At 41.9% G+C, this 64,883-nt stretch overlaps 1 protein-coding gene, 2 non-coding genes and 1 pseudogene across 3 annotated transcripts; 2 read left to right on the top strand and 2 right to left on the bottom strand.

Moving 5' to 3' along the window:
- Nucleotides 1-8,752: 8,752 nt before the first annotated feature.
- LOC101969926 (coiled-coil-helix-coiled-coil-helix domain-containing protein 2 pseudogene) lies at nt 8,753-9,185 on the bottom strand (annotated as a pseudogene).
- Nucleotides 9,186-17,498: 8,313 nt separating this feature from the next.
- LOC120892128 (small nucleolar RNA SNORD93) lies at nt 17,499-17,572 on the top strand. Its single transcript, XR_005736785.1, has one exon. It is a non-coding gene; the product is annotated as a small nucleolar RNA SNORD93 (small nucleolar RNA).
- A 12,676-nt stretch (nt 17,573-30,248) lies between these two features.
- On the top strand, nt 30,249-30,322 carry LOC120892129 (small nucleolar RNA SNORD93). The gene has a single exon (XR_005736786.1). It is a non-coding gene; the product is annotated as a small nucleolar RNA SNORD93 (small nucleolar RNA).
- A 6,320-nt stretch (nt 30,323-36,642) lies between these two features.
- On the bottom strand, nt 36,643-63,847 carry LOC106144675 (ferroportin). The gene is made up of 10 exons (XM_078039977.1): nt 57,184-63,847; nt 56,474-56,585; nt 52,744-52,903; nt 51,441-51,508; nt 48,081-48,240; nt 46,735-46,850; nt 46,188-46,314; nt 44,283-44,537; nt 41,724-42,434; nt 36,643-37,720 (listed from the first exon to the last, which is right to left on the bottom strand). Exons 4-10 carry the CDS (start codon nt 51,486-51,488, stop codon nt 37,425-37,427), a joined length of 1,713 nt encoding a protein of 570 aa, XP_077896103.1. The 5' UTR covers nt 51,489-51,508; nt 52,744-52,903; nt 56,474-56,585; nt 57,184-63,847; the 3' UTR covers nt 36,643-37,424.
- Nucleotides 63,848-64,883: the final 1,036 nt, after the last annotated feature.

The following is a 64,883-nucleotide window of genomic DNA, read 5'->3' as shown; positions in this document are numbered from 1 at the left end:
CCACGGCAGTAAGCGGGAGGAAATCAGGTGGGAAAAATGGCTGCCTCCGGGCAGGGAGAGCCACTCTGAGTCACACACCCACAGGAGCTGAACTTGACTGCTCCCTCCCTCCCCACTGGAGTTGTCCCCACTGTTTTAGTCAGCTTTTTCACTGCTGTGACTAAAAGGACCCAACCAGAACAACTGTAGGGGAGGAAAAGTTTATTTGAGGGCTCACAGTTTCAGAGGTCTTAGTCCATAGAAGGCTGGCTCCATTCCCCCGGGCTGGAGGTGAGGCGGAACATCATGGCAGAATAGTATGGTGGAGGGAAGCAGCTCACATCTAGGGGATCAGAAAGCAGAGAGAGACTCCCCACTCCAGTTACAGATTTATACCCCAAAGCCACGCCCCAATTCCCACCTCCTTCGGCCACACCCCACCACTTCAGTTACCACTCAGTTGATCCCTATCAGGGCATTAAATCACTGATTGTAGTAAAAGTCTCACAACCCAATCATTTCTCCTCGTAACCTTCTTGTGTTGTCTCACACGTGAGCTTTTGGGGGACACCTTACAACCAAACAATAACACTCATCCACTGCCCACATACTAGGTTCTCAGAGTTGGGAACTTTAGTGTTCTCCTCAATGTTGGGAAGTATCCAAGATTCTGTGAGGAAAGAGCAGAAACTCCTTAGAGGTGAAAGCTGAGACTTTCCCAGAACCAGGTCACCCAACAGGCTTGGGGACCCGGAGGTAGGGTAAATTGGGTTAGAAAAAGCCACTGAAGTAAGACCTGGTTCTCACCTCCCTAGATGATACGAAAGCCCCAAACAGGTGTAAGTTACCTTGAGAAGGACCTAGACCTTTACCAGAGGCAGTGTGAAAGGTGAGAATCTTTTTTAAAAATAGATCAGATTCTTCCCTCTTTTTTTTCCTCAATAGATTCATTTATTCAATCATACAACATACATTTAAGGACGGCTATGTGTCAGGCATTGTTTAAGCACCAGGAGATGCAGCATAATATGGATTTTATCTTCCAGTAGGGAAAACATCCAATAATAATAATAACAGCAAATATTTACATGGTGTTTTCCATGTGCCAGTTCCTCTTCTCAATGCTTTCTCTGTATGACTTCACTTTATCCTAATTTATCCAGTAGGTACTATTATTATCCCAATTTTACAAACAAGGAAACAGAGGCACAGGCAGGCTAATTAACTTGCTCAAGTATGCACAGCTAATAGAGAAGAGCAGAGATTTGAAGGAAGGAAATTGAATTTGGGAATCTGTGCATTTAATTGATGTAGGTAAGGGTAGGTGCAGGTATGGTCATGGTTATGGATGGGTGTGGGTGTGGGTGTGGGTGCTGAGATGAAGATGGAAATTAGATAGAGGGAGACAAGAGACACCTAACGATACAACCACGTACCTCCCTAGAGGATAGAGACTGAAGTGAATTATGGCACAATGGACTTGAACTTCCTTTTTTATTTGTTCTAATTAGTTATACATGACAATAGAATGCATTTTGACACATTGTACCCATATGGAGCATAACTTCTCATTCCTCTAGTTGTACATGATGCTGAGTCACACGAATAGTTTAATCATGAGTGTACATAGGGTAATAATGTCTGTCTCATCCCTTATCCTTCCCATCCCCATCCCCATCACCCCACCCCTCTCCTCACTTCCCTCTGCACAATCCAAAGTTCCTTTATCCTTCCCCCCAAACTATGGATCAGCATCCACTTACAAGAGAAAACATTCAGTCTTTGATTTGGGGGAATTGGCATATTTCGCTTTGTGTGATATTCTCTAGTTCCATCCATTTACCCACAAATGCTATAATTTCATTCTTCTTAAGGCTGAGTAATATTCCATTGTGTATATGTACCACATTCTCTTTATCCGTTCATCTGTTTAGGTTTTTTGGAGGAATTTGAGGGGGGAGATGAATAGATAGTTGTGCAATAAAGAAGTGGGGTAATAAATAGAAAGCAGTGGAGGAAAGGAGATTTTAAGATAGAGTGGCCACTGTAGGTCACCCTGGAGTCATCCAGGGCAGATATGCAAAATCTGCTCAAACCAAGAGCACGTGTGTGACCATGTGTGAGCAGGCCCCAGGACTCATCAGCCAACTCCAGAAAAGACCTAGGGCTGGGAACAGTGGCTTCTCAGTGGTCCTTGTCCTAAGGGCAGCTCATACCACAGCAGAGACCACTGTGCATGCAGAGAATGTATCGACCACTGCCCCTCCTCAGCTGTGAGTCCCTTCCTCCCACACACGCAGCCGATGCCTCTGTAGAGGACAAGAGAAGGACAAACAGAAACCCAAAGGACTGAGCCTTTGACAAAAATAGACTCCACATTTACCTCAAAATCCTGTTTAAACATTGACTCTGAAGAAATTTACTCAACTGGACTGAAATACAAGGCCTCCCAGGCATCCAGTGACCTTCTCTGACAGCATGCTGCCCCGTAAAGGGGGACAAGTGGACAACAGGAAAATGCAGAGTGACCGTGTTCTCCACACCTACGTTCACGATCTGCTGCTCCAACTTTCAAACTGCATGTGGCCAGGAAAGGACACAGCATGTAGCAAACGGGAACCAGGTAGGCCTTGTGCCTTTCTCTAAGACAGAGAGTCACGCTGGCCCAGGGGCTTAAGCACGGCAGGGGTAGAAACTAAATATACTTTATGTGCTTCTCAGGGAGGAACAAAAGCATTATTCATTTTTTTCATTATAATTTTTTTAAAGCTAAAAGCATGATTTAGGAGAAGCCATTTGTGACATTGCTGCATTCAATTACCCAGCACAAATTTGGATAGGCCTGGCAGCTATTTCCAGGCTTCCAAATGTGGGTCATAAATATGCATTAATCAGAAAGGACAATGCAATCAAGTGGTTTCACATCATCTGTCATTTCTGTGAAGGGCACTTATTAGCAACTGCCTGTTCTGGCAGATTGGGTTTTTATATACAGAAATTAAGCAGCCACAATCCCTACCCTCTTGAAATGTAAACCTGACAATGTTGAGTTGAACAATCACACACTGATATGACAATTAGTCTCCATCCCCCCCCATCCCCCCGCCGGGATCCAGCCCTAGGAAGCTCTTTCTCAGGGGCACTGAACATGGAATTCTGTACGTGCTATGCTCCCTACCTGGACCTTTTTCTAGATTAAAGTACAAACATGGAACATGGTGTTGGGTTACCTTCTTTCAGGAACTGAGAAGTGGAAGTTGCTTTTCTTGTACATCAGGGAGGGGGCCACATGGTTGGACACTTGGCCAATTCTCATTATTCCATCACTTCTTTTCTACCAAACACCTCTGTATTCGTCAGGGGCTTTCACTGCTGTGACCCAAATACTTGACACAAACAATTTGGAAGAGCCGGGTGCAGTGGTGCACGCCTGTAATCCCAGTGGGCTGAAGCAGGAGGATCACAGTTCAAAGCCAGCCTCAGCAACTTAGCTAGACCCTGTCTCTAAAATATAAAAAGGGCTGGGGATGTGGTTCAGTCGTTAAGCACCCCTGTATTCAATTCCTGAAAGAGGAAATGCTTATTTTGATTTTAGAGGTTTCAGTCCATGGTCAGCTGGCTTTATTGCTTTGGGTCTGAGGTGAGGCAGAAAATTACAGAAGGACATAATGCAGGGAAGCTGCTCAGTTTACAGCAATCAGAAAGCACAGGGAGACAGACAGCAAGGAAGGAGCCAGGGACAATATATAGCCCCTGAGGCACACCCCCAGGAACCTACTTCCTGCAACCATGCCCCACTACCTATCATTTCTACCACCTCCCAGTAGTCCATTGAGATCATTAAATGGATTAATCCACTGGTGAAGTTAGTCTTTGTAATTCAATCGTTATAAAAGCCTTACTTTTGAACATTGTTGTGCTGAGGACCAAGCCTTCAATGCACGAGACTTTGGAGGACTTTCCAGATTCAAAACATAAATAAAAATCCCCATTTTAATTCAGCATAGTAGTGTACCCAGCATTTTTTTAATTTACATAATACAGTGGAAAGCATTACAATTCTTACTACACATATAGAGCACAATTGTCCATATCTCTGGTTGTATACAAAGTACATTCACACCAATTCATGTCTTCATACATGTACTTTGGATAATGATGTCCATCTCATTCCACCATCATTTCTAACTCCCTGCTCCCTCCCCTCCCTGCCCACCCCTCTGCCCTATCTAGAGTTCATCTATTCCTCCAGTGCTTCCCCTCCCTACCCCAGTATGAATTAGCCTCCTTATATCAGAGAGAACATTCAGCATTTGTTTTGGGGAGGATTGGCTAACTTCACTTATCATTATCTTCTCCATCTCCATCCATTTACTTGCAAATGCCATGATTTTATTCTCTCTCTCTCTCTCTCTCTCTCTTTTTTGCTGAGTAATATTCCATTGTGTCTTTATGCACATTTCTTAAATCCATTCATCTACTGAAGAGCATCTAGGTTGGTTCCACAGTTTAGCTATTGTGAATTGTGCTGCTATAAACATTGGTGTGGCTGGGTCTCTGTAATATGCTGTTTTTAAGTCCTTTGGGTATAGCCTCAGGAGAGGGATAGTTGTGTACCTAGCATTTATAAAAAGGCATTTCTCGGAATTACCTGAAAGTAGAGGTGGAATATGACATAGTTCTGACCAATGAGATGTAAGTGAAATCACCAGACAAAGCTTCTGAGAAAGCAATTTTTAAAAGGGCTAACTCGGTTGTCATTTAATTTTGCCATTTCAACCTATTGGCTTGGAATGCAGATGAGATGCTGGATGTGCAGCAGCCATGAGCTGCTGGATGTGCGGCAGCCATCTTGTGACTATGAGGAGTCAATTAGAAAAAACAGAAGCTATATTTTAGGGATGGCTGATCAGAACGAGAGAAAGACACTAGGTTCCTTTGAAATATTAAGAGAGGAAAATAAAATTGCTATTTGGTTAAGCCCCTGTCATTAGATTTCTATTACCTAATTCTATTTCAAATGAAATCCCTAATTGATTCTAAGAATAATATAGATGAGACTACATAAATTAGGGGACCACTGTGATTACAGCTCATTTTTGACAGTGTTTTCTTCCTTTTGAGCACCAGTAGTTTGCAGAGTTTGAAGCAATGTTAGCACAGTGGAGTTTTTGCCCCAATTCAATTATAAGCACTTAACAATCATGAAGTGAGGGCGTCAAATACAGTCTGGTTGCTGTGGGTTCAAGTTTCTGCCTCGTGGTGCTGATGTTCTTCAGGTTAGAGGAAGAAAAGGTGGTTAAAGTGATGATTCAAAGCAAGAAACAGATTAAGGGGGCTAAGCATGCAGGAGAGATGAGAGGCGCTGGCAGATGACACTAAACCTTCACATAAGACCTCCCTTCTGCTGTGCATCAGTCTGCTTGGACTACTACAATACAACGCCACAGATTAGGTGTCTTAAAAAATAGAAATTTATTTTCCATGGTTCTGGAGGCTCAAAGACCAAGATCGAGGCACCAGTTAGTTTCTGGTGAGGCCTGTTTTCCTAACTTGTAGCTGCCTCCTTCTTGCTGGGCCTCACCTGAACTTCCCTCTGCACAATGTGTGGGGAGAGAGAAAGGTCTTTGGAGTCTCTCATTATTATAAAGACATTGGTGCTAAGGGCCCCATTATCATAGCCTTAACCCACCTCCAAAAGGGCCTATCTCCAAATATGATTACACTGAGGGTTAGGACTTCAACATATGAATTTGAGGAAACACAATTCAGCCATAATAGGTGACTTATGAATGGAGATCTGAAGGAAGAGGCAGTGTGAGTCAAAATGAAGCTTGAGGGAAAAAGCATTGAAGGCACAGGAACAGCAAGTGTTAAGGCCCAATGTTTGCGGGATAGGAAAGAGGCCAGTGTAGTGGAAATAAATGAGCAAGGAAGAGAATGTCAGTAGGCAGGACAGAGAGGAAAAGAAGGACAAACCACATATAGCCATATAAACCACAGAAAGGACTGTGTTTTTTTTTGTTTGTTTTTCAATGCTGGACTTGAACCCAAGACCTAGGCAGATGCTTCACCACTGAGCTATATCCCCTCCCAGGGCTTTAGCTTTACATTGAAAAAAAAATGAGAGGTTACTCAGGAACTGAGCAGAGAAGATGATATTATTCATGTTCTAAATAGCTTACTCTGGCACTGGGGGTATAGCTCAGCTCATGCATGAGGCACTTTTTTAGCATGCCCAAGGTCCTGGGTTTGATTCCTGACATCGAAAGAATAGATGATAGATGAAGGAAAGAAAGAAAGAAAGAAAGAAAGAAAGAAAGAAAGAAAGAAAGCAAGCTGTAGTTTAGGTGCAAATAAGGAAGCAAAGTTAAAATTGTCAGGACAGAGACTAGAGCCTTGCCAAAGTTAGGAAGTGGTCAGATGTGGAATTTAGAGGCAGAACTGATAGGATCTGCTGTTGATGCAAGAGAAGGAGGAGAGTCTGGGATGCCTTCTAGGTCCTGCCGTGAGATGACAGAAGAATGAAACTGCATTGGTGGAAAGATCAATTTTTAAGGGGGGGAGGAATCAAGAGTTTCCTTTTACCTAAGCTAAATATGAGATGCCTCTCAGAAACAAATCTAAGTGCAAAAGCTGAGTGAACTGTTGGGTATATGAGTCTGCAAGTCACGTAATAGTCATATAACAGTCTAGACTTAGAAAAACATGTAAAAGTCATCAGGTCAAAATGGCATTTGAAATTGGATGACTGGGTGCAGTCGTTACCTAGATTAGAGTTGCTCAAGAAGACTTGAGATGCGAGGGCTGAGCCCTGGAGAACACAACTTGGTAAAGTTAGGCTCCAGATACAAGGAGTACGAATTTAAGCAGACAAGATTGGAGAAAAACTGAGAAAGTGGGAATGAAGCAAGAGCCCTCAAAGAGAAGTATTTCAAGGAGAAGATGATCACAGGGCTGAGAGGGCCAACAAAGGCAAAGACTGGAATCCCTGCTGACCTTGAACTCTCTCCAGGAGGACAACCGGGTGCACTGTTATCTATTGCTGCATGACAACTTACCCCATATTTAGCAGCTTAAAGCAATGAACACTTATTTCCTCACAGCTCTCGTGGGCCTGGAATCTGGCTGCAGCTCAGCTCAGTGTCACTGGCTCTGGGTGTCACTGGTAGCCCCAGTCAAGGTGCCCTCGAGGGCTGGAGTCACCTCAGGGCTTGATGGAGGAGGATCCCCTTCCAAGTCGCTCACATGGCTCCCAGTGGGGGCTCAGATGGCTGTTGGCCGTTGGCCTGAGACTTCTATTTCTTACCAAGTGGGCCTGTCCCTGGTCAGCTTACAGCATAGCCGCTTGCTTCCTACAGAACATGGAACAGGACAGAACGCGCGCTGGATGGAAGGTGGCCAAAACGGAAGCTGAGTTCTTTAACTTATTCCAGGGAGTGACATCACATCACTCTTTCTTAAGACTTTTTTTTTTTTTAAGAGCTTTTTTAGATTCACAGCAAAATTGAGCAGAAAATAGGGGAGTTCTCACCACCTCCTCTCCCTCCACACACCAGCAATATCCCGCACTAGAGCAGTGCATTCGTTATAGTTGGTGAGAAACAGAAACTCCAGTGGTCCATTTTCAAAATATAGTATTTAGCCTTAAATGTGAAATTGGGATGTAAAATACAATCGTGGCCATTTTAACTATAGCTCTTTCTTTTGTCTGCCTCAGTTTTTTGTTTGTTTGTTTGTTTGTTTTTGGTACCGAGAATTGAACCCAGAGACACTTAATAGTTGAGTCCCACCTCCAGCCCTGTATTTTATTTAGAGACAGGGTCTTGCTGAGTTGCTTAGGGCCTTAATAAGTTGCTGAGGCTGGTTTTGAACACGTGATCTTCCTGCCTCAGCCTCCTGAGCCACCATGCCCAGCTGCCCGCCCTAATTTTAAAATTAGCCCATCATGTAAATTGTAATCCCAAACTTCTCCTATCAGAGCAAGGGGCAGCGCTGCATTAGGGGTAAGAACAGGCATACTGCTCGCCCAAGCGTGCTTGCTTGCAGACTTTGTTCAGTAGCATTCCCTACTGCAGAAGTACAGTTTGCCTTAAGGAGTAACTTTAGATCACGTGCCTGATTTCTTGTGGTACCTCAATATTTCTAACACAACACTGACACATCATTACAAACCAGAGCCACAGCTTATATTAGGGTTCACTCTGTGTTCTATGTTCTATGGGTTTTGACATGTATAATGATATGTATCCACACTTACAATGCAAAATTTGTTTTTGTTTTTGGGAGAAAATCACTTTATTCTAATTAACTCAAAAGAATAACATCAAAACAGATGGTTTAAGGAGACTGCACAAACATTGATCCAGCCCCAGATCCTGCATCAACTTGGTGAACTTCAATACAGTTAGAGAACTCTTGCATTGCCATTCAGAAACAATGAAGCTATTAAGAGAGGTCTAACTTTTTTTTTTCCGAGAGAGAGAGAGAGAGAGAGAGAGAGAGAGAGAGAGAGAGAGAGAGAGATTTTTTTTAATATTTATTTTTTAGTTATCGGCGGACACAACATCTTTGTTGATATGTGGTGCTGAGGATCGAACCCAGGCCGCACGCATGCCAGACAACCGCACTACCACTTGAGCCACATCCCCAGCCCCAAGAGAGGTCTAACTTATGGTTTTACTTTTCCTACTTTCACTATCAATTACATTTTTATGCTGATGAAACTTGGTCATCAGAGCTGATTTTCTACTTCTTCAATTGAACTTCTAGATTAGACTAATCCATTTGCATTTCTGCGCTGTGCGGGCTCCTCATTGAAACCCTCACAGAGCTTAACCTCACCCTGGTTCTGGGTACACTCCAAAAATTGTTTTCTCTCCTAAAAGAGAGCCCCACCAGGTTGCTGCTGCTGTTCTGGCTGGGTTTCCTGAGGCTCCCAGTAAGTGATATCAGCATTATTTCATCCACTGAAGCCCCAGTGATGTCATGGCCCAGTGTGTACCCCATTGCAGAGCCCACAGCCACACCAGCTGCAGGGGTTGCCATCTGAGCCATCAGACCCAGCTGCCAGGGTGCAGCAGCAGGTGAACCAACTGCAGGTGGTGGGATGAGCCACTGGTGCTGGCTTGGGTACAGCTGTCATTTGAGGGACCTGCTAGCCAGGGGACCATGTGGGAAGTGTGGCTCTGGCTTCCATATGGCATTCTAAGTATGTGGTGGCTCAGCATCTAGAAATGCCTATCATGCATTATTTCTAGTCTCACTATTCTAAAAAGTCCCCTGTCCCATCTATTCATTCCTCTCCACCATCCCCAACCCCCGGCAACCACCGATCTTCTCACTGTCTCCAGTATTACCTTTTCTAAATGTCATATAGTTGGAATCATACAGTATATAACCTTTATATATTGAGTTCCTCCACTTAGTAATATGCCTTTAAGGTTCCTGCATGTCCTTGTGTGACCTGATAGCTCATTTCTATTTGGTTCTGAATAACATCCCATGGTCCAAATGTGCCATAGTTTATCCATTTACCTACTAAAGAAAAACTTGGTTGTTCCTCAGTTTGGCAATTATGAATTAAGGTTTTCATGTGAATATAAGTTTTCAACTCCCTTGGATAAATACCAAGGAGCATTACTGCTAGATTTTATGGTAAAATAAATTAGTTTTGTAAAAAACTACCAAGCTGTCTTCCAAATATTCCAAATTGCTTTCCCACCAGCCATGAACAAGAGTCCCATGTTACTCCATACCCTCACCAACATTTGGAGTTTTCAGTGGTTGGTAGTTGAGCCATTCCAATTAGTGCATGGTAGTATGTTATTTTAATTTGCATTTCTCTAATGATATATGATAATTAGCTTCTTTTCATAAGTCATTTCAACCCTTCTGCTGCCCAGCCCACATTTTCAAGGGTTATAGTTTGGATATAAGGTGTTCACCAAAAACCTCATGTTAAATAATGCAAGTTTTGGAGAAGAAATTATTGGGTTATAGCCTTAACCTAATTAGCGAATTAATCCCTGATGGGAATAACTGAGTAGTAACTGGAGGCAGAGGAGGTATGTGGTTGGAGGAAGTGGTTTATGGAGGTGAAATGATCATGAGAACTATGACTTCAGTAGTGGAGTGACCCATCTGATGGATTGATAATCCGATGGATTAATTCCTCCAGGTGAAGCATGGCTGGAGGAAGCAGTCACAGGGGGTGTGCCCTTGGGGAATATATATCTTGCCCCTGGCTGCTCATGCTCTCTCTATTTCCTGGTAACATGAGCTAATTGCTTTCCTCCCCATGTCCTTCCACCTTATCTCAGGCCCAGAGCTATGGAGTCAGCTGACCAGGGACTAAACCTCTGGGACCAGGAGTTAAAACAAACTTTACCTTCTCTAAGGCTCTCATCAGTTATTTTGGTCACAGAGACAAAAAGTTGACTAACACTCCAGGGGAGGAAATTATATGAGAACATAAATAGCAGGATGTGGGGACTGTTGTGAGCCATCAGAGGCTGTCCACCATTGTTGGGTTCAGAAGAGAATGGAGGAGAGGAAATGAAAACAAATATAGACAAATCTTTTGAGCAGTTTTGCTATAAAGACAAAGAAAGAAAAGAGGGATTAGTTGCTGAAGGATATAGAGTTAAATTTCTTTAAAATTTGTTTTACAAAAATGTTATGGTTTAGATGTGGTATCCCCCAAAAGCTCATCTGTGAGACAATGCAAGGTTTGAAGAAGAAATTATTGGATTATAGCCTTAACCTAATTAGCAAATTAATCCCTGATGGGATTAACTGAGTAGTAACTGGAGGCAGAGGAGGTATGTGGTTGGACGAAGTGGTTTATGGGGGGCACAGCTTGGGTTATATATTTGTATCTGGCAAGTGGAATCTCTCTCTGATCACCTTGTGAGCTGCTTCCTTCCCTCTGCCACGCTCTTTCACCAAAATGTTCAGCCGCACTTTGAGCCCCAAAGAATCGAGTCTGCTGTCTATGATTGAGACCTCCGAAACTATGTGCCCTCAAATAACTTTTCTCTTTTACAATTGTTCTGGTTGGATCTTTTAGTCACAGCAGTGAAAAAGCTGACTAAAACAACAAACCAGATCATCTTCATCAATAAAGGTATATTTGGTATATTGAATACATAACTTTGTTCTTTTTATACTTTATTCATGCATTTCCTAGGAGTATTTCGAAAATAAGTTTGTAAATAATAAACTTGAGGGGATTTAAAAAACAAAACACTATTTGGTACCCATGTGGGGATCAGAAACAAGAGTATTCATCTTCCAGAGCTTCCAGGGTGCTCACCTGTACATCCTGTAACTACTGAGATGAGCACACGGGCTTACTTAGGCAGATGAAACAGTATGCTTCAGTGAGGGCAGACATTCTTTCTTATCTTGAAAACAAGCCTACAGCTGCTTGGAACATGCAAACTGCTGGGCAGAGAGACCTGCACATGGCAACTAGCCCAGTGATTCCAATTAAAATGCTAACCTCCAACTGGAGGGACCCCTTACACCATAAATAATGTCTCCAGTTGCTTTATATTCTGACCCTACACTGCAACAACATACTAAAATATGCACTAAACATAGACACAAGAGTAGATGGCTGAGCTCACTAATTCATGAAAGCAAATTCCCTAATCTATGTTAGTCCATTGAGAATATGTAAGTCTCAGATCCTCATGGAGATAAGGGTCAAGTGACTGTAGGATTTGAGGAGAATGAGGAATAATGTTTTCCTCTCCTCCCACATTCAGTACCAACTCAGACATAAAACAGAATGGAAACTGAAGTGTCAGTTTTATTACTGTTCAGATTGTGTCTTCAGAGCTGATCTGGTCCCATCCCAGTGTGGACCCTGGATATCCCCTGCCTCACACTGGCCCTGAGAAGTGAGGGAAAAGTGGGGGGATCCTCACAGCTTACAGCTTTTGGTTAGATTTGCTCTTCTTTGAGAAAGATGAGCCAGTAGAGGTCACCTGCCATAAGATGAGCAAGGGCCAAAATTTTAAATTGACTAAAAATGCAAGATTATGTTATTGCAAAGTTAACAAGAAAACTAATTTTCATTCAGTTTGGACTATCTAAAAAGCACAAAAGTTTAAGGTGATGACATTTGTTAATGTGCCCAATTGGCTGCACACTGAAACAGGTAGCTCCTAATGGCTTCTGTTTCTCCCTAATACCTCCTGTTTCTCCCCTCCCCCATCAGAGTGTAATCTTATCCAGTTTCCATTAAGAACAGGGTGGGCAGGGGATAGAGGCCAACAGGAGTGCCTCAGTTTGCATGCTGCTGACATTCATATTAGCACAGAATTTTATTGAAATTCCTTCCTCCTCTGGAAAAGGAGGAAAGGATGTGCAAGAGGCCAGGACATTATCTGGCAGAAGTTCCTCCATAGACAAATCTAGGCTGGAGGAAAAGAGCTTTCCCTGCACTAGCAGCAAAGCTAGCCAGAGAAGTGCCAAACCCCACCCAACAGCCTGGAATGCCTACCCTCAGTAGATCATCCCATGTGTGAAAGGCAGGCCAAACCTGCACCAAGTAAAGAAATTCAAAGGTTGGAGGTAGTGGTATAGCACTTGCCTGACATGTACAAGACCCTAGGTTTGGTCCCCAGAATAAAAAAAAAAAAAAAAAAAAAGCAAGCAAGTTTTACTGACCCTTTACCATGCACCAAGATCCAGGCCAAGTTCTGGGAACATGGAGATAAATTCATACTCTAGGTTACCCAAGGAAGCTATACAGCTGGGGTAAGTCCCATTTTGAACTCTAAAGAATCTTAGGTATAAATATTTAACTAATTTGGGGTTAAATGCAATTTTTCCCCTGGAGTTATCTCCTTTATTCAAATATATTTTAGGCACTATTCTATCTTCTTGGGATTCAGTAGAGAAGGAAATAGAGTTCTCACAGAGCTCACTTTATAAATACACTCATGATAACTCTGCTTTTGGAGAACACCCTAAGATTAAGTCTACTTCATCAGAGAAAATCCTGGATAATTAAAGTCCTTTCTATTCTACTATTCTAAATTTTTTCTTTAACTTTTGGCTGCTTTGATTCTTTGTTCTCCTAAGTGTGATATACTCCTAGCTTTCTTCATGAAATGCTAGACTCAGCTTAGGAACCCTCTCTTTCAGGAAGCCTCCCTCCATCCTTTGCAGGCTGGGCTCAGTGGCTGATCCTGTTCCCTTGGCACGGTGCTCAAGCTTCCACTGACATGTAAATCCTCACTTCAGGGCAGGGGTAGTCTCTCATCAAACTTTACAGTACCAACACCAACCACAGTACCTGGCACACAAAAGGCATTCAAATATTCATTGCCCTGGGCAATCCTTCTGCCCAAAATGATCTTAAGTTCTGCAGTCCTTAGAAAACCTCAAATCTCAAAATTCCAGGGACAGAGTAAGGGTAAAAGAACATGTAAGAGTAGTTGGTGCTAGGGATGCTGTCCAACGGTGCCTTGGTGGCTTGCAGACCACCCTGAAGAAGGAGATGGACACTTGGTTTCTAGGACTGCTATCATTGACCTCCTGCCTCCCACTCCTAACCTCTCCACTTGGCTTTCCTTCCAGTGAATTTCTGCTTTGGCATAAAAGGTAAGCCTTTTGGGTGACGTGGGCATGAAGCTTTGATTGTGCAGATTCATCCCTCTCAGGTTTACAAATGTCCAGAGAAAGAGTCCCTACATACAGGGAAAGCATGACTATGTGTTCACCTTTATATTCCCACTGCCTGCTGCACTGCAACGCATGAAGACAATCACTAATTTAGCAGTTATCTATGGAGAGCTTATTAAGTGCCAGCAAGTGCCTTCCATGGAAAACAAGTTCCCCTGAACAGGGCTTATAGGAGATGTCAATCTTAACTCCTGGAAGACACAGCTGGCTCCTTTCTTACTACCCCATACCTCCCACTCCCAGTCATTGTGTTATTTTCCTAGGCTGTTTTTTTAAAAAAAAAATACCTGGTGACTTGAAAGCACAGAAATATGTTACCTTCATTTGGGTGGCTCTAAGTCCAAAATCAAGGTGCCAGCCCAGACCAGGCTCCCTCTGAAATCTGTTGGGGAGAATCCTTCCTTGTCTCTTCCCAGTTTCCAGTGGTGGCTGACAATACTGAGGCATTCCTTGGTCTGCTGCAGCATCACTCAGATCTTTGCCTCTGTCCTCACATATTCCCCTGTATGTTTGTCTTCACGTGCATTTTTCTCTTTTTATAAGGACCCAGCCCTATTGCATTAGAAGAGTCCACCACAATGACCTCATCTTGACTTGATTGCATCTGCAAAGACATTTCCAAATAAGATCACTCTCACATTTCCAAACTCACGGGTGCTGGAAGTTAGAACTCCAACATATTTTTTGGAGAGGAGGCACAAAATTCAGTCCACAACACTCATATTCTGTTACCTAGGCAGCCAGACAATGGAACTGTTCACTTTTCTGTACTCAAAACACACGGCTGCTCCTCCAATCCGGACAGACAGACGTGCAGTGGGGGCAAGATAGTTAGACCTTGGTCATCATTATAAGTCGTTTGTGAGTTTTCTAGGCACTTGGAGTCTTCACTTGCCCCACTCCTCGCCTAGAGAGAGCCCGCCCCCACCTGATTTCATAGTTCCTCTAACGGAAGCCAAACTTCTGTCACAGGATTAGACAAGAGTCTTAAGCCCAAATGGGGTGTGGCTGAAGACTTTTAAGAAGAACGTGGGGAGGAGCAGGCAGAGATACCAACATTGAGTGCCAGAGCTTCCTCTAACTTTCAACGAGGTAAGGGGACGTCCCAGCCAGTGAAGTGTCGGGGGCAAATGTCCCCGAACTCGCAGACTCTGCAGACTCAGGGGTCCTGGGCGGAGAGACCAGGAGACGGGACCCGGGAGACCTGGACGGGGCCGAGCCGCTTCCCGGCCACTTGGGTTTCCGCTCCCGGTGGCCGGCAGGGGGCGCGCGAGGGCCTCGGGCCCCGCTGGCCAGGCGGGTCCCCGGGCGGGAGGGGCGCTTTGGCAACTTTTTGGTTGGCTGCTGCGCGGATGCGAACGGCCCAGGGCCTTTTTAAAGTTGATCTCCCAGGAGCCCTCTCTTTTCGGTCGCAGCACGCTGCTCGGTAAGTGTGTACCGACCCGCCAAGCGTGGGAGCACGCCACGTGGCTGAGGGTCTCGCCGGCGGTGGCCCTTTCCTGAGCCCGGGACAGGGGTTCGGCCTCAGCTTGGCACCAAGGGCGGGGCCCCTGTAGGTGCACAAGTCCAAAAATTGGACTTAACCAAGACCGAGGCGCAGATCCAGGGACCCCCTCCGGGTTCTTAAGCGCCCCTGGGGCTCCCGCCTGTCCGGTAGTTGGGGACCGCGACAGAGCCTACTTAGAAAATCGATGAGATCTGAGGTCTGAAGCGCTTTAAGTTTCCGAGCAGAACAGTATAATTCCAGTGCTAGCAACAAGCAGAGGTAATTTCGCCCACATTGCCACTTTCCCGCCAGAAATGCTTTCCAATTGCCACTTTGCGGAGTTGTTTGTATTTTTAAAAATGTTTGGGTGAATCTTCTGGAAGCCGATGACTGCAGTGAGTCAAACAGAGAGCTGGGAGGTTTCCTGAGGGATCCCACAATTTTCTCCCCTAGATCCACCTGGAGAGGCTGGTGCGCTGCACAGGGTCCCTTGCAAAATGTCCTGGGGGCCAGGCCTGTCTTGCTTGGTCCTACGGAGGGTGGAGAGGGGATGTGCTTGGACAAGGGGTTAGACACCTAACTTCTGTCCCCAAGATGTAAGAAGCATGCAAAGCTGCCCTTGAGAAAGTTTGTCTGAAGGAAGAATTTCCAAGCCTTGGGGCTTGTGTGTTTGTTTTTTTAAGCATCCTGACAATTTTAAATGTAATGCACTCTAGGGCGCTAAACTGCTGTACAAAAGGATATTTTCTGAATTTGTCAAAAACTATAAAGATCTAAATTTAGACAAGAGAATGAAAGACTCATTGTGTCTGTCATAGGAACCACTTAGTAGTCTTTTGTTTGTTTTTCAATGCATATGACATCTTTATTGAGGTATTAATATTCAATTGATTGTGTTTATTTAATGAGTGCAATTCAAGGAATATCAACAGCATTTTGTAAACTTTTCCAGAGAATATTTTAAATAATGAGAAACTACTTGTGTATACTGCTAAAAATAATCTACTGACAACACTAAGTAATGAAAAAAATATATATAGGGTAACTGACACTCTCATGTATGCCTGGTGTAAAATTAGAATAATCGCTTTGCATTTTAGTCAGCTTTTCATTAGTATTACACACCAACTAATTTATAAAGAGAGTGGAATTATTTTGGCTCAGTTATGGAGGTTCTAGTTCATGATAGACTGGCTCTGTTGTTTGGGGTATGTGGCAAGATAGCACATTATGGCAGTAGTCTTATAAGTCTTGTGTTTGACATGTGTTCCTCAGCTCTGATAGACTCTTACTACCCTTTCAATACGAGGAAGCTGAATGGGACATAAATTTTACTGGTTTGAAAGAGGAAAGAAGGGCAGTGATGTAACCTTTTCTAGGCACCTTTTGTTCAGCCACAAATCTAGACCCAAGCAACGAACAGACTGAATCCTCTATCTGTCAAATAGCTCAGTGACACAGGAACCTCCAATGGGTATTCTTTGTTTTACCATAGATTTAGGTGTTGAGGATTCCTGTTGAACCAAACTGTGTTAACATTCAGTTTGATGCAGGCTGAGAGCCTGGCATGTCAAGGAAGCAGCCCTGAGCCAGTGTCTATTTAAGGATTATAGAAATTGAGCAAGTGCCCAGGACTAGAAACTTATCAACCCTGGGCTCTCAGCCTCATGGTAAACAAGTTTCATGCTTCTTTTTATTTTAAATCTGTTGTGAAAAGTTTGTTTCAGTTTTTTAGGAGAATACTGTATCCAAGTAGTGTTTGTTTTCTTAACTTGATACTATTGTGTGCTAATGTAACAAAGAGATAAAGTTGAAAAGAAGGCAACTGCTAAAGTGAAATTGATTCCCAGAGTATAAGGAACTTAAAGTCTTTGGAATTGTCAGGAATTTGGAGACCATAGCTTTGTATTTTATCTAGTCATCAAAGACAGCTAGTAGATAGCCACAATACAGGCCACTCTTTAAACAGCAAAGCTGGATTATCATTATTATTATTATTATTATTATTGCACCTGGGATTGAACTCAGTAGCACTTGACCACTGAGCCACATCCCCAGCCCTATTTTGTATTTTATTTAGAGACAGAATCTCACTGACTTGTTTAGTGTTTCTCACTTTTGCTGAGGCTGGCTTTGAACTCTCATCCTCCTGCCTCAGCCTCCCAAACCACTGGGATTACAGGTATGCGCCATCATACTCAGTCAGATATTCTTAATATTAACCTTGTTGTTACTTTTTTGCCAGGCTCAGTGGTGCTCAAGATCCTGAGGAACATAAGGTATGGACCAAATGGAAACAATTTGGCTTGAGTTCATAGTGGAATAGAATTCTTGGCCAAGGATGAGAACTCTAACCTGATTGGATATGCTTCTGCTCTGATGGGTTAAAGGATTTACCTGAGGCCAACTTGGTATGCAGGAATTTAGTAAATGCAGTCACACCATTCCTTTTAAAATTCTGCTTTACACAGATGAGGACAAAAGCCTCTAGTAAATGGATTAATGCTTCATCAAGCCAAGAGAGTTAAAATTTTTTGAGTTAAAAATTTTGTGGGTTTTTTTTTTTTTTTTTTTTTTTTGCGTGTGTGTACACTAAAATGTTTGTGTCAACAATGGGTACATTGGGGATTCTGTTTCTTATTTCTGCAGTTTTTGTAAACATAGTCTAAGGGCTCTGAGGATTTAGCTCAATTGGTAGAGTGCTTGCTTTGCAAGGCCATGGGTTCGATCCCAAGCACCACACACACAAAAGAACATAGTTTAGTTACTACTATATTATTTTATTGATTAGTAATTGCTGACCTAATAATCTACTGTATTTCTTTTACAGGTCTGATGCATGAAAGAATCACTAAAGCTGTTCAAGTAATGAGGTATATGGCTGTATGGAATAGAGATTTTGATGTCTTTGTCCCTTTCTTGGTGGTCAAAGAGGTGAATTTTGAGACAGTCCTAATTACATAAATGAGCATATCTGGGAATTATACCTCTGCCCTGTAGCTGAGTTGGACTCTTAGAGAATTTCTGTAGAACTCAGTTCCACATTTAGATTTTCTGTTAGCAAGGCTAGTTTGAAACTTGACACAGAATTAACATTAAAGATTATCTTTATTCTTTGTTCAAAGACTCTACAAAGATGACCAAGGCTGGTTCATTAAGGTCAGAGCCAAGAGGAGTGGTACACACCTGTAATCCCAGTAGCTCAGGAGGCTGAGGCAGGAGAATCACAAGTTCAAAGCCAGCCTCAGCAACTTTGTAAGGCCCTGTCTCTAAATAAATATTTAAAGAGGGCTAGGGTTGAGGCTCAGTGGTTAAGCACTCCTGGGTTCGACCCATGGTACCAAAAAGAAAAAAAGATCAGTTAGAATAATTCTAAATTAAATAGCTATTTTACAACTATCTTAAGAAATTGTTGAATGCTTTAATTTATAAAAATCATTATAAAATTATTCTTACTATTCCAGATAATCATGTGCTTTTATGTTATACTCAATTAGTAGAGGCATAAATATGGTAGGACTAGAATTAAATTCTAAGATTACTTCTTACCTGAGCAAAATATCTGTATATCATAGCAAAATTTGAAACTGTCCTCATTGTTGGTTTACTAAAGAAAAGTTTAAAATACTTTCAAAAACTTGGCTTTGTGTGTTTTGTATGCTTCCATCTTTTTTCACAGTCGATCATTTTGGTGATTAGATCTGACCCTCTTGACAGAAAACAGATCAATTGATTCCAAGAACAGGAAGGGGTTGATTGTAAAGGGTTAGGAGGGTATTTTCAAAGTGATTTTTACATCTTGTTCAACATCTTGATTATGGTGGTGATTGCATGATTATGTGTTTGTCAAATATCACACTTAACAGGATGAATTTTACTGAATATAAATTCATACTAAAATAAGCATGACTTTTAAAACATCCTTTCTGTTTTCTTAATAACATTTCCAAAGCAATCTATGGGAGAGTGGTTTGGGATCACCATTTAACATGATTTTATTGAGACATTAAGAGCAACAGAAATGCATGAAGATCATTCTTAGGGTATAAGTGACTCATGCACATGATAAATATCAGAGAAAAGTAAGATATTGACACACCCATCCAAGATATGAACTTTACTTTTATGGATGAGGCAGCAGCATATACTACTCTACCTGCTCAACAGCTGTACTTTGAATCTCAACTATGCCATGGCACTTTCACCAATTTGAAAATCCATATAGTCACAACAAGGTTAACAGAAAATGGGGTGTGAAGATTCTTACCATGTGCCCCAATGCTGTTAATTCTACTTTGGGTTCCTTGAATCCTGATTCCTCCTATATTTTCACTCCAAGGAAGTTTTCTGGAATGTGAAGGTTTGTGAACTGCTTGGTGCTCTCCTCTGAAAGGCTGGCTGAAGCCAGGTGTAGCACATACCTGTAATCCCAGAGACCCAGGAGTGGGGGGTTGGGGAGTTGGGGCTGAAGAAGGAGGATCACAAGTTCAAAGCTAGCCTGGATAATTTAGTGAGACTGTTTCAAAACATAAAGGGCTGGGGAGTGTAATTCAGGGGTAGAGTGCCCCAGGGTTCATTCCCAGTACTACCAAAAAGGAAAAAAAAAAAATGCAGTTTGGAAAAAAAATCAGTCTTCCCTAAAGAGAAAAATGGGTTCTAGAAAGAAAGATGGGTTCAAACTTTAGTTGAGTAATTGATCTTCCCTATAGGTCAAACTTCTACCCCCTGAGCCTGTTGAGCCCTTCCCTGGTGATTAAGGGTATGGAGCTCAGTTGTGTCATCTTATGTCTTCCAGAACCCGTTGGGGTTCCAGGTTTGATGCATTCTTTGCTGTATCCCCACCTCCACCACATCCATGTCCCTATACCTAAAAGAGTTAGAATTGAAACCAGTCTTGAATATTAGAGTGGGGCTCGTTCCCCCAGTGTTACAGATTGAACACTTAAGAAATGCCAAGGCAATAGGTTTTATTTAAAGGATAGAACAGAGACTCTTGAGGGAGTGGGGTGTGTTGGCCTTTTTATAGATATCAGATTTCCTTTCTTGTGTCTCCTCTTCCTCTTGTCTATTTGACCAAAAGGGCAGGAAGAGAGCCATCTAGGGGTTGACTTCTTGGGTTGGAAAATGTGATCTTTCCCTTTGCCTGGAGGTTGTTAGTAACCAGGGATGGGGAGTGCTATCTACCCATTTCCTTCTCTTTGATAATCAGCTGCCTGTCCTTTGCCCTAGTCTTGCCATCAGCAAAGAGGATGGGCTGAGGAGCTGCAGTCATGTATCAGTTCTGTAGGATCAACTTTCCCTTCTTGGCACAGGGTGTGCCCTGTATGTTTAAACAGCTAAAGCAGCAATATACAAATGCCAACATGACTATTAAACCACCAGACTATCCTTTGTGCCCCCTTGCGTCATCCTCATGGTTAAAACCAATCATTTTTAAGTGCGTCAACCCCTTGAACTAACCAATAATCCTTTCCAGATTCTTTCCCGCCACTTGATAGCTAATCATGTTTTAGAGGAGTTGTTTGATTTTCCCCCATGTGTGATGATTTGCTAAGAGATGCTATGATGTATGTAAAGTCCCTGCCTTCCCCAAAGAGTGTATAAAAACTGTTGCAAACTCCGGGCTGAGGGCTCTCTCAGCGTCACCAGTTGCTGTGTGCGGAGAGGACAGAGCTAGCTCGCAATAAACAGCCTCTTTGCTGCTTACATTGATCTTGGTATCTGGTGGCCTTTGGGGGTTCCGAACTCGAGCATATCATTGGGAGCTCCCTTATAAGCCTACCCAGACACCTTGATCAAGAGGTGATGAAAACCCGGTTGGTAAGTTAAGGCATTGCCCATCTGTAATTTTCTGTACTTTGGTTGCCAGCAGGTTCTGGTTCTGTATTTTCTGGTCAGCAAAAGGTCCTGGTGGACACACTATAGGGCCACCGACAGGGGTTTGTGGGAGAATTCTCCAGCCCCTTCTGGGTTCTGAGTGGATTGCACTTTACTAAAGGCTCTGTATTTTGTAGCGGAGGGATCCTCCGTCCATGTCTGCATTTAGTTTCAGTTTAGCCATCCAGGCTGCACTGCATATTCTGTGTTATCTGTGTTTGTTTTTATCATCCTGTCTGCCTCCACCCCCACACCCTGGCAAGGGAACTAATCCCCCTCAGAATTCTTTCAGGTCATAAGCCACCAGGGAGTCCTGTGGCGGAAGACCTACTCTGCCTTCTGAAATCCTCTTTGAAATGGCCTCAGGGTGCTCATGGTTTACGCAAGGCATTTGCTGTCTCTATGTTACAACCTTGATTTGTGGAATAGTTGTAGCTGTTTTCTCTTTTCACCTAGACATGGGACAAACTCAGACTACTCCTTTGACTGTACTGACTGACCATTTTACAGACCTTAAGGAAAGAGGACATAATTTGGGGGTAGAGATAAAGAAAAGAAAACTAGTTACTTTCTGTTCCTCCAAGTGGCCCACCTTTGGTGTAGGGTAGCCATGGGAGGGGACCTTTGACAAAAGTCCTCCAAGTAAAGAACCTGCCTGAGAGAGAGGGACATCCAGATTGGATCCCTTATATCTTAGTGTGGCTGGACTTACTCAAGGACCCCCCCTAATTGGCTAAGTCCTTTTTTACATGTGGCACATGAGGCCAACATTTTTCTGGCAAAAGAGGTCGATTCTGGGCCAGGAACCCTGGAACCTACCCGACTGTCACCCCCCACCCCCCCATCCAGTCCTCCAAGGGGCGATGATGTGCTCCTTGGATTCCTCGCCCCCTCCCTATGTGCCCCCCCAACCAGCTGGATGAGGGGGGTGCAGGGGGAGGAGCAGGAAGAGCAGAAGGAGCCCTGGAAGGACCAGCAGGGGAAACCCGAGGGTGAGCCCAAAGCGCCCTGTCCCCTGTCCAATCTCCTGACACCACCCTGGTCTTACCTCTCAGGGAGTTAGGGCCCCCTGAAGAGACAGGGAACCCTAGACTTCAGTACTGGCCCTTCTCCACTAGTGATTTACACAATTGGAAGAATCAAAACCCCTCTTACTCTGACAACCCAAAGAGTTTAGTTTCTCTCCTGCATAGTGTTCTGTTTACTCACCAGCCTATCTGGGATGATTGCCAACAACTGCTCCGCATCCTCTTCACCACAGAAGAAAGGGAAAGAATCCAGACTTCAGACAGAGGCCAGGAAACTGGTCCCTGGAGATGACGCCAACCCTGACTTGATTAATGCTGGTTTTCCCTTGAGCAGGCCGCCCGCAGCCAAGTGGGACCACAACACGGCAGAAGGTAGGGGGAGGCTCCGGGTCTATCGCCAGACTCTAATGGCGGGTCTCCAGGCTGCAGCCTGAAAACCAACTAATTTGGCTAAAGTTTATACAGTAATACAAGGGAAACAGGAGTCGCCTGCTAGCTACCTAGAAAGGTTAATGGAAGCCTTTAGACAATTTACCCCAATGAATCCAGAGGCTCTGGAGAATCAGGCAGCAGTAGTAATGGCTTTTGTTAATTAGGCAGCTCCAGATATTAAAAGGAAACTACAAAAACTAGAGAATTTAGAGGGTAAGAGTGTTCAGGATCTCTTAGCAACAGCACAGAGAGTCCATAATAATAGGTATGCACCTGAGGACAGGCAAGTAAAGGCCACCAGAGAAATGACAAGAGTGTTGGTAGCAGCAGTACAAGGAAGGGAAAGGAGGCAAAGCTCGGGGAACTGGGGCAGAGACCAAGAGCAAGAGCAGTGCTAACCTATCGGCCTGTGACCAACCATGTAAAGACCAATGTGCTTACTGCAAGGAGACAGGTCATTGGGCAAGGGAGTGCCCTAAGAAAAAGGAAGTGGGGCTGGGGCCCCATCCCCCTAGATGCACTCCAGTATTGGTGACTAACACAGAGAAAGATTAGGGGCGTCAAGGTTCGGCTCCCCTCCCCAAATCTAGGGTGACTTTTAAGGTGGAGGGGACTCCAATTGAGTTCCTAGTGGACACTGGAGTTCAACACTCTGTATTGACAGAGCTGCAAGGAAAATTATCTAAAAAGACTTCTTGGGTACAGGGGGCTACAGGGATTAACAAATGTTCATGGACTACCCAAAGAACAGTGGACCTAGGTGTGGGCCAGGATTTTACTGACTGCCCCTACCCCCTGTTGGGAAGAGACTTACTCACCAAAATTGGAGCTCAAGTTCACTTTCAACCTGGAGGCACTACAATCTCTGATGGTCAGGGACAGCCTATTCAGGTACTGACTGTGACCTTCGAGGATGGATATAGACTGTATCAACAACCCATGCCCGGCAATCAGGAAATAGACTGTTGGCTAAAGGAGTACCTGGAGGCCGAGACAGGAGGTATGGGTCTGGCCAAACACCGGCCAGCAGTGTTTGTGGAACTAAAACCTGGAGTGGACCTGGCTAGGGTTCGTCAATACTCAATGTCGGTGGAAGCTCGAGCAGGAATAACCCCCCATTTTCAGCAACTGTTAGATTTGGGGGTCTACAGTCTTGCCAGTTGGCCTGGAACACCCTGCTTCTGCCTGTTTGAAAGCTTCAGTCCATTGACTACCGGCAGGTCCAAGACCTGAGGGAGGTGAACAAAAGGGTGATGGACATTCACCCCACTGTCCCTAACCCATATACCCTCCTAAGCTCCCTGTCACCTGAAAGGCAGTGATATACAGTAATAGATCTAAAAGATGCCTTCTTTAGTCTGCCCCTGGCTCCGAGGAGTTAACAACTAATCGCCTTCGAGTGGTCGGACAAGGAAAAAGGAATCAATCAATGGACAGCTAACGTGGACCAAACTCCCACATGGCTTCAAGAATTCTCCTATTATCCTCGATAAAGCACTCCATGAGGACCTAGGTGAGTTCTGGGAGAAGCACCCTGAGCTAACTCTCTTACAGTATGTAGATGATTTGTTGATTGCAGCCCAGACCAGAAAAGGGTGCCTAAAAGGGACTGGATACCTGTTGCAGATCAGGGGGACCTAGGTTACTGAGCCTCAGCAAACCAAGAAAGCTCAAAAATCTGCAAGCCTAGGGTATCTGTTAAAAGACCGGCAATGCTGGCTAACACAGGCCAGGAAAGAGACAGTTTTAAAAATCCCTGTACCCCAGACCCCAAGGCATTGAGGGAGTTTCTGGGATCTGCTGGCTTTTGCAGGCTGTGGATACTTGGGTTTGCTGAATTAGCCAGGCCTCTGTGCGAAGGCACAAATGCAACTCAGCCCTTCCAGTGGACTGAGGAGATGGGCAGAGCCTTCAATCAAATTAAGACTGCATTGCTATCTGCACCAGCTCTAGGGCTACCCAATGTCACGAAACCATTCTATCTATACATTGATGAGAGCAAAGGGGTTGCTAAAGGGGTCTTGACCCAGTATCTGGGTCCCTGGAAGAGGCCAGTGGCCTACTTGTCAAAAAGGCTGGACCCTGTAGTGGCCAGCTGGCCACCTTGCTTGAGGATGTTAGCTGCCACTGCCCTAATGATAAAGGACGCCAACAAACTAACCTTAGGACAAAGAGCTATATATCACCACCACCCCCATGCCATCGAAGGAATCCTAAAGCAACCCCCAGACCGGTGGCTAAGCAATGCCCGGCTCACCCATTATCAAGGGCTGTTACTTAACCCTCTCAGAATTACCTTTTAGGCATCCTCAGCTCTCAACCCCACAACCCTACTACCCGACCCCGACTTGGAGGCTCCCTTGCATGACTGTGCACAGATCCTAGCACAGGTCCCCAGCATCAGAGAAGACCTCCAGGACCAGCCATTGCCGGATGCAGAGCTTGGATGCAGATCCCGTTCACGGATGGGAGCAGCTTCATTCAACAAGGTCAGAGGTATGTGGGCACATGGTAGTAACAGAGACTGAAGTGGTATGGGCTGAGCCTCTCCCAACAGGAACATCAGCCCAGAGAGCTGAACTGATAGCCTTGACCCAAGCACTAACGTAGGAAAAGACAAAAAGCTGACTGTGTACACCGATAGCCGGTATGCTTTTGCCACGGCCCACATACATGGCACCATCTATAAGAAAAGAGAGCTACTGACAGCTGAGGGAAAAACTATAAAAAAAGAAGAGATATTGGCCCTTATTACAACCCTATGGTTGCCTAAGAAATTGGCCATTGTCCACCGTCCAGGACATCAGAAACCTAAGGACATGGTATCCAGAGGGGACAATCTGGCAGATAAAACCGCTTGGGAAATAGCCATGCAAAGAGAGATTGTGATGATAGCCAACCTGCCTGACCCAGGACCCCGAAGCCTACCAGAAATGCCACAATATTTCAAAGAGGACTTAGAGTGGATTAAAGGATTGCCTATGACTCAGTGCCTTAATGGATGGTGGCGAGACTCCCAATGTCATGTGATAGTATCTGAAAAGTTAGGCAACAGAATTTTGCAAAAAATGCATCTCTCCACCCACATGGGTGAGAGAAAAATGCAGGACCTACTAAGCCATGCTAAGATAAAGATTTAAAATGCAAATTCCAAGACCCAGCAGATTGTTGCTACCTGTAAGGCCTGCCAGCTGAGGAATGTGGGCCACAGCACAATCGACCCTGGGAATCTGGTAAGAAGAGACAGAACAGGAGCCTATTGGGAAGTAGACTTCACTGAGGTAAAACCTGGCAAATATGGTTATAAGTACCTTTTAGTTTTTATAGATACTTTTTCAGGATGGCAGAAGGATTTCCAACTAAGCGTGAGACAGCTCAAGTAGTAGTTAAAAAGTTGCTGGAAGACATCTTACCCAAGTACAGTTTCCCAGTCTTGGTAGGGTCGGATAATGGACCGGCCTTTATGTCTAAGGTAAGTCAGGGACTCGTGTCTATTCTTGGGGCAGATTGGAAATTGCATTGTGCTTACAGACCCCAAAGTTCAGGACAAGTAGAGAGAATGAATAGAACCCTAAAAGAGACCCTAACCAAATTGACCATGGAGACTGGCGGAGACTGGGTAGCCCTCCTTCCCTATGCCCTGTTAGGAGCCACTCCCTTTGAAATTATGTTTGGCATACCCCCTCCCATAATCCCCTGCTTGTCTGAGTACCTGCTTGTAGAATTTGATGACTCTGACCTCTTACATTCCCTAAAAGCCCAGCAACAAGCCCACCAGGACGAGTGGTCCCATCTCAAAGCTCTGTATGAAACAAGACTCCCTCCTCAGCCATACAGCTTCCGTTCCAGAGACTGGGTCTACATAAAGAGACATCAACAGGAATCACTGCAACCTCCCTGGAAGGGACCATACGGGGTGATCCTCACAACACCCACCGCTCTCAAGGTCAACGGGATTGCCACCTGGATCCACTACTCTCATGCAAAGCCAGCAGACTTGTTCTCTGTGAGGAGCGACTTCATTCCGGATTCGAATTCCAAGTGGCAAGTTACTCGTCATAAGGACAATTTTCTTAATTGTTTAAACCCTAGTTAGGATGCTATTATTAGTCTGGCTGCTTATTCTCGCTTGCATTAGTACCATTCTTTGTAATAACCCCCATTTTCCATATAAGTGGACCTGGGTAATCCAGAATCCAGCAATTGGACATAACATAGTCTTGGCAACTCAGGAAGGACCCCAGATATGGTTCCCGGACTTACAGTTCGATCTTTGCCAGTTGGCTGAGGGGTCGTGGAAACAAACAAAACAAAAAGGCTCTGACACACCCATCCATTATATGAGAAAGAGGTACCTGAGCTCTGATGGCTTAAACGGTCCTCCCTGTAAAATGGATACCTGGTACATATGCCCCGGAGAGTCCCGCCCCCCAGAATGCGGGAGTTCTGCAGAATATTATTGCAAGCAATGGGGATGTGAGACTAGTGTGGCAGGGTCTAGAGCCTGGAAGGTCGCCAAAGATGACTTAGTAAAATACTCCAGACCACATAATCAGAACTCCTGGATACAAGCCAGATTCACCCCAAAGGGAAAAGAGGCACAAGGATGGGAACAAGGAAAATCTTGGGGAATAAGACTTTACTGGATAGGAAGCCGTGATGAAGGACTCATTTTTACTCTCAAGGTTTTAAAGACCCAAATTGTACCCGCTGTGGTGGGACCTAACAAAGCCCTGGCCCCACCACCATCAGCTAACACCCCCATTATGCCTGAAAGTACCCAAGTACCTAAGACTACCCAGAGGATCCCTGAGGAAAGGGACCTAAACTCTCCACCCGAACTGCCCAACCTACTTGTGCCCGGCATTTCAGAGGAGAACGCCTTGGGAGCTCCCTTGTGGAAACTACTGCTAAAAACTTATGATGTTGTAAACAAAACCCAACCCCAGATGACAGAGTCCTGTTGGATGTGTTATGATATGCAACTCCCCTTTTATGAGGGGATAGCTCTCCCAGGAAGTTATACACTGACTAGCAAAGTACAGGACTGCCGATGGGAACCAGTGGAATCTGGACTTACCTTGGAGAAGGTTATTGGAAAAGGCAGCTGTGTGGGAAACCCACCACCCTCTCTGCAGCATTTATGCAATCAGACTTCCCCTATACCCACCCAAATGACTTATCTATTACCATCAGAAAACAGTTGGTGGGCATGTGACACAGGCCTTACCCCCTGTGCTCACACAGCCATGCTCAACCGTACCCACGGATTTTGTGTTATGGTTCAACTTGTACCCAGATTAATTTACCACTCTGAAGAAGAAGTGATATTCAGGTTAGAAAATAAGGAATTACAAAGGAAGGTAGCCATATTAACCATAGGAGCCCTGTTAGGAGCAGTAGGAGTGGGGACTGGAACAACGGCCCTGATTGAACAGCGCTCCTATTTTTCTAGTCTGAGGGAAGCCATAGATGAGGACATCCAAGAACTACAGAGACAGGTAAAACATTTGGAGGAATTACACGCATCCCTTGCAGAAGTTGTGCTTCAAAATCGAAGGGGCTTAGATTTAGTCTTTTTACAACAAGGAGGACTTTGTGCAGCACTAGGAGAAGAATGTTGTTTTTACGTTAACCATTCTGGGGTAACCAGACAATCAATAGCCAAAGTACAGGAAGGATTGGAGAAGCAGAGGAAAGAGAGAGAGCGACAGAAGGGATGGTTTGAATCATGGTTTGATTATTCCCCCTGGCTCACAACTTTACTTTCTGCTTTGGTTGGACCCTTACTTGTAATTATGCTTGCCTTAATAGTAGGACCCTGTATTATAAATAAGTTTGCAGCTTTTGTAAAGGAACAAATCAATACAGTCCAGTTAATGGTGTTAACTGGACGAGCCCAGTACCAGTCCCGGGACAAAAGTAGTAGGGTCGAACCCTATGAGCTTACTCAGAGGAATCCATGATTGGCTCCCAAGGTACCCAAAAAGAAATACGGGAATGAAAGACCTAAGCAACCTCATTTTACTTGGGGCCTCATTTTGCTCTGAGACTTAACCCCTGACCTACTGCAGTCCTAAAGTCAGGAAATACCACAGAAAGCTCTGCACAAACAGTTCTCAGAAGCCACAGATGGTGATTGCCTAAGATAGGCCAGATGTTGAAATATCTGAAATTCCAGATGGCCCCCACCTAGGTGCAGTGACCAATATCTAAACCAGAAGCCCTGCAGCTTGGCACGTACCCCGCTTGCGACACTGTCATGGTTTAAAACAATCATTTTTAAGTGTCAACCCCTTGAACTAACCAATAATCCTTTCCAGATTCTTTCCCTCCACTTGATACGCTAACCATGTTTTAGAGTTGTTGTTTGATTTTCCCGAGGTGTGTGATGATTTGCTAAGAGATGCTATGATGTATGTGAAGTACCTGCCTTCCCCAAAGAGTGTATAAAACTGCTGCAAACCCTGGGCTTGGGGCCTTTCAGTGTCACCAGTTGCTGTGTGCGCTAAATAATTGAACTATTTATTTAGCTCACAATAAATGCCTCTTTGCTGCTTACATTGATCTTGGTCTCTGGTGGTCTTTTGGGGGCCCCAAACTTGAGCATATCACTAGTTCATGATAGATTGGCTCTGTTGTTTGGGGTATGTGGCAAGATAGCACATTATGGCAGTAGTCTTATAAGACTAATAAGTCTTATAAGATAAGTCTTGTGTTTGACATGTGTTCCTCAGCTCTGAGAGACTCTTACTACCCTTTTTGAAAGAGGAAAGAAGGGCAGTGATGTAACCTGTGTTCTAGGCACCTTTTGTTCAGCCACAAATCCTGACCCAAAGCACACGAACAGATTGAATCCCCTATCTGTCAAATAGCCCAGTGACACAGGAACCTCCAATGGGAGTTCTTTGTTTTACTATTGTTTTAGGTGTTGGGATTCCTGTTGAACCAAACTGGGTTAACATTCAGTTTGATGCAGGCTGAGACCTGGCATGTCAAGGAAGCAGCCCTGAGCCAGTGTCTATTTAAGGATTTGGAAACTGAGCAAGTGCCCAGGACTAGAAACTTCTCAACCCTAGGCTCTGAGCCTCAGGGTAAAAAAGTTTCATGCTTCTTTTAATTTTAAATCTGTGAAAAGTTTATTTCAGTTTTTTAGGAGAATACTGTATCCAAGTAATGTTTCTTTTCTAAACTTGATACTATTGCATGCTAATGTAACAAAGAGATAAAGTTGGAAAGATGGCAACTGCTAAAGTTAAATTGATTCCCAGATTTTAAGGAACTTAAAGTCTTTGGAATTGTCAGGAATTTGGAGACCATAGCTTTGTATTTTATCTATTCATCAAAGGAAGCTAGTAGATAGCCACAATACAGGACACTCTTTAAACAACAAAGCTATATATGGATTATTATTATTATTATTATTGCACCTGGGATTGAACTCAGTAGCACTTGACCACTGAGCCACATCCCAGCCCTATTCTGTATTTTATTTAGAGACAGAATCTCACTGACTTGTTTAGTGTTTCTTACTTTTGCTGAGGCTGGCTTTGAACTCTCATCCTCCTGCCTCAGCCTCCCAAACCACTGGGATTACAGGTATGTGCCATTGCACCCAGTTGATATTAACATTAACCTTGTTGTTACTTTTTTGCCAGGCTCAGTGGTGCTCAAGATCCTGAGGAACATAAGGTATGGACCAAATGGAAACAATTTGGCTTGAGTTCATAGTGGAATAGAATTCTTGGCCAAGGATGAGAACTCTAACCTGATTGGATATGCTTCTGCTCTGATGGGTTAAAGGATTTACCTGAGGCCAACTTGGTATGCAGGAATTTAGTAAATGCAGTCACACCATTCCTTTTAAAATTCTGCTTTACACAGAAGAGGGCAAAAGCCTCTAGTAAATGGATTAATGCTTCACCAAGCCAAGAGATAGGATTTTGAGTTTAAAATTCTGGGTTTTTTTGTGTGTAAGTGGTGTGTGTGTGTGTGTGTGTGTGTGTGTGTGTGTGTGTGTGTATACACTAAAATGTTTGTGTCAACAATGGGTACATTGGGGATTCTGTTTCTTACTTCTGCAGTTTTTATAAACATAGTCTAAGGGTTCTGGGGATATAACTCAGTATGTAGAATGCTTGCCTTGCATGCACAAGGCCATGGGTTCGATCCCCAGTGCCACATACACACACACACACACACACACACACACACACACACACACACACAAAAGAACATAGTCTAGATACTACTGTATTATTTTATTGATTAGTAATTGCTGACCTAATAATCTACTGTATTTCTTTTACAGGTCTGATGCATGAAAGAATCATTAAAGTTGTTCAAGTAATAAGGTATATGGCTGTATGGAATAGAGGTTTTGATGTCTTTGTCCCTTTCTTTGTAGTCGCAAGGGTGAATTTTGAGACAGTCCTAATTACATATATGAGCATATCTGGGAATTGTACCTCTGCCCTGTAGCTGAGTTGGGCTCTTAGAGAATTTCTGTAGAACTCAGTTCCACATTTAGATTTTCTATTAATAAGGCTAGTTTGAAACTTGACACAGAATTAACATTAAAGATTGTCTTTATTGTTGGTTCATATACTCTACAAAGATGACCAAGGCTGATTCATTAAGATCAGAGCCAGGAGGGGTGGTTCACACCTGTAATCCCAGTAGCTCAGGAGGCTGAGGCAGGAGAATCACAAGTTCAAAGCCAGCCTCAGCAACTTAGTGAGGCCCTGTCTCTAAATAAAATATTTTAAAAGGGCTGGAGTTGTGACTCAGTGGTTAAGCACTCCTGGGTTCAACCCATGATACCAAAAAAGAAAAAAAGATCAGTTAGAATAATTCTAAATTAACTAGCTATTTTACAACTATCTTAAGAAATTGTTGAATGCTTTAATTTATAAGTCATTATAAAATTATTCTTACTATTCCAGATAATCATGTACACTCAATTAGTAGAGGCATAAATATGGCAGGACTAGAGTTAAATTCTAAGATTTACCTCTTACCTGAGCAAAATATCTGTATATCATACCAAATTTGAAACTGTCCTCATTGTTGGTTTACTAAAGAAAACTTTTTACTTTCAAAAACTTGGCTTTGTGTGTTTTGTATGCTTCCATCTTTTTCACAGTGGATCATTTTGGTGATTAGATCTGACCCTCTTGACAGAAAACAGATCAATTGATTCCAAGAACAGGAAGGTGTTGATTGTAAAGGGTTAGGAGGGTATTTTCGAAGTGATGTTTACATCTTGTTCAACATTGATCATGGTGGTGATTGCATGATTATGTGTTTGTCAAATATCACACTTAACAGGATGAATTTTACTGAATATAAATTCATACTAAAATAAGCATGACTTTTAAAACATCCTTTCTGTTTTCTTAATAACATTTCCAAAGCAATCTATGGGAGAGTGGTTTGGGATCACCATTTAACATGATTTTATTGAGACATTAAGAGCAACAGAAATGCATGAAGATCATTTTTAGGGTATAAGTGACTCATGCACATGATAAATATCAGAGAAAAGTAAGATATTGACACACCCATCCAAGATATGAACTTTACTTTTATGGATGATTGAGGCAGCAGCATATACTACTCTACCTGCTCAACAGCTGCACTTTGAATCTCAACTATGCCATGGCACTTTCACCAATTTGAAAATCCATATAGGCACAACAAGGTAGCAGAAAATGGAGTGTGAAGATTCTTACCATGTGCCCCAGTGCTGTTAATTCTACTTTGGGTTCCTTGAATCCTGATTCCTCCTATATTGACCGGGTTTTTACTCCAAGGAAGTTTTCTGGAATGTGAAGGTTTGTGAACTGCCTGGTGTGCTCCTCTGAAAGGCTGGCTGAAGCCAGGTGTAGCACAAGCCTGTAATCCCAGAGACCTAGGAGTGGAGGGTTGGGGAGTTGGGGCTGAAGGAGGATCACAGGTTCAAAGCTAGCCTGGGTAATTTAGTGAGACTGTTTCGAAACATAAAGGGCTGGGGAGTGTAACTCAGGGGTAGAGTGCCCCAGGGTTCATTCCCAGTACTACCAAAAAGAAAAAAAAAAATGCATTTTGGAAAAAAAATCAGTCTTCTTTTTCCCTAAAAAGAAAAATGGGTTCTAGAAAGAAAGATGGGTTCAAACATTAGTTAAGTTTTTGTTCTTCCCTATAGGTCAAACTTCTAAACCCTGAGCCTGTTGAGCCCTTCCCTGGTGACCAAGGGTATATACAGAGCTCAGTTTTGTCATCTTGTATGTCTTCCAGAACCCATTGGGGTTCCAGGTTTGATGCATTCTTTGCTGTATCCCCACCTCCACCAAATCCATGTCCTTATATATAACCTGAACATGGTTAAAGAGTTAGAATTGCAACCAGTCTTAAAAAGTAGAATGGGGCTCGTTCCCCCAGTGTTATAGATTGAACACTTGAGAAATGCCAAGGCAATAGGTTTTATTTAAAGGATAGAACAGAGACTCCTGAGGGAGTGGGGTGTGTTGGCCTTTTTATAGATTTCAGATTTCCTTTCTTGTGTCTCCTCTTCCTCTTATCTTGCCTATTTGACCAGAAGGGCAGGAAGAGAGCCATCTAGGGGTTGACTTCTTGGGTTGGAAAATGTGATCTTTCCCCTCCCCTGGAGGTTGTTAGCAACCAGGTGATGGGGAGTGCTACCTACCCATTTCCTTCTCTTTGATTATCAGCTGCCTGTCCTTTGCTTTCATCTCACCAACAGTGAGATGGGCTGAGGAGCTGCAGTCATGCATCAGTTCTGTAGCATCAACTTTCCCTCCTTGGCACAGCATGTGCCCTGTATATTAAAATAGCTAAAGCAGCAATATACAAATGCCAATATGACTATTAAACCACCAGACTGTCCTTTGTGCTCCAGGGCCCTAACAGAAGAAGCAAGTCTGAAGTTGAATGAAATGTTTTCACAAGATTTATTCATTCCAATTGAGAGACTTGGGCTTGAAGATTATTTTTAATTATGATAAAACTGGAATTGGAATACAATTTTTATGCTTAAGGTTATGATTTCACTGAAAATATAAAATCTTTCAGAACTCCAGTCACTAACTTCTCCAGATAGTGACATAACTCACCCAGTATGCCAGTTAACACCATTGATGTGTCATTCAGGTAGGTTGAGATACATTACTTTGATTTCAAGAAAAGACATACCCCATGTTCCTAAGCACTTGAGTCCAAGTAGATTCTGTTTCTTAAAGGTAAGCAAGTCTTATAGTTCAAGTGAATATTCCAGACTAAAATACGTGTATTTTTGATGGTCTTCAGACCTTAAATAATTATATTCTTGGTAAATATATTAAGTCCTGTGGTAGTAATGACTCCCTCCTTTATGGAGTTTGTGCAGTGATATCCATTGCACAATGTGACATGGAGCTGGTTGGCATGTGCTTCCATTGACTTCTGTTACAAGAGGTAATTTCACCTTGTAGCTGGGTCAATACAATATCTGAAAGAGTCAATTGTTAGTACAAATAGTGAAGAAACTATTATATCTTATTATACCCCCCAACACCACATTTCCCCAAATGATTCGGGGTCATTTAAAAGCATCTTAAATAATACAATAATCCATAAGAGAGAATAAAAGCCCAGTAAGAAGAGAGCAGGAGTACAAAAGTAAGCCATTGGCCTTTATGTTTTCAGTTTGGCTCTTGAGCGTCCTAAGGGCAGAGAAACGTGACAAATTAGCCGTTGAATTCATCACTTCAAAATGGAGGAGGGGAGTGGTCCTTCACATTTGAGGAATCCTGAACCCAAATGAGAACAGGCTCTTTTTCCCTGCTGATCTCAAGTACTTTGAAGAAAGTAGAACAGAAAAGGCATCTGGATAAAAGGAGGATCTAGAAAGAGTGGAGACTGATGCATTTGGCTCTAGAGCAGGAAAGTGAGTTGTTAGCTGCCCACTCTGAAGTCTGGGCCTGCTCAGCTGATTGGCCAGCCAAAGTCAGAGGTAAAATGAGAAGCTACTTCCAGGTTGTATGCATGGATAAATAGCCAGAAGTATGTTCGAAAGTCTTATATTTATTTTGTACTCATAAAGATTGCCTTTCCAAAATTTACTTTGTATTTATGAACTTAAAATTTCTGCTTTCAATATTTTATTATAAAATTGTAATTTATCACAATCTGGAATTAGGCAACTGTGGCTAGAAAGCCCTCTAGTGGAGTTTATCTATACTGCAAGGGGCCAATTATCTTGAACCCTCCTCTATTGCCACATGAACCTCCATACCAGTCAGTTTCAGAGATAAACTGTCAAATCAGTTTTGATGCATGTCACCTTGATTTGTTTTGGGGAGTAGCAGGATATTATAGCTGATGGAATGAAACCTAATACCATTAACATTGGACAAGTTTCCTGACCTGTTACCATATTCTCTCAGGTAAGTATAACCCATGTCACAGGCCTCTCCTAGTGAAGAAATATGTGGGACTTAGGGAATCATTGTCTACAACTGCTCTCCAATACAGCAGCCACCAGTCATATGTGACTAGTCCAAACTGATGTGCTGTAGGTGTGAAAAGTTCAGATGTAAGGAATATATAAAAATTTGGGCTGGGGTTGTGGCTCAGTGGTAGAGCACTTGCCTAGCATTTGTGAGGCACTGGGTTTGATTCTCAGCACCACATCTAAATAAAATAAAGGTCCATCCATGACTCAAAAAAAAAAACTTTTAAAAAAGAATATATAAAATTTCCAATTTTATAATGGTTTTAAGTTCCACAATAATTGACTGGGTTGAATTAAATACACTTGAAGTGATATTAGTATGATTTGCATTATATTTCTATTGGACAGGATGGGTGTAAAACATGAATCAAAATCATCATGGAAACATGCAAATAGCAATCTACAATGTAATAGGAAGATGTTGCTATACTATACAGAACCTTGAGGAAAAGGAAGAGTAAATTAGCACTCACAGTGTGGAATTTACCAGGAAGCAGCTATTTTCCCTCCTAAGGACAGAAGTTGCAGAGGTAGGGAGCTCATGCTACTCAGAAGACTCGACATAGAGTCTGGTCTTGCGCTAGAGATTCTAAAGGAAAAAGACTTCAGAATGTATTTATTAAATGCTCCTTCTGTTCTCCACCTGCCCTGCACAAATATTTGTGTGTTCATTGGAGTAATCAAGGGCTGGAGGGTTTGGTAGGCTACATCTAGTCAAATATGACTTCCTAGTAAAGAATCCAGATGAAAAAAAGTCTGGTCTCCTGACCAATTCTTCTGCTGGTGTGTGTGTGTGTGTGTGTGTGTGTGTGTGTGTGTGTGTGTGTAGTAGTAGTAGTAGTAGTAGTAGTAGTAGTAGTAGTAGTAGTAGAGTAGTAGTAGTAATGGAAGGGGAGAGATTGGAGGAGGTGGCATCACAAATATCACTAGAATTTGTATAAAGTACTCTTTTTTGAAACTACCCTATGTTAGGCAAAATGTTCCACAGAATTCTCTCCTTCCCTTGTTTTCACTTGACTGTTTGCTCTAAAAAAGCAGATCCATGTAAAATCCCAGAGTGTCGTTTTATTGCTACTAATAATGACTTTTTGTCATTTTGTTTCTTTCTGTGAAGTGCTGAGGATGAAATCCAGGCCCTCACACATGCTAGGCGAGTGCTCTACCACTGCTCTCCCAGCCTCTGTCATTTTATTTTTAATAATAAGTGAATTCCTCCTGTAGTTTTCACATTTCTCTTAAATAATGGTTCTTAATTAGGGGACATTTGTTAGTGTCTGAAGACTCTTGATTGTCACAACTAGGTTGATGGGGCTATGCCACCAGCATCTAGTGGGTAGAGACCAGAGATGCTACAAAGTATGCTACAATGCAAAGGACTGCCCCTGCAACAAAGAATGTTGACCCAGAGTGTCCATAGTACAAAACTGGGAATCACTGTCTTAGAAAATGTCATTTCTGGGGCTAGGGTTGAAGCTCAGTGGTAGAGAACTTGCCTATCATAAGTGAGGCACTGAGTCTCATCCTCAGCACCACATAAAAATAAGAAAGAAAGAAAGAAAAGAAAAGAATGTCATTTCTTCAAGACCTACCTGCTAAGGTGTTCCTGAGTATGCTATTGGCTGTTTCCAAAATATGACATAGAAAGCTTCTCTAGACCATGGGTCTTAAGGGGACTTTATTGCTAGCACCACTGATTTTTCACTTCCAGGTGAAACTTACACATCACAGCACTTATAAAATAATAATTGATTATTAGTCTTAAGTCAACATATAAAACTAGTTTTAGTGTTAATTGTTCATAAGTGACCAGCAACTCCCCATTTGCTCATCACAAACAAGCATGTTCTTAGAGTGTTCATGAGGCAAAGCTTGTCCACACTCTCCAAAGGACCACTGTATCTGTGGTCTGGCTGCAGAGTCCATAAGCCACACCCAGGTTATTCTCATGATCTGTTTCTCCAATAAAAGCTTCAGTCCTCACTAGGAGTATTCAGCTCAATCAAAGAACAGTCACCAACTAGCAGAAGAACAAAAAAAGTAAACTCACACTGAAGAATTAAACCAGACATTACTGACCACTCTCCACCTCTCTAATTTTAACACCGACCAGAAGATTCTGACTCATTTTACATCCCAAAGAACAATAAAACACTGAGTTACTATACTGGCAAAATTAAAACAAGCCTCTTCAAGTTGTCTGGGGCGGGGGGGGCGGATCTCTGACTTGGAGTCATCCCCCTTTCCTGCGCTGATGGTACCACCAGGGCCAAGACACACGTAAGCAGATGGTGCTGTTGGCAAGAGGTGATGACACTGTTGCTCTGGAGTGTAGCAGTGGCACAGGCAGACATGGTAGCCATGAGGGAAGTCAGTGGACACACTCAGTGGAGATGGGGCCAGAGTTGCTCTGGGAAGTACTGCCTACCTCTCAGCTTAAAGGTGTCCAAGTGCCCTTCTTCATTGTCTCATTCACCTGGGAATTTTCAATCTTACACTTTCTTGCATAAAAAAAATACAGCACATGGCCTGTGGTTACAAACAGCATGGAAATGAAGACTAGCATGCCAAACTGCTGTGGCCGCGGGGCCAGCATGACGAGGATGAAGTGGATGAGGTCCATAAGATAGTTCAGGGAGCACTGCACACCGTTGACGGCCCCTCGCTCTGCTTCCGGAATGTTCTCCTGGAGAAGCTGGGTCACAGTGAGGTCAAAGGACCAGAGCCCTGCAGGTCAGCAATGTAGGGAGAGAATAAACATGAACAGATGTCAGAGGACCCCTGTGAGATTCTGGCTCTGGAATTGATGAGCATTGTTGCCTTGGATAAATGCAACTTCCTGCTGCTCAGTTTCCTTATCTGTGAAATGGTGTTCAGTTTCCTTATCTGTGAAATGGGAATATTAAAGGCACTAATGGCTCATTGGAGAATTCCATGAACTTGTACAATAAAATGTGTAATACTGTGTCTGACCACCTGTGCTTGGCAGTTACTGTCATAAATTATGGTGTTATAATTATCTTTTTGAATCACCATCACTACCATTGTCATCTGATGCACTATAACTTCATTTTGGATGTATTTATTTGTATCCCCTCCATATTGCAAAAACATATTTAAGGCAGAGAGCAAAATCTTGAGCTTCAAATCTACTTCCAATTCCAGATTTTCCCTCTTCACACCTGGCTTAGCAGAGAAAGAATTGGACTCCACTCTTCACCCTGCCCACCACTCTCAAACACCTAAAGAGGACATATTTGAATTTGTTTCAGAAGCAGCTCCAGGATCTGCTGTGTAACCATCAGCAAGGGCAGAAGCCAGCAGTGCTGAGGACAGTGCTGTCCTTCAGTGGCAACATCTCCCCTAGGGGTTCTAGTGCCTGTCCCAGTGGGCCCTGAACCCAAATTCTACCTGTTCAGTTGGTTTTCCAGCCAACTAGCCTTCTGGGTACTCCCAGGATTCAGCATTGGCTCTGCAGAGGCCTCCTGGTGCCACTGACCCAATACCTGGACTTAGCTCTGAACTCAATAATTATTTGGAGGTAATGTACTATGTCCTCTGGTGCCTGCCTTTGCAGAACGCTGTCTGGACCTCTGTCTTCCTGGGCTGCCTTAGCCACCCTGCTGTGGCCACCACCCACAGGCCCTGACCAGTCCCCCATCCTCTTGGGGTATTCTTACCACCCCAAATGCCTCAATTTCTCTCCAGGTTTTCCTGCCAAGAACCCCATCCTGCAGGGGACTCTGACCCAGAGCTTACCTGTAATATATCCACACCTGCTGGCCCTTTGCCAGCAGCACTTACAAAGTTAGAGAGTATCTGTAAAATGCTGCCGTGGTACTATGAGAAGTGTTCAAGGAAGCGAGGGCTAATTATGCACTGAGAATTATTTCTAAATTGAGGGCATAAAGAGTTACAGTTCTTAGATTTTAAAAAGCAAAGCGACTTTTAAGCAATGTGCCAAATCTTATTGTAGGCATAGTTCTGCAAGTTAGTTTCCATCAGAGTAGAAACAAGTATCTACTGAACACACACCTAAGATGAGCCCTAAGCTTGGTGATACATGTTGGATACTTATTGTGTCAGGCCACCGGCCACTGCTGCCAGTGAGAGGACCAGTCATCATAGCCCCAGGCCCAACTGCATTAACAAAGGCACAATATATCCTTTGGGGCACTGGTGCTCTTAATGTCTGAAGTTTTGATACCACACCATCAACCCCAAGGTTAAGTGTGACCCCAATAGGAATGAATGTAAAGGGTCCTTGCTGGCATTGCATGTGCAGGAGTTGAGAAGCATCCACATCACCTAGCACTGCAATTGCCCGTGTCTCGCTGCCCACCCACACCTCAGCCTCACACAGCAACATTCAGAAAGGCACTAAAATTATAGCTAAAATACGATGATGATGACGATCCAAGATGACAATTAATGTTCATTTCCAGCAGGTAGCTCCCACAGTTGTGAAAGCTTTGTGCTAACCACATTGCCTACAGGAATTCTTCAGCACTTGCTCAGAACCTTTTCATGGGGAAATATTATTATTATCATCCCATCTTGAGATCAGGAAACAGTGACATTGGGAACTTAGGTGTCTTGCCAACATCATCAGGCAGCCTGGCTCCAGGTCCTGAGCTGTAATGCTCATGAGTGCCAAGAGGGTTCTGTGTCTCTGCAATCCTCATCTGGGGTACAGCAAATGGACTTGCTATTGGCATAGGAAAAAAAGGCCAAGGTTCTCTCATACAGGACGTGTGTCCAGATGGCAGGCTCCTCTGAAGCAGTTTCATGTTTTCCAAATGTGATCATTTCCTTTGTATCAGGAAAGCCCAGTGATCCTGGTAGACAGGATCCTTTTGAAGTAAACAATCATAATATAATATGAATGACACAAAGCTTAAGGGGCCAATCTACTCTCCGTTGTTTGTGCAATGAAAGGGTAGATGTGCAAATCAAACACACTAATGAAAGACAATCCACTCATCAGGTACTTCATTTAAAATATTTTAGAGCTCAGGCAATCTCTACATGAAAGAATGGGCTTCTAAATCAGTTATTTGGAACTAGGAACATGTCTTTCTCCTGTAAATACATTACATCAGAAACGAGATTCTGAGGCCAGCCTATGATCTTATAGTCTCTTGAATTGGGCCTTCGGAATCCTCATTTCCTCTTGTCCACACTTTTATAAAGCAATAAGTGCTGAATATGATAGTACACGCAAGTATCTCAGAAATTCGGGGGACTGAGGCAGGAGGATTGCCAAGTTCAAGGTCAGCTTCAACAATTTAGTAAGGCCCTAAACAACTTAGTGAGATCCTGTCTCAAAAGAAAAATTAAAAGGGCTGGGTATGTTGCTCAGTGGTCAGCCACCCCCGGGTTCAATCCCCCAAAACAAAAACTCAAGAGATTCTAGGTATCCCTGGTACATTCTCCCAATTACATGATCCTACCCCTCAGAGGTGAGCAGATGATGCTCTGAGGCCCAAGAGGGCAGAGACCTTGCTTTGGCACAGTGGCTGCAGTGGTGAATGTAGCGTGGGAAGGGTGGTTGGATGAATGGGAAAGACATGCTTGGTTTTTGATCCATATCATCCGTCACTTGCCACCACACTTTCCCCTGGCTCTGAGCTGTGCAGCCAGGGTGGGGCCTCAAAGGCATACATTTGAATTTGGAGCAAAATGAGCTTGAGCAAGAAGTGATGCTTTCCAGGTAGAAAACCAATCATGGGAATTTCGAGATGAAGAACAAGGTCCCAGATTCTTCCCAGATGAGAATCTGCAGGTCTGACTGATCACAAGAGCCAGTGTGCTGTTAAGAAGTTTCTGCTGCCATCACAACTGATCCCCAGCAGCTCATTTTGGGGGTTGTCAGGCATCAAATGACAATTTTTTAAAAAATGTTTTAATAAACACTTTAGCCATGTTTTCACTACTAGATAAGAATGGCATATGGTAGAAATCACATATGGTAGAGATATGGTAGTGACAGAGCTCAGAGATGGAGTACTTGTGGCAGACAAACCTGTAGGCACTCAAACTCAGGCACCCCATCTTTGGGAAAGGATTATACTGCCCTCCCCAGACAGCTAAGGAATGCCTTTGTCCCAAAAAATTGCCATCCTTCCTCTTTCCTCATCCCCTCCGCAAAGAAAGGATCCAGGTCCAAACACTACAATCATGCAGACACCATCTATGGCATTTACATGTTTGACACCCAGGAAATAATTATAATATTTTCGCTTTTCCAAATCTCCATCTCCAAGTTTTCAACTTTCAGCCTTGTCTCAGCACCACCGTGCCCCAGCCTGGAGCAGGCATCCCTCTCTGGACATGTCTTGCCTGCTCATCTGAGATCTTCAGTTGTGCCTCCCTGTAGGATGGCTTCCTCAGCTCTCAAGACCAGTTTTGGTGTTCCTCCTATTGCTCTCAATCTGTCTGTCCTTCCCTACCTCTATCTCATTGCCTATCGTTGGCTGCTTACTGTTCCCTCACCCAGGCTGTAAGCACCATGACTAAAGCACTGTCTGATTAAATCATTCTTGTGTTTGTTTTTTTTCCCCCCTCTGCTCCCGTATTCTGGTCCAGTTCTTATCACTAGAACTCATTCTTAATGAATGGATGATGAAGACTTACAGCAGCATAGAGATGGGACATTCGCACACTTCTAAGATTATCTGGCAACATCCCAGCCTGCAGAAACCCACACCATGCATGACCCACTACTCACCAATTCTGGCCAGGATCACGCCAGAGAAGAGCAAGATAATGGAGACGTAAGACTCTGGCTGCTCAGGGTCCTGCCGCCCGTCGAACAGAACAGTGCTGTTGGTCCAATGAATGGAAGAACGGTCCGGGAGGATGGGTTGGTTCAGGTTTCTTTCAAAAGGGTAAATGTGCTCTTGGTCATCTTTTAGTAACTCGGGACTTGAAGAAGAGTTCTTGCTCAATGGAAGTGAGGAAACAGCCGTGTCAAAGGGACTTCCAGGAGCGAAGACAGAAAACACGCAGAGCGTTAGACAACCTACGTGGAGCCAGCTGGATATGACTCCCGTGGTGACCAAGCCATAATGCCCCCGGAGCCAGGTGAAGAGAATTGTACCCATCAGGCCAGATAAAGCCGAAAGGGCCGTGAGGATGCTGAGCAGGGACCCTCCGATGCCTTGGGTGTAGGCATAGCCTGTGGTGATGCAGTCAAACCCCAGCACGGTCATGTAGAGGAAGGCCAGGCCCAGGCCAGGCAGGAAGATGGTCTGCCGGCAGTAGGTTTCCCAGCCCTCCCTGCACGTGTGCAGCAGCCTCTGAGTGTTTCGAAGGCAAAGAAGAAATCTTTTAGTTGTGACCTGTTCTTCTTCAAGGTGAGACTTGCAATCTTTTGGTTCTTTTGAAGTTCCAGGCTTGTTGATAAATCCATCAGTGGTTTCCCAAGAGTCCATTTCACCTAAAATGAAATCCAGATAAGCTTAAAGTCAATACCCATGTCCCCTCAGCCCATCCCAACTTCTGCTTTTTATTGGATACTTCCTGTGCACACTGGTGGCTTCCTGTCCCCAATCACCTGTGTCTCTGCCTGAAGACCTCTCTCCAGCCACTGGAACAGGAGGGACAGGCTGTGAGTGCCTGTGAGGGATACCCCAGCTTCCTTGCCCTTGCTGGGACAATTTGAAGGAACATCCCTTGTACCTCTCAGGTCCTCAGTTGGACTGAACCCAAATCTCTCAGTAGTAATCTCCGGGAGCCTCCTTTCCCCTTCCTGTCTTACTTCCCACCCCTCAGCATGCTTCCGGAGGTCACATTCCAAAGAGATGACTCTCTACCCCAAATCTGTCTCAAGAGGCACTTGAAAGAATCCCACAAGACACACTATCCAATTAGGAAGGCAGGCATTGATGGGGACGGCGGTATAGGGGAGGGTGGGAGAGCAAATTTCACTTGCTTGAAACTTGGTAATGAGCTCCAGAAAAAGTGATAGGTACCTCCTTTAGTTACTTTTCTGAAGAAACAAGTACTTATGATGGGAAAAAATATATATAAAATACCTTTCGGTCTTCCAGGATATATCAGACAATGATATAAGCAGATTAAACTATTGGTGAGAGACTGACCAGTCCTGCAAAGGGCTGAAGGAGCCCAGTAGGGCTCTGAGGGGAGAAGGGGCAGGTGAGCCAAGTCTATTCCAGATCAAGACCCAAGGGAAAGTGAGGTTCTTCCTCACAGAATGGAATTTATTACCAAGGCAGTTTTATTTTTAAAGATGACCAAATAACAAGAACAATGAAAACATAGCTAAATTGACTGAAGTTCTCCTATATGCCAGTGAGTTTAATGATGCTTTGCATCTATTTAATTGTACAACATCCTATCAAATAAAGTTTATTATTGTCCTTGCTTTATAGACAACAAGGCAAAGAATATGAATAAATTAAACTTGGGAAATCACAGGTAATACACGGGAGATGAAAAGGATGTAGTTCTATTGATTTGTATCTACCTGTCTAGCTACTCACATACCCATCCATTCATTATTTAAGTATGTATATCCATCTATCTCTCAAATATATATGTTTTACTCATGTAATGGGATTGGTGAGATTTACGTACAAAACAACTTGAGAGAATTAATGATAATTAATTAATGATAATTAACAAAGAAGAACTGCGGTCAGAAGCCATTACTAAATTGCTTTGTACCAGGCAGATGGACAACCTTGTCAACAGGCAGGGATGGCTCTCACTTTGGGAGAATGAGGTCATATCTACTGGTAGGTTTTCCTTCCTTTCATTCTCATCATACTGTTGGGGAATTTCTAATAATAATAATAAAAAAACTTTGGGAGCAGGATTGACAGTTTATCATCTTATCTTTACCAAAGATTAACCCATAGTTTTTGACACATTTGCCTTTCTCAATTTAACATCCCTGGGGAAGATGTGCATGAGTGAGATGAGAAGGAGTAATTTGCCCTCTGGGACCTTGGGATAGGTTGTACAGTTTTTACACTGTACAGTCCCATGGGGGTGCTACTTACAATGGAGTCTCTCTGAATGGAGGCCTGGTGTTATGCAGTACACAACTTGTATAACTGTATAAAAGCAGCCCTGCCTGTCCCAACCAATAAGATCAGCCAAGTGAACTATACAACCAATGGCACAGCTGGAGACTGCTCATTTATCACATTTGCCAAGAAAATGTCAAGATTAGGATCAGACATTAAGTTCTGAAAAGAAGAAATGAAACACTAAGAGAGGGGGAAAAAAAGAACAAGAGCTCTCTCTGAGTTTGCATTACCTTGAACATTCACAGCCTCCTGTCGCTTTTCTAGGAAGGGCTTCCCTGTTTGTTGCTGGGGTTTTACAGCCAATTGGGGAACTAGATGATAAACCCTAGACAGAAATAGAAACTCTACAAGAAGTGAAACCAAGTTCCATCCAAGAATGAAACCACAACCGATCACATGAGATGCCCATGTCATCACCTGGCCCACAGACAGGGGAGCAAATATATTGATGATCTGGTCCAGCCGCCGGACTGCTGCATTCATCCCTGTGAGAGGAAGGAAATATGGCAGGTCAGTGGATGACCCCTTCTTTCCAGTCAGTTGACCACAGGCACTTGCTGGAGTTGCCAGCCACACCCTGGGTGGATGATATTAACAGAAGGAAAAGATCCCTTTGGCTGAACTATAGTAATACGATTCTCAACCTGAAAAAAAAAAATGTTAAGATCAGTTCTATTGGAACTTGAGCGGTTAACAATTAATAAAATCAGGACTAGAGAGACTAGGTTACTTGGAGCTAGTTATTCTACCCCCCATCTCAGCATACTTTCCCATCATACCCCACTATCTTAACAACAATAATATTAATAGCCACTGTCACAGCTAACATGGTGACAGGGAAGAGTGAGTGGTAACCGAAGGAGGACAGAAGGAGGAATGAGTTGAATATTTACTATGTGCCACAAAAATAGTTCCACGCCTTCTACCTGTATTCATCTCATTTCACCCTCATCACAACTCTAGGAGGTAACAGTATTTCTCTTTTGCAAATTAGGAAACTGAGACACACAGAGGTGAATATATTTGCTCGACACGGAAGAGGAAAATGATGGAGCTGAGACTCAAACCCAGGCAGTCCGACTGCAAAGCTTATTCTCTTCCCTCTTCTGCTATCACTGAAGAGTTCATTGTAATAACTGTAATGAACTTGAACCAGAATCCATGCTTTTCTTAGGTTTCCTTAAAATTAATTAACAGAGAACGGGGAGATTTTGGAGGACACCTCAACACGATGTCACCCAGTTCTACTCGCCTGGCTGTTTTATTTTGGGTGTTGTTATTTAAGCCACAGTACATCCAAAGAAGTGCAGTTTAAAAGAAAACATGATTATAAGGGGCTTCTAACTCTGCGTGAGGCATACATTTGAATCGACTCCTCCTTAATAGCTTTCTTTATCTTGGCCATCAGCACTCGTACACATTTCCTAGCAGGGAGTTTCAACTGCACAAATACAGGGTAGGCTGAGGTCTTCAGCTTGAAGTCGGCAATTAGAATATATCGCAATGTGAAGGACCCAATTTTTGTAAATGGGGGGAAAAAACAAAGAAGACATCCAATTATCCTATTGAATTACTTCACTGGAATATCAATGCTGACCAACAGTCACACTGGCAGATACTGTTTGTCTTGTTATCTGCTTATCACTAGATGGAATTAAGAAATCTTTTCATTCATTTATTTACCAGGTCTAAAATTGTCAAGGAACTTGGTGATGAACTTGCAAATGGAAGACTTCTTTCCTGAAGGCACAGTCTATTTCTTTCAACAATAACGATATCAACCATTTCTTAGGGGCTTCCTACATGCGGATACAGGGTTAAGTGCTTTTCAAACCCTGTGTCCCCCAGAATCCTGTGTGTGTGTGTGTGTGTGTGTGTGTGTGTGTGTGTGTGTGTGTCCCACATCCTACAGATGAGAAAAGTCAAAACTAGAGAAGGGCAGTAACTTGCTCCAGGAGAGGCAGCTGGGAAGAGGCATACCTGGTTTTAGCTGAATTTGAACCCACCTCTGTGGGCTCCAAATACCATTCACTTAACAGGCTATCATTCTGCCTCTCTCAGAACCCCAAATGGCTCTCTAATTCCATTTTTCAGAAGATCGGAAGACTGGTAAGGCCTAGGATGGGATTGCTCACCAGCCAGCTGGCTTCCGTTGCCACCTGTGAGGCTCACGATCCAGTCCCTCTGAATGGTGATGGTCAGTGCTGTGCCAGCCAGGTTCGCCACAGCTGCCAGGGTGATCAGCACTGTGTAGCAGGCCACCTGTGGGAGGAAGGGGACTTCAGAGCTCAAGAATACTTTTCCAACCCACAGGCATACACACAAGTTATTTATCTGACAGCTTGAGGATCATCTAAACGAGCAAAGAGACTTGTGGGAGAAAGAGGCTCAATGCAAGTTTGAAGCCAAATGTGTGCTAACGCTAAGCATTTTCTCAGCCCATTACAGAGCAGATGCTAATTTGTACCTTGCAGACAGACTCTGCTGTTATATTGTTTCCTGTCTGTGAGATTTGGGCTTGATTCACAAATTAGGGGCAAGGAGAGCACTGGTGGAAAGATGGTCCAGATCGCAAACCAGTGAGCAGCGACGTGCAGAGACGACTCTCTAATGGACATCCTTGTCTATCTATGACTGTGACATTCGCTCTCATGGCTTAGGAGGGAGTGGAGAGACACTCACAGTGAACCAGCCGTGCCAGATTTGTTCCATCTCCCTTCGGTAGGAGAACAGGAGCATGAGGAGCACACAGCAGGCGGTGACAGAGGCATTCTGAATGAAGAGCGAGGCGTGAGCAACTGTGAAGGGAAATGCCCGGGGGCCCAAGATTTACTTTTGGCATTAGGAGGCAAGTCACAGCTATGTCACCATGTAATGCAGAGCAATTACATCTGACCAAATCCCTGGGCCAACCAGGCTTGTAATTTCCATCAGCAATTGCAGGCTTGGGTAGGAAGCAAAGAGCAGGCTCCATGCTCAGGACAAGCAAAGCCTTTGTGACCAAAAGACAAAAAGCCGAGCTTCTACAAGTGAATGAAACATACTTTGAGAGAAAGGTGATATGAAAAGCCAGATTCCAGATAAATTAAGAAGCTTGATTTTTTCTATTGCTTCATTTGACTTTCTCGGATTTCACTTATGGTTGTAGCTATCCAGTGGGTCTAAAGAGCAACACTACAGATTTTAAGTAAATCAGGCTTAAACACATTAGTGTAGTTTCTGCAAACTCATTTCCAACTCTCTTAGAGATAATGAAAATAATCATGTTGACTAGTCATCAAAAGAACAGGATAACTTGGGAGACCCAACATTTTTATTGGGCAAAGAGGCCTAAGAAGGTATTATAGGCAAAAAGTTAAAAGTTAAAAAGAACATCTATGTTTGAAGAAATAAGTATCCATGTTGATTCCTCGCTTAGATGGATTACCTCATATAAAAGATATCTTTTACACATAGAAATTGTCTTTACCAAAAATAGCACAAGTTTTATTATGCATAGGTAATACCAGAACATTAAAAAGCTATATCTGGGGATATAGCTCAGTTGGTAGAGTCCTTGCCTTGTATGAACAAGGCCCTGAGTTCAATCCCCAACACCACAAGAAAAAAAAAAGAGTGATTGTAATGTTTTGAGCAACTAATAAAAAAATTAAAAATTAAAAAGAAAGAAAACAAGCATGTTTTTCAATAATTTAATATTAAAAGGGTGTAATTATTAAGATTCTAAAAAACATTAAAAAGCTGGGAATATGGCTTAATGGGAGAGCATTTGCTGAGTGGGTATAGGCTCTGGGTTTAATTGCTAGCCCCACAAAAAGTAAATAAATAAAAACCACATTAAAGTATTTTAAATGTAACACCAAAGAATATGACACAAAGTTATATAAGGCTTTCTTTTAGAGTTTTCAAGTTATGTTCCACTCTTAGTCAGCTCAGATCTATAATTTTGATTCACTAAATAAACCAAAAAAATCTAGTAAATTCATGATGAACAACATAATCATACGTGAAATAAATAAAAGCATTACCTTTATTTCTTGGCTTCCTGTCAATCCAGTCACCAATTAAGACCCCAAATATTAGTACAGATCCAGCCACCACTAAGCCAAACACTGCTGTTAGAAGAAGATTATGTCCATATAATTCTATCAGGAACACAGACATGGCAAAGTGCCACATTCGATCTCCCTGCAAGGCAGTAAGGCAAAGCATATTGTAGTCATTGACTGATAGACAGAATAGTTAAAATCCAGAAAGGCACATTTCTCCCAAAGGATATGCTATGTGCAAACTTTGAAAACAGAATAATCAAATTACACTTTTATGTAGAACTATAACTTTATTCAATATACTTACAACTTTAAAAAGCCAGACAGAATATTTTCACAAATTTTTAAAGCATTAAAGAACCAATAATCTAGGACTGGGGTTGAGGCTCAGTGGTAAAGCGCTTGCCTGGCATGTGTGGGGCCCTGGGTTCGATTCTCAGTACCACAATAAATAAATAAATAAAGTTAAAAAAAATCCATTGACAACTAAAACATTTTTTTTTTTAAAAAAGAGCCAATAATCTAGAGAAAAATCAAGCATACACTTGGGAGAAGATGAGAACTCTAAGAGCACATCTGCTGATCAGAAGCAACAACTGTGACATAGAACTGCAGCTCTGCTGGACTCAGAAAGCTAGGTGACAGAAGTCTACCAAAGATGGGTACCACTTTAAGCTAAGAGCCCACATAGTCAGCTATACCCTTAGGGTAAAGAGGGCAAACTGGAAGTAAATCCCACTTGCCTGGGCTCATTGTTCAGCTGTACCTCATCTGCATAATCCAGAAAACCTCAAGCCTTGAACTTGGGTTAAATCCCTATGCTAACCAGCACTATCATTTCCATCAGCAATTGCTGGCTTAAGTCAGAGACAAATGGCCAATGCCCACTAGGTACCCTAGGGAAGGCAGTTAAATCCTCCCTAAAGTCAGATGCCATCATCCTAGCAGTAAATCTACAAGTATAATGCCCAGGCCATGGTCAAGGGCAACCAGCATATGGCAATAGAGCAAAATCTATAATAAAGAGCAGTCAGCACTACAGACCTACTAAGAGTTCGTGTATTTAATTTATTAGACATAAACTGTAAAACAATTATGCTTACTAAATCTAAAAAAATTCAAGTTTGGGCTGGGGTTGTAGTTCAGTGGCATGCGTGAGGCATGGGATTCAATTCTCAGCACTGCATATAAATAAATAAATACTAAAGGTTCATCGACAACTAAAAAAAAAGAGTGACATGGCAAGTTTGGAAAAAGGCTAAATAAAAATTCTAGGACTTCAAAATACAAAAATAGAAACTAAAATTAAAAATTCAATTGCTTGGTTCCATAGTAGATTAAACATAAAAAAAATCAGTTAATTTTAGATATGTCTGAAGAAACAACTAACAATAAAACAGAGAAAGACAAAATAAGAGGAAGGATGACAAGAAGGTGAAAAAGGAGAAAAAGAAATATAATAGGCCAAACCAATAGAAAACACAAAGTAACATGGCAAACTTAGCTTAAACATATCATTAATTACAAATGAACTATTTTAGTTAAAGCATAAAGATTGACAAATTGGATTTTAAAATATAATTATATACTGTTTAAACAAAAATATTAAAGCAAAAGAATAAAAAAGAGCAGACATAAGAAGATGGATAATGATATCATGCAAATTCCAATCAAAATCAATGCACATTACTAAGTTAATATCAAGGAAAATACTCCAAAGCAGAAAGCATTACTCGAAATAAAGAGGGTCACTTTATAATGATAAAAGTTCAATTTTCCAGAAAGATATGAAAATTCTGATTTTATATGCAGTTAATAACAAGGGCTCAAATATATGACAGAAAAAACTGTAGAATTAAAGTGAGAAGTAGATAATCCCTGTGGGAGATTTTTAGGTCACCACCTTTCTCTTCATAATTGTTGAAAAAGCTAAAATATACATATATAAATATGTTAAATGCATGTGTGTTTGTGTGTGTTCATTCAACCTAAAGGTCACAGCAAAACACTGTACCCATCAAACTTCAGAATGCGTATTGTTTTAAGCACATGAAATATTTGTAGAAATGAGCCATATAAGGAATTATAGAGAAAAATCCTAATTTCAGTGTATTGAAAGAGGATGTTCTCTGAACTCAAGACAATTAAGCCCCCAAATCAACAAAATAAAAATAAAAAACTCCTTATTTATTTGTAAGTTAAAGAATATATCTTTAAATTATCCATAGGTCATAAGCCAGCAATCACAAAGGACATTATAAAATATATTTAATTAAGTATATCAAAACTTGCCACATGCAGCTTATGCACTGCTAGAGAAATTTTTAATCTTAAATTCATATATTAGAAATGAAAGGGTAAATCTAATGAGCTAAGTATCTTTATTATGAAATTTAAAAAGGGCTGGGTGCTGTAGCACTCGCCTGTAATTCCAGCGTCTCAGAAGGCTGAGGCAGGAAGATTGTAGTTACAAAATCAGCCTCAGCAAAAGCAAGGTACTAAACAACTCAATGAGAACTTGTCTCTAAATAAAATCCTAAATAGTGCTGGTGATGTGATTCAGTGGTTTAATGCCCCTGAATTCAATCCCCAGGAGAAGAAGGAGGAGGAGGAGGAGGAAGAGGAGGAGGAGATTAAAAAGGAACAGCAAATGAAACCCAAAGAAAGTAGGAAAAAGGCAATAATAAAAGTTAAAATCAGAAATTAATTAACTGGAAAAATGAAGACACACAAAAAAAGGCTTGTAAAGCCCAAAGCTGAGTCTTTGGAAGGACTAATAATGTAAGTTGTGGTATATTGTGTAATGAATATAATACAGCAGTGGAAAGCACCAAGCCAGGACTTTTACAAAAACAGAGATATTAAAAAAACATAATCTTGAGCAAAAAAAAAGTAAGACAGGATAGAATATATATGGTAGGATTTATTTTATGTAAAGTTCAAAGAGTAAGCTAAATATCATTTGGGGATGACTACATTAGTGGTAAAACTAAAGAAAAACAAGGAAATAAATGCCATAATGTGAGGCTCACAGCCACTTCCCATTGGTAAGAAAGTGGGTGTGACTGGGAAAGACCCATGAGGGACGTCCTAGGTGCTGGCGACATCATAGGTCTCCATTGAGATGGCTTAAATGATATTCATTTTGTAATTATTCATTATCATCTTTTATAAACATTATCTTTTTCCTCTATTTGTCCTATATTTGATAATTCAAAATATCTTTAAACAAAAATATGCACATGCTTTGCATTCAATATTTTGAGACATTCTAATGTCCTTAACATTTCAGTTCTCTTAACCATTCAAAAATGTTAATTTCATTTTGATTCATCTTACCCATATCGATAAGGCACAGCTTACATAAATCAAAAATCTTGGGCCCATGAGGTAGATCAAAATTGCTCCTAAAACACACATACACAAATCATAGATGTTAGTAAATAGTAAAATACATCTAAAGATTTATTTAAAGCAAATTTTGCCACTAATGCAGACAAAGTAAAATGCTGTTTAGCGTGAATATGCTTTCAGAAAGTAGTTAACTGCTAAGTAGAAATGCCAGAAACAGAAAAGCATATGGTTTGCCCAACAAGCTAGAGAATTCTCAGTTTTCGGTTTGTTTTTCTTTGACTTGAAGCCTTCGTCACTCATTGGCACCAAGTGACCACTGGGGAAATATTCAGCTAGGTCCCTTTTCTCAAGTCTAGAGATAGAGAAGCAAGCAAGCCATTACTAAAGGCTTAAAGGAAGCATTAAAGGAAGAAGCCCAGAGTGTGATGGAAAAAACACACAAGTGTCAGCTGTCCCAAACTGAAAATGCAGGATGAAGGCTTTCAGTAGAAGTGACCCCTGGGCAAAGTCAGAGGGTCAAAAGGGAGATGAGCTACTGATGAGAATTGAGATGGACATTGCTCTCTAGGTCAGGAGACCTATGATATGAAGATTGAATAAAAGAAAAAGTAAAACATCTAACAATAAAATCTGGAGGTTGGGTAAAAAAGGTAAAAAAGGTGGAGAAAAAGATAAGAAGAAATAAAGGGCAGGAAGCAAGTCTACAGGGAAACGCCTCTTTACCTAGAAGAAACAGGAAAGAGGGAGATCCTCAAAGCCACTGTCTCCCCCATGGATTTCCAGCTACAGGGGGCCTCCTCCTCATCCTTCCTGCTGCTCAGACCCGAAAACTTTGTATTCTCTCTTTTACACTCATCATGTTGCCTGAATCTTAAAATATATACACAATTCCTGAATCCAATTACTTTCCCCACCTCCATTTCACCATCTTACACCTGAATTATTTCAATAGTCCCTTAACTAATCTCCAACTTCTACCGTGCCCCACTTTCAGTCTATTTTGGTCATAGCAGCAAGAGTGGTCCTATAGAAAACCTCAATCAGGTTATTAACTCCTCTGCTTAAAACCTCAAACAGTGGCCACGTCTACTCAACAAAATCCAAAGTCCTTACAGTGGCTCCTACAGGATTCTTTCCCCTCCATTTATTTCTCTTACCTCATCTTTTACTACTCTATCCCCATGAATTATGTTCCAGCCGCATGAGCCTCATTCTCATCTTTGAATCTTTGCACTGGCTGTTCCCTCTGTCTGGAATACTCCTCCTCCAGGCATGCGCATGGACTCACCCCATCAACCATCAAAAGTTCTCTCTTCATTGGCACCTTCTCTTTCTACTCAATGTAAACATAGCGTACTGGAGCTGGGCACAGTGGTGCATGCTTGTAGTCTCAGCTATTTGGAGGCTGAAACAGGAGGATGGCTGGAGTTCAGGAGTTTGAGACTAGCCTGGGAAAAGTAGTAAGACCACATCTAAACATTTAAAAAGTAAATATATAGAAATAAAATTTGTGTACTGTCTAGACCAACTTGTGATAACCAATGGAACTTTTTTCCATAATGGGAAAATAACCTCACTGTCAACAGGATAGCCACTATCTACCTAGAACAGGAAATGTGGCTGGTGGGACTTAGGAAGTGAATTTTGAATTTTAACTAATTTAAATAGCCACACCAGGCTCATGGCTATGATTTATAAGTGCAGCAACTGTACACTCACTTCTTTTGCTGATTTTCCCCTTATTTTTTGTCTCTGACATACTATATAATTTAGTTATAATTTATTTATTTTTCCTGTTTAAATTTGCTCTTCCTGCTAAAAGTTAAGCTCCATTGAGGGAGAAAATTTTTGTCTTGTTCACTACCATCTTCCTAGCACTGAGGAAAATTCCCAGCTCATGGTAGACACTTGAAAAATATTAGTTAAGTGAACAAACAGAGGTGCATAAAAGAACCTAAAGTTCTCCTCTGGCCGTGGTCTGGATCTGCTCTCTGCTATTTTGCTGACTTGCTCCAAATCTCATCTTCTTGCCTGATGTCCCTGCCCTTTTCACTGGCCTGTCCATCCATTCGTACACTTTGTTCTAGTTCCCCAATGGCATACTCACCACCTTCACCTTGACCTCTAATTTCTAGTCTCTTCATATTGGCTCATCGCAACCACACTTAACTCTGCTGAGTTTATTTTCAATTAGATTTTCCTGAGACAATAAATGGCCAAGAAGAACGTCACGGCCGTCACGGCCGTAGAGTGGGGTCAGCTTATGCTTCTCTGTACTAAGCCTCCAGAGAAAGCATAGCACCTCACAGGTGCTCTCAGCTGTCAATCATAGTATAATAAGTTAGACCTCAATCATCAACCCCATATGCCAAATCATCAGACAGGTGCACTAATAGGGACGAAGGACTTATGCACCAAGACCTCTGAGTGTAGTCCATCTTCTGCTGTGTCTTCCCAGGATACACAACTATGACCCCCAGTGATGTTTAGGTGGCTATTACTAGTCGGAGGATTTATTCCAATCCATGTACCTTCAGGGTATCTCACCTTTTGTAAAAGAAAGCCTACTTTTGAACCAATGGACAGTAAAAGGAACAGGAAGACTCTAGAAAAGTTTCATTGTACCTATTATTCATTATGATCAATAGATGGGTTTCCACTTTAAAAACCTGGATGTCAAGAGTATTCTATTGTAGTGGTCTCACACAGGCTGCAAAGGAAGTAGAAATTAAAATGTTGTTGAAGGCTTCCAGTTTTCTCTTTCTTTATTAAGTCTGATGACTCAGGTTTAATTTAAGTCTTTTTCTAACAGCTAAGCATTTCCTTCTTGCATAAATGAGGGGACACGAAACCCACATATTAGAACTTGCATTTAGAGGACACTCAACACACCATGGCTAATAATATGACAGGCAGGAGCATCTATTCCATTCTGCTGTACAGAACAATCTTTGCAAGTAAACTGTATATTGAAATGTGTTACTAAAATTGAGAGTGAAGCAAAAGATAGTTTTCATGAATGGTACAAAGTTCACCTTTCCTTAAGCTAAAGAGATTGTGTGTACACAAAAAGAGAAACCTAAAGTGTCCTTTTGGACACCATTTATCTTCAGTTAAACTTCAACATGATACAGAGCAGAATGAGTTTGAGTTTTAAGTTTCGTTTAACATCACCTCTGTACCTAATGAAACAGAACAATTTCCTTTCTAGAGGAAAGAGCAACTGTTTGGCAAATGACCAGTCACTGACATTTCTCCCTTTTCCCCCTTGACATCATAATGATTTTGTGCAGGGTGACGATGCACCCATATCCCAGGGGATGAATCACAGTGGATGTCAATCTTTGAACGTGGTTCTATTTTCAGCCTCCCCCATAGCTAGGATTGGCCACAGGACTGTTCTTCTACTCATGAGGTTCCATGGAATACTTTCGGGGGCTTCTGGGAAAGATGTGCTTTCTGATAAGAAGAGAGCCTGCCTTACTCTTCCCACCTACAGCCTGCCTTTGAACATGACTATGATACCTAGAGCACAGCAGTTACCTTGCAATCATGAACAGACAGTGTCTACAGCCAGCCACCAAGGATGCCAAAGCAGATGGGCAGAACAAGCCGGGTTCTGAAGGCATCTCTGAATGGCTCTAAACTGGATAGCTACTGAAATTCTTGTTTACTAAAGAGTGAATGTTCTTGGGCTGGGGTTGTGGCTCAGCGGTAGAGCACTCATCTGGCACATGCGAGGCCCTGGGTTTGATCCTCAGCACCACATATAAATAAAATAAAGGTATTGTGTCAACTACAACTAAAAAATATTTTTAAAAAAGAGTGAATGTTTTTAAAGTTTAAGCCCTTGACAGCTGAGTTTTATTAGTATCCAGAAATATTTTTTTAATTATTAGTTCAGTGACTGCCTATACACCCAGTATCTAAATTTAATATTTTTAATATTTACCATATTTGCTTTATCTCTGTATTTATAATTTCAGTGTACTTGGAAAATAAATTGTAGACATCATGAAACTTCACTCTGTCAGCACACAACTCCTAAAAATAAGGAGATTTTCTTTCATAACTACAGTGTCATTATCTTTCCCCCCAAAACTACTAATTCTAAGAGCATCTAAGAGCTGCTCCATATTTATCTTCTCTATTATTGCCCAAATGTGTTTTTGTGGTTAGAGAAATTTGCCATTTAAACAGGACAAGTGGGAGTTGGGGTATTTTCACTTATTATTCTTCTTTTAATCAAAAAAGAAGATTGACCTGTGACAACCAAGCTTCATTTTCCAGCTCATGATGGCTTCTGAGCACAGCTGAAATTCCGGGAAAGACTAGAATAAAGCTTTAGTGTTACAACTGCAACAAATAACCTGTGAGCCTCATGCACACATCTTTCAAGAATGTTGCAAAAATTACCATTTGGAAACTTATTTGGGATGGAGCTTCTGCTGTACTAATGCTCTTCTCAATTAGAGGGTGAGGCAAAGGACCATGAACACCTAATGTAGAGTAAGGGGCCCACTCAGTGAGGCAGGACTCTTAACTTGTGGTTCTAGCTTGATCCCTCCTCCCACAAATAGCCCTATGCATCCCAATCCATGATTTATAAGGAACAGCGTGAGAAAATGAACAGGAGACGATAGTCGTGGTAATTATAATATTAACTGTGTACATATAATAGTCAACATTTTTTGTGAGTATAATCAAGAAAAATTAGGATGCACCCAAACTCTGGAAAAGAGAGATGAGAAAACAAAGATAATTGCCTTGTGCCATTTAAATTGGTAAAATCAGTTGAGATTTTTTTTCTAGAACATTGCTACATAAAAAAGACAAGTGTTGTTTGATTATCTTTGCTTATTTTTTCTTAACCTCCCATTTTACTTAATTAAAGCCACTGTGCTCAGAGGAATTGTGCAATTCCAGAGCACTGTGAATGCAGCAGTATTGCCCCTCCAGAGGTAATGTGCTCCCTTTTCTCAAGGAGAGCCTACAATGATGCCTAACCAGAGACTTACCTAAAGAACTCGTCTCTCCCTTCATGTGCTTGGTGCTTGCTGTTTTAGTTTGCTTCTCCTCATTTCCAGGATTTTCAATGTCATTCAATTCTCCCACCATAATAACTACATGCTGGGAAAGAAAGGTTTCAAATAATGAAAAATACATTCAAACAACTCCCATACTTAGGGTCAAAAACATGAATAAGTCAATGTGCTTAATTGACTTACTTCCAATTGGATTCTTCTGAGCCCACTTATATTGTACTTATTTCAACTACATAAAATGAATTGTGTAATCCATTTGAAGGGCTCTACTGCAAGTGAATAAGTCATAGCAAGTGCTATAGACAAATAGAGGCCTATTATCAATTCTCGAAACCAATTATTTTGGGGGAAACATTCAGCTCGCTATAATCAGAGATTCAGCAGATTAATCAGACACACAAAAAGGGTAAAGATATGTTTTGACTAAATTGTCTGTTGCCATTCAACCCGAGAACACTGGTGTAAGTAATTTGTCCTCCATTAATATGTTATTTTTCCAACTTTAATTTTTCAGCAGGGTAAATTTATTATGCTTATAACTAATTCAAGTGATAACTAAAATCTTCCTTGAATTTTCACTAACATATATCCTGGTGAAGCCAAGATTTATTTCTGTTAATGACTATTTTACTTCTAAAAAGAGTGAAAATGAAGAATTTCCAAAACTGTAATAGTTTGCTCACCGAACAGACAGCAGGAGGGTCTTGGTCTCTCACTGGACTCTCCAGAAGCCGAAGAGAAAGATGAATTATAAAGCAGCGTAGCCAACGGCTTCTGAACCACACATGGGGGTTGCTATACGCACCGCTTTGTGCGGAAAGTGCTGGAGGTGCAAATGTGTCCTGTGGGTTATCGAAAGAGAGGCCAGCAGTTTCTGCCACCCGTGACCGCCCAGCACAATATGCTCTGGCAGGGGCCCTTCTGGGATGGTAGGTCAGTGCACTGGGAGAAGGGGACATGAAGTGCAGCCAGTCCTGAGGGCCCCAATGAGGATGAGACACCTTCAAAATATCCTTGCCACATTAAACCCTGGTCACATGCAGAAACATTCATCAAGACTCTTAAGGGAAAAAGTTGTATTTGTACTTTGAAATATGTCATAAATTGCTTAGAGGTAAACAGGAGCTGACCCTCTGCAGAATAAAGTAGATAACATGTCCCCTCCATGTTTAGAGAGAGTTCCCTTAGGCCTTGACTTTCCAGAACTTTCCAGGAGAAGGCTGCCCAGCACTTCTCCCTTTCCTTCCTTCCCCCTCTGAAGTTCTGACTATCAAGGGCATTGTCTCATCCCTAGGTCACCTGTGCTGGCCAGTCCCCAAACAGAGGAATCCTACTAAAAGCCAATGCAAGCACAAGTTTGGGGCTGGTCCTCCTGGATCGATTGGCCTTCCTTCCAAGAGGATTCTATTTTTTTTTTATTGGGATTTTCAGGAACACGTATTTTCATGAAATACGTTATTTTGGAAAAGAATGGGTTTGGGGATTTCTCCAGGTCCTTGACTCATAATATAATGGGCACCATTTAGCAGTGGCTGTGGCTCAAAAAAAAAAAACAAAAAAAACAAAAACAACAACAACAAAAAAAAACCTCTTCTTTGTCCCAAACATTCAGTATTGAGTAAAGGACACTTGGGGCCCTTACTCACTTCAGTGATGACCTAAGACATTTCTCTCAGGCTTAGAATGTTTAGTCCATACATCTTGTTTGCAGTCAAAGGCAGAGAGTAAGTTGAGAAACTTAAGATAATAAGGCTTTCAGTTTATAAATGTTCCAAAGAAGAAATCCAAGAAGATTTAATGAAAGCATTCAATTTGACACATTCTAGATAAATTATTTAAATTTTCCTGCAAATGCTTCAGCCTAAAATAAATGGCTTTGTTTGCAGGAATGGGTACCACACATTTGTCAAAACTCCTCATCCATGTGGAAGTGCTGTAGTCCTGGTAACCAGGGAGCTCAGCAGAGCCGAGAGTCCTGCAGGCTGGCAGGGTGTGCCAGAAACTCCATGATGGTGGGGCTCACATCTGCTAAATCACCCTCCTATCTTGGGGCCCAGGCACAGAGTGAGCACCGAGCAGGCACTCAGGGAAAGAGACCCACTTACTATATTTGCAAGTGTAGAAATAGAGGAGCTAAGAAAAAAAAGAGAGAGACACATTTCAGCTTCATCTTTGATGCACACATGTGCTACACCACATGGTAGAAAAAAGGAGAAAGCAGAGTTGTTCTCTCAAAAAGGAAAATATTAACAAGATATTTGGAAATATTAGTGCAATTTTGAAACTACTGGTGGTTTCTCTAGGCAGGAGTCAGCAGGAGTGAAAAAAAAATCAGTTCAGCACACTAGGCAAAAATGTGATTGTCTGGGGGGCAGGAGAAGCATTGTAGAACAGCTCATCAAATAGCTCCCAAGTTAAAGCAAAAAAAATTTTTTCCAATTAGAGCAAAATGCAAACACACATATATGTGTGTGCACATCATATACACGTTTACTGAACATTTCAGTCAACCATGGACCATGTGTACAATGGCAGCTCCATAAGATTTTACTGCAGCTGAAAAACTCTTATTGCCTAGTAATGTCATAGCAACCTTAGTTGTATAAGGATACTGTATGCTGTTTCCACAATGACAGACAGGTTACCTAACCAAGCATATCTTAGAACATGTCCCCCTCATAAGCAATGCATGACTGTGTGTGTCTACATACACATACACATGTATATATATGTGTATATACATATATATATGTATGTATATACACACATATATATAGATAGATATACATATAGATACACTTTATCAAATGGCTCCCAAATTATGCAAAATTTCCCAATTAAAGATATATATATGTGTGTGTATATATGTATATATGTATAGATAGATAGATAGATAGATAGATAGATAGATAGATAATTTAACTAAACTCTTAAGATGGAGAGTTCTCTGAAACAAAAGGATTTATTGAGCTGTTTACAGATGCTAGCAAGAAAAGGACTTGATTCTGGAACAAGTGCTGCAGCAGTCAGCAGCAGGGCTGGATAGTGGTTAGGAATATGTCTGCCTGACCTAAGAACCAGCAATGTTTCCATAATGAATATGTGGAGGAGGAAAGTATAAATTGTCTATATCGAGACTACTTTGGCTATAGATAAGAGGGTTGGGATAATGAGAAGAAAGGGACAGTTCTTAAGGAGACGTGTTTCTTTCTTAAAGACTGTTTGGGGTTAAGAGATCAGAAGGTCCATTGATAAGCCTGACCAGGGGAGCCTGGTGGATGATGCCTGGAGATATAAGTCAAGGGTGCAAACTACATTTGGGAATATGGAACTATACTTTGGTGGTTTGCCCCATAGCTGTTAACTGGTTAACTTCCCTTATGCCTTCTCTCTTCCCTTCTCCAGCCCTTGTGATTAAAATTAGGATATCTCAGAATTTTTCTTTTATCAACAGATAAACTTACAGAAATGAATATATAAATAAATATACATGTATAATATACATAAATACCTAAGCATACATGTATATACTTAACAGTTTCTGTCTTCTTACTCAAACTTTCAGTGATGAATCAGAGATGCTTTGGTCATGAAAAGAGGAATAGTAAAATAAATTCCTGAAATTTGGACAGAGGTGGGAATCAGGGAGAAAGGTGTTATTTAGCATAAGATGATCAGTTTCTTGAAAACTACCTGCCTATATAAGCTATAAAAATAATTTCAAAATTTGCCGCTTTATTCTTTCAATACCTTTAAGGAATAACACAGACATCCAAATCAAATATTAGAAAAGGAATTATTCACTGGCTCCAGGCAGACCAACCCTTATCCCATTTAAAAGACATTTGCTGTTTTGATTTATTGTGCTTGTTTTAAATAAAATAAACTGGTAACTGAGAAATTGTTGCTAGGCTTGTCATGACAGTAGATGGGGTTTCACTCTCCAGAGGAGAATATTTTCCCCTTCGCTACACATTGCCTGATAGAATTATGTGCTTGACTTAGTAACCTAGGGCAATTGAAATCTTAAGTGAAAAGGCTCAGAGGAGCCCAGGGAAGAAGCAAATGGGAAGGTGCTCGGATAAAAAGATTCTCAGAAGTCCTGAGATTTCTGGTTTGGACCAAATCCTGTTTTCCAACCTGTACTTTCCTCCAACAGACACTGCTGGTCAGTGTTTCAATAAGAATTACCCATCCCCAAGCCCAGGCACAGACTCTGCAGTCAAACTGCCTCGGTTCAAATCCAGGGTCCTCCACCTGCCAGTCACAAGGCCACAAGGTTTCTTGGTTTTATGAGGACTCTCAGTTTTTCATCTCTTCCATGGGGATAATAACAGTACTCACCTCACTGAGTGCTCATGAGATTAGATGAGAAGGATATGCATGAAGGCACTTAGGAGCCCCTCTGGGTAGAAGTAGTGCTCAGAAGAGCTTAGTTGTTGACACTTTTAGTAATAATATTTACACATTCAAGTATTATCATTTTCATTACTATTATGTTCAATGTATAAAATGGCAATCAATGCGAAGGAGAGGGCAATAAACAGTTTTTGAAAAAATAAGCCCCAAACACTCTCTCCCTCTCCTTTCCATTTATGTCTGACCATGACCCCTAGGGCTCCATGAGATGAGTCAAGACATTCTACTAAATGAAGACAAAAGGCTACAAATACAAAAATTTAAATTAAAAAAAAAAAAGACAAAAGACTAAGTATGATCCACAGAGGTAAGAACATTGATTGGAGTAACATGGAGTGAAATAAAATATATAATATTTTGCTCTTTGAAATTAATTCTTAAACAATTAATACATGGATTCTCCTTGCAAATATTCAAACAATGCAGATGAGGGCAAACTTTCCTTTGGCCATCATCCCCACTCTTAGGTCCCTGGCACTCTTTTCTGGGAGGAATCCAACCTTCCATACCTCGTCTGGAGAAAATCTGCTCTCCCCATTTTTATTCACATAAATGGATTCCTACCCTGTGCACTGTTTTGCAGCTGCTTTCTTCATTCAATAGTCTCTGGAGGTGTTTCCAAGTTATTATATATAAATAGTTCTATTTCATTCATTCTCTTTTATTTGTGCCTACTCCTAATAACCATAATAGGTTGCTTCCATAGATCTGGTGAATATTCATCCCTGATATCCCTCAAAAATACTCAGTACCCTGTGGGAGAAGTGTCACCAGTCTGAGATACTGGTCATTGTCCTTTGGCTCTAGTAATTCTAACTAGAAGTGAGATCTTGAGTTAATTATTAAGCTACTCCAATCTTAATATCCTTATTTATTAAATGAGAGAATTGGATTATATGGTTTCTAAATTCCCACACAACTATGATAATCAGTGTTTTGAGTTCAAAGACAGAGAAAGTTATTTTTTCCAAATGTCAGAAGGAGGGAAGTTGTGTGTGTGAGTGGGCAAAAGCTGGTGTTTCCGAGAAGTTCCTTTTTACTAATCAGAATATTGCTACCCACAAAGTTAGGTCCTTCAGACAGTCATTACCTCATTCTTTTAATGTATGCATCATATTCAATAATACGTGGGCTTTATTTGACAGCATGAGTCAAGATATTTTTAAGTAGTCCCACATACTCAAATTCTTCTGATAGAACGTGGCTGAAAGTAATTGCAGCTGGATTATTTATTAGGGACAGTGTTTGGGGGAGGGCAAATTTGGGGAAGAAAGTAAGTGCTAACAGGGAGGGAATGGAATGCACAGTCATTTGTTCAACATTTCTTGAGCACCTACTTCATCCAGTGATTGGAATATTAAAATAAAAAAAAAACAAGATCATTATTGGCTTCCCAAATGCTACCCATCGCTTGTCTTCCACCCACAGGGTGTCTGCATTATGGAGTGGTTCTCCTGCTATCACCAAGGTATTTATTTGCTGTTGGAACATTCAGATGAGGCCTTGGAAAGATGCTTGTGGGTGTGTCTTATTAATGAGTTTCCTCATTGAAGTCACTATTAATGTTTAATCAGTAAGGGAGGAAAGGGATTAACAATAATCATTGTGTTACTTTTATCATCATTTTTGGAATATAAAAAAATTATCATTAGTGATTCCAAAGGAGAAAAGTCCTATTACCAACAAACAGGAAACTGGGGAGCATTAGGCATGGGTGAGCAGTGATATGTTTGAATGGGGGAGGGGGACAGCAGAAGGGATTGAATGTGAGCATTTCAGTGTCACATGAGGTGGAAAGGGGACCCAGCAACCTCCTCCCTCCTTCCTCCCTTCACCCTCTGAACTGCAGTCCCTTGTAAAGACTCCGGGAGTTCACAGCATGACCTGCCTTCATCCATACCTTGGTGCCCAGTCCTCAGGGAAGCTAAATCTTATGCCTCCACTCCACACGTCACATTTATGAGATTTGTTCACAACCTTAACCCCAGGCCTACCCTCCTAGATGTGTTCCCAGAGGTCCAAGATGGAGAGGCTTTGAAACTCACTTCCTAATTCACTTTCAGGATCAGCCTAGTCTGCAGAGTGAAGGACAGAGTACAGACACTCCCAGCCCTGACGGAGAAAGTCAATCCTTAGCCACCTTAGGCTCCCCACCTGCCTGCATCAGATTTAGAGTAAAGACAGCACTGAAAAAGCCCTACTCCTTTTTAAATAAATGCCAGAGGTAAATCCATGGCGGGGGAGGGGGCATGCTACGTGATTCTTCCCTTCCCTCACCTCCCACCACCATCTCCCACCTCCCTAATCACACAGTTTAAAGCTTGTAGAAATCAAGGTCAGTAGTCTTCAGCAAAATGTAACCTTTCAAACAGATCAGGCTCTGTTCAGATTTGGTTCTGTTTTAGGTACTTACATGTATTGCTGTCCTACAGAAAACTCTCCAGAGATTTTGCAAAAATTACAGAAATCTGAAAGCTACACACAATGTCATGGGAAAAGGACCACGTGCCGAAACTGCTGGGTCATCCCTATGGGAGCCTCAGACCCCTGAATTCCACCGGCCTGCAGGCTACCTCAGGTCAAAAGTCATCCTAACACCTTTATCCCCGCCTGTGAGATGCTTTGAATTTTTGTGTCAATCACTATGTGACTTTCAGGCATTTTTAATTTTTTTTTTTGGTCATATAAACCTTATTTTGCCCCCAACAGTGAGACAAAGAACCTTGAAAATTTTTTGAAGCATCATTTTCATACTGTAAATCATCACACTTCACTTTTAGCAAAAATTTCAATGTGACATTCATTGCTTCTTAGCTAGTTGACATAATTGAATTTTCTAACCTTTAGATCTCTTATATACCCTGCTATTTTTATAACCAATAACATGCAAAAACTGATGTAGAGCAAAGACAGCACCAAACACCAGCAAGGTGGGGAAGCTGTTTTATTATGATGATCTCCTTATGTTGTTCACACTGAGATCCAGCTAGATGATCTCTGTGGTTAATGTATTTGAATGAAAAGATTCCAAGTTCTTCAAAATTTGCATTCCCAAAGGCTGTCTTCTTGAATTTCTATATTTTAAAAACAATCTTCTGAAAACTAAGATCGGATTTAAATCGACTTTGCAAATTCCAGCAAGAAACTGTGTCCATATCACTTGAGGATCTATTCTGTCGATTTCCCTTGCTTCCGCCTAGCCAAAAAGATAAGCCATTTTTTAAAATTGCAAAATTACTTTAAAAAATAATGTTTAAGTATTCAACATACAGCAAGCTAGGCTCCTTAGGAGTTATGGTACAGAAGGAGAAAGAGATAAAAAATACAAAGCCAAAAACTGGAAAAGGAAAAATGAAACATCTAATCAGACTCTAAAACAAAAGAACAAAGCAAATTTTATTGGACAGACTGCAATTCTGGCTTAACCTTGAGTTAGTCCACTATAGAGCTGTTCTGAGAGAACAGGGCACACCAAGTTCATGAAGTGCTTTCATATGACAACTAGCAACTGTAAACCCTGGAAACACAAGTGGATTTTGGATCCAAATTACCTACAGATTCTCATCTTGCTGAAGTGTCTGCTAGTTTCACCTTTTATACAATTCTCTTTGGTTACTGCATGTATTGAAAAAAAAAAAACAATACAAAATAGAAGTTCCACTGAGCATCTTTCTAGCAGAGAGAAGGCTTTCCCATCATTCCCTTCTCCAATCCTATGTCTTTCTGTCATCTGTTTTTTTTTTTTGTTTGTTTCTCTTCCTAAGGAGCCAGGGGCTGGTTGGGAGTACAGAGTATAAATCCACCCCTTATTAGCTTTGAATAGAGGGCAAATGACTTCATTTCTCTAAGTCACACATCTTCAATGAATGTTCATTGAACTACTATGTGCCAAGCAGTTTTCTAAGGCATGGGGGGTCAAGATACCATTGAAAACACGTTCTTTTGGAAGTAGAAACCATGAATG

Source organism: Ictidomys tridecemlineatus, chromosome 2 (genome assembly GCF_052094955.1).
Source record: "Ictidomys tridecemlineatus isolate mIctTri1 chromosome 2, mIctTri1.hap1, whole genome shotgun sequence".
NCBI lineage: Eukaryota > Metazoa > Chordata > Mammalia > Rodentia > Sciuridae > Ictidomys > Ictidomys tridecemlineatus.
This window is presented reverse-complemented; position numbering and strand designations above follow the sequence as displayed.

Coding starts and splice junctions, on each gene's coding strand:
- LOC106144675 (XM_078039977.1), bottom strand. CDS start 51,488: ATGGGCCCAAGATTTTTGATTTATGTAAGCTGTGCCTTATCGATATGG. Junction 46,315..46,734: donor TCTGGCACGGCTGGTTCACT/GTGAGTGTCTCT, acceptor TTCCTCCCACAG/GTGGCCTGCTACACAGTGCT. Junction 44,538..46,187: donor CAACGGAAGCCAGCTGGCTG/GTGAGCAATCCC, acceptor TTCCTCTCACAG/GGATGAATGCAGCAGTCCGG.